At 49.2% G+C, this 70,656-nt stretch overlaps 1 protein-coding gene, 1 long non-coding RNA gene and 1 pseudogene across 2 annotated transcripts; all 3 read left to right on the top strand.

The window, feature by feature from the left end:
* The first annotated feature begins 27,527 nt into the window (after positions 1-27,527).
* LOC104306303 (potassium voltage-gated channel subfamily A member 6-like) lies at positions 27,528-29,908 on the top strand. The gene has a single exon (XM_054177928.1). The coding sequence runs from the start codon at positions 27,542-27,544 to the stop codon at positions 29,099-29,101; it is 1,560 nt and encodes a 519-aa protein (XP_054033903.1). The 5' UTR covers positions 27,528-27,541; the 3' UTR covers positions 29,102-29,908.
* Positions 29,909-34,382: 4,474 nt separating this feature from the next.
* LOC128899374 (uncharacterized) lies at positions 34,383-55,110 on the top strand. Its single transcript, XR_008463076.1, has 3 exons — positions 34,383-34,833; positions 35,129-35,217; positions 51,722-55,110. It is a non-coding gene; the product is annotated as an uncharacterized LOC128899374 (long non-coding RNA).
* An 11,887-nt stretch (positions 55,111-66,997) lies between these two features.
* Positions 66,998-67,125, top strand: LOC128899528 (U1 spliceosomal RNA; annotated as a pseudogene).
* Positions 67,126-70,656: the final 3,531 nt, after the last annotated feature.

Here is a 70,656-nt window from a genome sequence, read left to right as displayed (position 1 = left end):
GCATGGGGTTGCTGTGGCCAATGTGCAGAACCCGGCACTTGGATGTGTTAAATCTCATGCCGTTGGACTCTGCCCATCTGCCCAGCCTGTCGAGGTCCCTCTGCAGAGCCTCTCTACCCTCCAGCAGATCAACTCTTGCCCCCAGCTTGGTGTCATCAGCAAATTTACTGATGATGGACTCGATGTCCTCATCCAGATCATCAATGAAGATGTTAAAGAGCATGGGGCCCAGCATTGATCCTTGGGGCACACCACTGGTGCCTGGCTGCCAGCTGGATGTGGCACCATTCACCACCACTCTCTGGGCTCAGCCTCCAGTCAGTTCCTAACCCAGCTCAGAAAGCTGCTGTCCAAGCCATGGGCTGACAGCTTGGCCAGGAGTTTGCTGTGGGGAACGGTGTCAAAGGCCTTGCTGAAGTCCAGGTCACTCTCCAATGTCTGAGAGCAGGAAAATGATCTATGAAGAGAGTGAATGCAACACCTCTTAATGTGTGTGTATAGGTAAAGTCTGAAAAAACCTCTCCCTAGATGATTAAAGAGCATTTTCATGCATTAATCTACAAGGATATGTATTTCTACTACCAGGGAATAATTCCACAGCCCTGCAAACAAACATGTGCCTGCATGTGTAGAATCATAGAATGCTCTTAGTTGGAAGGGACATCCAAAGATCATCCAGTCCAACCCCCTCAGCAGTCAGCAGGGACATCCTCAACTAGATCAAGTTGCCCAGAGCCCTGTTGAGCCTCACCTTGAATATCTCCAGGGATGGGACCTCAACCACCTCCCTGAGCAACATGTTCCAGTGTTCCACTACCCTCATGGGGCAGAACTTGTTGCTAACGTCCAGTGTCAGGCTGGACAGATGGGCAGAGTATAAGGGCATGAGATTGAACACATCTAAGTGCCAGGTTCTACACATTGGCCACAACAACCCCATGCAGAGCTACAGGCTGGGGTCAGAGTGGCTGGAGACCAGCCAGGAAGAAAGGGACCTGGGAGTCCTGTGTCCAGTTCTGGGCTCCTCAGTTTAGGAAAGATGTTGAGTTGCTGGAAGGTGTCCAGAGAAGGGCAACAAAGCTGGGGAGGGGTTTGGAGCACAGCCCTGTGAGGAGAGGCTGAGGGAGCTGGGGTTGCTTAGCCTGGAGAAGAGGAGGCTCAGGGGAGACCTTATTGCTGTCTACAACTACCTGAAGGGAGGTTGTAGCCAGGTGGGGGTTGGTCTCTTCTCCCAGGCACCCAGCACCAGAACAAGAGGACACAGTCTCAAGCTGTGCCAGAGGAGGTTTAGTCTGGATGTTAGGAAGAAATTCTCCATAGAAAGAGAGATTGGCCATTGGAATGTGCTGCCCAGGGAGGTGGTGGAGTCACCATCCCTGGAGGTGTTTAAGAAGAGACTGGATGAGGCACTTGGTGCCATGGTTTAGTTGATGAGATGATGTTGGATAATGGGTTTGACACAATGATCTCAAAGGTCTTTTCCAACCTGATTCATTCCATTCCATTCCATTCCATCCCATCCCATCCCATCCCATCCCATTCCATTCCATTCCATTCCATTCCATTCCATTCCATCCCATCCCATTCCATCCCATCCCATTCCATTCCATTCCACCCCATCCCATCCCATCCCATCCCATCCCATCCCATTCCACCCCATCCCATCCCATCCCATCCCATCCCATCCCATCCCATCCCATTCCACCCCATCCCATCCCATTCCATTCCATTCCATTCCATTCCATTCCATTCCATTCCATTCCATTCCATCCCATCCCATTCCATTCCATTCCATTCCATTCCATTCCATTCCATTCCATTCCATTCCATTCCCCATCCAAAGGTAGGGACTTGCAGACAATACCAGCAAACTTTCAATACTGAATCTGACCTGCCTGAATATGAGAGAGAGAGAAAAGATGGTTGTGTTCTGAGAAGGAGCCTACTTACTTTGTACTCAAACTTCCTTGCAATGAAAGGGTTCTTTCATCTGAGGAACAGGGGCTCAATAGTCCTTTTGTTTTACACAAAGCCTCAGGCATTTGCCTCCTGTCACTTTACTGGCAAAGAGGTTTTTTTACCTCCTTTATAACTTGATCAGAAGATCTTCATGCTTGTCAGGAGGTTCTCTTTAATGTCAGTCAGGCTGGGATGATTTGTGCACCTTGGGTTTTTAGCACTAATGATTCAGAAGTGCATTCACTTTGATTCTCTAAGTCAGGCACCTTGAAGAGTGAGATCTTTAGCAGTGGTAAGAACCTGTTTGGAAAAGCAAACTTCCTTGGTTTGAAACATGGGCCAGGAATACACAAACACAGCAATTCCTTGTGGAAATGCACTGATGAGCTCATGCCTGAGTTCAGTCTTCTCTGGAAGAAACATTCCTGGTGTCCAGGGGAAGAATTTGAACTCGAGGCTGAATGCAGTGCCTCTGCAATAACTATAGAAGGGAAAAAATTAAGTCACTGCTTTTGATTTCCCCCTCCTCCCCCTCTGTAGACATTGGTATGCTTCCCAAGAAATCTGTGAGATGTTTTAGCCACTGTAGTGCTTGGGAGCCCTTATGAATAGTACGCCTTCGATAGTAGGCTGGACATGAGCCAGCAGTGTGCCCAGGTAGCCAAGAAGGCCAATGGCATCCTGGCCTGCATCAGGAACAGTGTGGCCAGCAGGAGCAAGGAAGTCATTCTGCCCCTGTACTCAGCACTGGTCAGGCCACACCTTGAGTCCTGTGTCCAGTTCTGGGCCCCTCAGTTTAGGAAAGATGTTGAGTTGCTGGAAGGTGTCCAGAGAAGGGCAACAAAGCTGGGGAGGGGTTTGGAGCACAGCCCTGTGAGGAGAGGCTGAGGGAGCTGGGGTTGCTTAGCCTGCAGAAGAGGAGGCTCAGGGGAGACCTTCTTGCTGTCTACATCTCCCTGAAGGGAGATTGTAGCCAGGTGGGGGTTGGTCTCTTCTCCCAGGCAACCAGTACCAGAACAAGAGGACACAGTCTCAAGCTGCACCAGTGGGGGTTTAGGCTGGATGTTAGGAAGAAGTTCTTCACAGAAAGAGAGATTAGCCATTGGAATGTGCTGCCCAGGGAGGTGGTGGAGTCACCATCACTGGAGATGTTTAGGAAGAGACTGGATGGGGTGCTTGGTGCCATGGTTTAGTTGATTAGATGGTGCTGGGTGATAGGTTGGACTTGATGATCTCGAAGGTCTTTTCCAACCTGGCTAATTCTATTCTATCCTATTCTATTCTATTCTATTCTATTCTATTCTATTCTATTCTATTCTATTCTATTCTATTCTATTCTATTCTATTCTATTCTATTCTATTCTATTCCATTCCATTCCATTCCATTCCATTCCATTCCATTCCATTCCATTCCATTCCATTCCATTCCATTCCATTCTATTCTAACAGGATTCTCTGTTGTGGTTCTGCTTTTGTAGTTAATGGTGATCACTTGGGAAGAGCAGAGAAAAAACTGCATTGCATGGTGATCCCTACTGTTTATTCCTCACCTCTGTAACTGCATTGCAAATGTTGGTCTGTACCTTGCATTTTATGTGCCTTACACCCACTGCTGTGATTTTGGAGAGTGCAAATTTGGACCCTCAGAAGTGTTCAGGCTTATCATGAATGCTACCTGCTGTAGCTGCCTTGGAAAGAACTGGTGCTGTGGTTAGGCTCTGGAAAAAGCCCTCTGGCAGGCCACTCCTGATATGGGATCAAATTCTGCATATGGTTAGTATCACAGTACATTAGAGGTTGGAAGGGACCTCCAGAGATCATCCAGTCCAATCCCCCTGCCAAAAGCAGGATCACTCAGGGTAGTCCACATAGGAATGGGTTTTGAGTATGTCCAGAGAAGGAGACTCCACAACCTCTCTGGGCAGCCTGTTCCAGGGCTCTGTCATCCTCACTGTAAAGAAGTTTCTCCTCATGGTGTAGTGAAACCTTCAATGTTCAAGCTTGAACCTGTTGCTCCTTGTCTTATTACTGTGTACCACTGAGAAGAGCTTGGCCCCCTCCACTTGATACCCACCCCTCAGCTATTGATAGACATTGATCAGATCCCTCTCAGCCTTCTCCTCTCCAGACTAAACAGCCCCAGGGCTCTCAGTCTCTCTTCACAAGGGAGATGCTCAAGTCCCCTAATCATCCTTGTGGCTCTCTGTTGGACTCTCTCCAGCAGGTCTCTGTCTCTCTTGAACTGGGGAACCTAAAACTGGACACAGGATTGCAGGTGTGGTCTCAGCAGGGCAGAGTAGAGACGGAGGAGAACCTCCCTAGCCCTGCTGGCCACACTTTTCTTGATGCACCCCAGGATCCCATTGGCTCTCTTGGCCACAAGGGCACATTGCTGTCCCATGCAGAACTTGCTGTCCATCAGCACTCCAAGGCCTTTCTCTGTGGAGCTGCTTTGCAGCAAGGCAGCTCCTAATCTGTACTGGTGCCTGTAATTACTTATTAGCTGGTGCCTGTTAGTAATTATCTGAGAACTGAGCAGACTTCCTCAGTGCTCTGTGGGTCTGTTGGAATACAGTCAGACTAAAGTTGACTTGCAGTAATCCTGATGGCTACAGTGAAATATCTGCATGTTTTGCCAGGGATAATCAATAACACTCTGGGCTCAGACACTCAGTGATTCTTTACTGGCCTCCTTCTCTTCTCTTCCTGTGAACTGAAAAAATGAGGATCTGATATCCTCTCTTTCAAACAATGAAGGTCATAGCCTGCTCCCCAGGGAGGTGGTTGAATCACCATCCCTGGAGGTGTTTAAAAGACACAGAGATGTGATGCTGAGAGACAGGGTTTAGCAGCACACTTCCTAGAGTTAGATAATGGTAGGACTCTATGATCTTGAAGGTCTTTTCCATAATAAAGAGATATTTGCCATTGGAATGTGCTGCCCAGGGAGGTGGTGGAGTCACCATCCCTGAAGGTGTTCAAAAAATGATTGGATGTGGCACTTAGAGCCATGGTTTAGTTGTCCTGAGGTGTTAGGCATTAGGTAATACGTTGGACTTGATGATCTCTGAGGTCTTTTCCAACCTGGTTGATTCTATGATTCTATGATTTGGGAGTTCAATTCTCACCAGGGCTGACTGGGAATAGAATAGAATAGAACTCCTTCCCAGAAAGAGAGACTGGCCATTGGAATGTGCTGCCCAGGGAGGTGGTGGAGTCACCATCCCTGGAGGTGTTTAGGAAGAGACTGGATGAGGCACTTGGTGCCATGGTTTAGTTGATTAGATGGTGTTGGGTGATAGGTTGGACTTGATCTCAAAGGTCTTTTCCAACCTGGTTAATCCTATCCTATCCTATCCTATCCTATCCTATCCTATCCTATCCTATCCTATCCTATCCTATCCTATCCTATCCTATCCTATTTTATATTTCTATATTACAATCATACTCTGTTGGGTGTTGACATCCTCACAGAGACTTGACCTGGTTAACTGCATATATATCTCATTAAACTCAGAAGAGCAGCTCTGAAGAAAAGGACTTGGGGGTGCTGGTGGATGAGAAGCTCAACATGAGCCAGCAGTGAGCACTTGCAGCCCAGAAAGCCAATCCCATCCTGGGTTGCATCAAGTGAAGCAGAGCCAGCAGGGCCAGGGAGGTGATTCTCTCCCTCTACTCTGCTCTGGTGAGACCCCACCTGGAGTACTGTGTCCAGTTCTGGAGCCCCTAGTACAGAAAGGATCTGGAGGTGCTGGAGCATGGCCAGAGAAGGGCCACAAGGATGAGCAGAGGGCTGAAGCACCTCTCCTATGAGGACAGACTGAGAGAGTTGGGGTTGTTCAGTCTGGAGCAAAGAAGGCTCCGAGACCTAATTGTGGCCTTCCAGTATCTGAAGGGGGCTACAAGAAAGCTGGGGAGGGACTTTTCAGGGTGTCAGGGAGTGATAGGACTGGGGGGAATGGAGCAAAACTAGAAATGGGTAGATTCAGATTGGATGTTAGGAAGAAGTTCTTCCTCATGAGGGTGGTGAGACATTGGCACAGATTGCCCAGGGAGGTGGTGGAAGCCTCATCCCTGGAGGTTTTGAAGGCCAGGCTGGATGTGGCTCTGAGCAACCTGCTGTAGTGTGAGATGTCCCTGCCCATGGCAGGGGGTTTGGAACTGGCTGATCCTTGAGGTCCCTCCCAACCCTAACATTTCTATGATTCTATCTTGCACTTGCAGAAAGAAGGAGGCCCACTGGAGTGGAAAGTGCTTGGATCCTTACAACATTCAGGTGGCATGTGGGTACTTCTGCTTGGTAGAAAGCACTGGTTGGCTGCAGAAAAACAAATCTGTGCAAGAGCCTTCCTCAGAAGGCTTGCTAAATATCTTTCTTACTTAACCTTCTGCATGTCTTGTTAGGGGAGGATAAAGCAAGCATATTTTTCTGGCCTGCAATGGTCCTGTGCACAGCCTGGGCACCAGGGGCTGCAACTGCCTCAGCCTTTGCAGAACTGCCTCAGCCTTTGCAGAACTGCCTCAGCCTTTGCAGGTTTACCTCAGCAGTCACAGCACCACCTCAGCAGTTGCAGACTTACTGGTTGCTTTGGGCTCACAAAAATAGATTGCACTCTCAAGGCTCCATTCCAATGGCTGGGGCTGATGACAGCTCAAAATGCCTTGCAAAATGAAGTACAGTTGATGCTATTTCTGTCCTGGGCTAATCTATGGTTGAGGGTTGTTTGTAGTTGTTTTTTTTTTTTTTTTAAATTTCATTATTATTATTCTTAAATATTAATAGCAACATCTCTACAAAACCCCTGAAATGCAGCTGGCAGCCAGGCACCAGTGGTGTCCCCCAGGGATCAGTGCTGGGCCCCATCCTGTTCAATAGCTTTATCGATGATCTGGATGAGGGGATCGAGTCCATCATCAGTAAGTTTGCAGGTGACACCAAGCTGGGGGCAGGAGTTGATCTGTTAGAGGGCAGGAGAGCTCTGCAGAGGGACCTTAACAGGCTGGACAGATGGGCTGAGTCCAAGAGCATGAGGTTGAACACATCCAAGTGCCAGGTGCTGCACATTGGCCACAACAACCCCATGCAGTGCTACAGGCTGGGGTCAGAGTGGCTGGAGAGCAGCCAGGTAGAGAGGGACCTGGGGGTGCTGGTTGATAGTAGGCTGAACATGAGCCTGCAGTGTGCCCAGGTGGCCAAGAAAGCCAATGGCATCCTGGCCTGGATCAGGAACAGTGTGGCCAGCAGGAGCAGGGAACTCATTCTGCCCCTGTACTCAGCACTGGTTAGGCCACACCTTGAGTCCTCTGTCCAGTTCTGGGCCTCTCAGTTTAGGAAAAATGTTGAGATGCTGGAAGGTGTCCAGAGAAGGGCAACAAAGCTGGGGAGGGGCTTGGAGCACAGCCCTGTGAGGAGAGGCTGAGGGAGCTGGGGTTGCTTAGCCTGCAGAAGAGGAGGCTCAGGGGAGACCTTCTTGCTGTCTACAGCTACCTGAAGGGAGTTTGTAGCCAGGTGGGGGTTGGTCTCTTCTCCCAGGCAACCAGCACCAGAACAAGAGGACACAGTCTCAAGCTGTGCCAGGGGAGGTTTAGGTGTTGAGTGATAGGTTGGACTTGATGATCTCAAAGGTCTTTTCCAACCTGGTTAATTCTATTCTATTCTATTCTATTCTATTCTATTCTATTCTATTCTATTCTATTCTATTCTATTCTATTCTATTCTATTCTATTCTATTCCACTCCATTCCATTCCATTCCATTCCATTCTAAAGTCCATGTTTCCACATTTCCCACTCATTTAGTCAAACCACTCCTCACATCAGGTACTTATGTATGCTCAAAAGGCCACAGGAACTCAGCTGGGTAAAAAGAAGGCAGGATTAGGGTCATTATCATAATGTGAAATGGTTCCCTTGGGAATAAACCCTGGAGAATCTGCTCCTGAGAACTTTCTGCAAATGAGGAAGGGCTCTGTTTGGTTTTGGGTTTGGGCTTTTTTTTTTAAAGCCTGAAATACTTCAGTTATTTTTAGATGTCTGGCAATTAATCTGCCTGGTTTAGGGATGCTTAAGCTCTTCACATCATCTAGTGAGGTTGCTTTAGTTTTCCCCCAATGTCAAGATGTCAACAACTGTTTTGATTGCACAGACCTGTCAGTTTGGTTATGTTTGCTTCATTGACAGGGTTAGGCTGATTGAGTTCTTGTTTGCAAATACTTAGTTCTCAGGGGCTGGCTGGCTTATTGCACAGACAGGATCACACACAGGATGTTAGGGGGTTGGAAGGGACTTCTGGAGATCTTCAAGTCCAGCCCCCCTGCCAGAGCAGGACCATTGAATCCAGCACAGGTCACACAGGAACACATCCAGATGGGGCTGCAAAGCCTCCAGAGAAGGAGGCTCCACAACCTCTCTGGGCAGCCTGTTCCAGTGCTCTGTGACCCTCACAGTGAAGAAGTTCCTTCACATGTTGAGGTGGAACCTCCTGTGCTGTAGTTTCTATCCATTACTCCTTGTCCTATCACAGGGCACAACTGAGCTGAGCTGAGCTTTCCCTTCCTTCCTAACACCCAGCCCTCAGACATTTATAGACATCTATTAGATCCCTTCTCAGTCTTCGCCTCCAGACTAAACAGCCCCAGGGCTCTCAGCCTTTCCTCATCAGGCAGTGCTCCTGTCCCTTCATCATACTCATAGCCCTCCACTGGACTCTCTTGAGTAGATTCCTGTCCCTCTTAAGAAAAAAAGGGTTAGGAGATTATGTTCTTGTGAAGAAAGTCTCCTTCCTGAAAATCTGGAGGTACTCAATGCAGTGTTCTAGAAAAGATATATGATGATGCCAGACAAGCAGAACAAGTTGCCCAGGGAGGTGGTTGAGGCCCCATCCCTGCAGATATTCAAGGTGGGGCTCAACAGGGCACTGGGCAACCTGATCTAGCTGAGGACGTCCCTGCTGACTGCAGAGGGGCTTGGACTGGATGACCTTTGGAGGTCCCTTCCAACCCAGACCATTCTATGATTCTAACTCCAAATTTCTGTATTTTTAGGGGCTGCCCAGGGAGGTAGAGTCACCATCACTGGAGGTGAAAGAGACTGAATGCAGTGCTTGGTGCCATGGTTTAGTTGATTAGATGGTGTTGGGTGATAGGTTGGACTGGATGATCTCAAAGGTCTCTTCCAACCTGGTTAATTCCAGTCTAGTCTAGTCTAGCCTAGTCTAGTCTAGTCTATTCACAGAATCACAGAATCACCAAGGTTGGAAGGGACCTCAAAGATCATCAAGTCCAACCTATCACCCAAGACCTTACGACTAAACCATGGCACCAAGTGCCACGTCCAATCCCCTCTTGAACACCTCCGGGGATGGTGACTCCACCACCTCCCTGGGCAGCACATTCCAATGGCTAACAACTTTCTCTCTGAAGAACTTTCTCCTCATCTCAATGCTAAACCTCCCCTGGTGCAGCTTGAGACTGTGTCCTCTTGTTCTGGTGCTGGTTGCCTGGGAGAAGAGACCAACCCCCTCCTGGCTTCCCTTCCCTTCCCTTCCCTTCCCTTCCCTTCCCTTCCCTTCCCTTCCCTTCCCTTCCCTTCCCTTCCCTTCCCTTCCCTTCCCTTCCCTTCCCTTCCCTTCCCTTCCCTTCCCTTCCCTTCCCTTCCCTTCCCTTCCCTTCCCTTCCCTTCCCTTCCCTTCCCTTCCCTTCCCTTCCCTTCCCTTCCCTTCCCTTCCCTTCCCTTCCCTTCCCTTCCCTTCCCTTCCCTTCCCTTCCCTTCCCTTCCCTTCCCTTCCCTTTCTCTTCCCTTCCATTTCTCTTCTCTTCCCCTTCCCTTCTCTTCCCTTCTCTTCTCTTCTCTTCTCTTCTCTTCTCTTCTCTTCTCTTCTCTTCTCTTCTCTTCTCTTCTCTTCTCTTCTCTTCTCTTCTCTTCTCTTCTCTTCTCTCTTCTCTTCTCTTCTCTTCTCTTCTCTTCTCTTCTCTTCTCTTCTCTTCTCTTCTCTTCTCTTCTCTTCTCTTCTCTTCTCTCCTATCCTATCCTATCCTATCCTATCCTATCCTATCCTATCCTATCCTATCCTATCCTATCCTATCCTATCCTATCCTATCCAGAGATGTACAACTGAAACATGACACTAAACCTGCCAGTTCAAACCCAGTTTCCATGACAAATTTAAGGCTCCTCTTAATGTTTATGTATTTTTTTAAACACATAATTTAGGAGGTTTCCCACATGGAGTCCTTGACTCCAGGGAGAGCAAAAACCAGCAAGCACTTCCCTTCTGCACCACAGGCACTGGAGTTTGAAACCTTGCTGAAAAGCTCTGGGAGAGGCATTATGCATTTTTCATAGAAAGCAATGAAATATTAATTCCTTTTAGTGCCTCAGATGAGCACCAGAGGAAAAAAATAATAATACCAGAACTGGGGCAAAAAGGATTGCATTATTTAACCACAGCCTCTTCATTAAGATGATGTTAGGTATTAAGATGATGTTAGGTATTTTGAGAGGAAAAAGACTTTTTATAGTTCTGGTATGAGGGCAGAAAAGAATGAAAATCTCTTCATCTTGGGAGAGAGAATAGAGGCTGTAAGAAAATGCTTCCCCAGTTCTTTTTATTAGTTTGGGTGGTTTTTTTCCCCCCTTGTCTTCCAAAGTAGTGAGCATCAACACTGTCACTAAGGGTAACACCAGTGTTGTTAAGGTCTGACACCTTTATGGGCACATCCCCTCCTCTGGACTGGCATTTGCACAGAATCACAGAAAACATCCAGCTGGAAGAGGCCTCCAGGATCATCCAGCCCGACCTTCAACCCAGCACTGAAGGCTCAACACTACACCATGTCCCTAAGCACCAGGTCCACACACTGCTGGAACACCTCCAGGGATGGTGACTCCACCACTGCCCTGGGCATTAGGAAGGAGGTTGACTTGCTGGAACGAGTCCAGAGAAGAGCAACAAAGTTGGTGAGGGGTTTGGAACATAAGCCGTACGAGGAGAGGCTGAGGGAGCTGGGGTTGCTTAGCCTGGAGAAGAGGAGACTCAGGGGTGACCTTATTGCTCTCTACAACTACCTGAAGGGAGGTTGTAGACAGACGGATGTTGGTCTCTTCTCCCAGGCAAGCAGTACCAGAACAAGAGGACACAGTCTCAGGCTGCGCCAGGGGAGGTTCAGGCTGGATGTTAGGACAAAGTTCTATACAGAGAGAGTGATTGTCCATTGGAATGGGCTGCCTGGGGAGGTGGTGGAGTCGCCATCACTGGAGGTTTCCAGGAGAAGACTTGATGGGGTGCTTGGTGCCGTGGGTTAGTTGTTTGGGTGGTGTTGGATTGGTTGATGGGTTGGACGCGGTGATCTTGAAGGTCTCTTCCAACCTGGTTTATTCTATGTATTCTATGTATGTATTCCAGTGTTTGAAAACCCTTTCAGTGAAGAAATATTTCCTGGCATCTAGCTTGAACCTCCCCTGACACAGCTTGGAAGCATTTCCTCTGGTCCTGTTGCTTGACACCAAGGAGAAGAGGCTGCCCCCTCCTCACTCCAACCCCACTTCAGGTAGTTGCAGAGAGCAATGAGGTCTCCCCTCAGCTGCTGCCTCTTCAGCCTTCACAACTCCAGCTCCCTCAGATGCTCCTCACAGCCCAGGTGCTCCAGGCCCTTCTCCAGCCTCATTGCCCTTCTCTGGACATGCTCCAGCACCTCAATGTTCTTCCTGTAGTGAGGGGCCCAGAACTGAACACAACACTTGAGGTCAGCACAGGGGAATGATTATCTCCCTGACCCTGATGGCCACAGTGTTTCTAATCCAAGCCAGGATGCCACTGACTTTTTTGGCCACCTGGCCACACTGCTCATTCATATTTAATCAGCTTTGAATCTGAACTCCTCAGATCCCTCTCAGAGTTGCAGCTTTCCAACCACACATTTTACAAGACTACTTATGAGAAAAACCCTCAGCACAGTTAGAACCTAGCTCCATGAACACCAACACCCTGGCTTCCCTCTGAGTGATCCCAAAGAGGTTAGAGGGATTCCACCAGCCAAGGAAAGTTGCTCCCATGCCTCTCCCTACAACATTAACCTAAGTCACTATATAAGGCTTCTCATGAGTAGCAGATTGTGTAAGCTGCACTAGGGGAGGCTTAGGCTGGATGTTAGGAAGAAGTTCTTCCCAGAAAGAGAGATTGGCCATTGGAATGTGCTGCCCAGGGAGGTGGTGGAGCCTCCATCACTGGAGGTGTTTAGGAAGAGACTGGATGAGGCAGTTGGTGCTATGGTTTAGTTGATTAGATGGCATTGGATGATAGGTTGGACTTGATGATCTCAAAGGTGTTTTCCAACCTGGTTAATTCTCTTCTCCTCTCCTCTCCTCTCCTCTCCTCTCCTCTCCTCTCCTCTCCTCTCCTCTCCTCTCCTCTCCTCTCCTCTCCTCTCCTCTCCTCTCCTCTCCTCTCCTCTCCTCTCCTCTCCTCTCCTCTCCTCTCCTCTCCTCTCCTCTCCTCTCCTCTCCTCTCCTCTCCTCTCCTCTCCTCTCCTCTCCTCTCCTCTCCTCTCCTCTCCTCTCCTCTCCTCTCCTCTCCTCTCCTCTCCTCTCCTCTCCTCTCCTCTCCTCTCCTCTCCTCTCCTCTCCTCTCCTCTCCTCTCCTCTCCTCTCCTCTCCTCTCCTCTCCTCTCCTCTCCTCTCCTCTCCTCTCCTCTCCTCTCCTCTCCTCTCCTCTCCTCTCCTCTCCTCTCCTCTCCTCTCCTCTCCTCTCCTCTCCTCTCCTCTCCTCTCCTCTCCTCTCCTCTCCTCTCCTCTCCTCTCCTCTCCTCTCCTCTCCTCTCCTCTCCTCTCCTCTCCTCTCCTCTCCTCTCCTCTCCTCTCCTCTCCTCTCCTCTCCTCTCCTCTCCTCTCCTCTCCTCTCCTCTCCTCTCCTCTCCTCTCCTCTCCTCTCCTCTCCTCTCCTCTCCTCTCCTCTCCTCTCCTCTCCTCTCCTCTCCTCTCCTCTCCTCTCCTCTCCTCTCCTCTCCTCTCCTCTCCTCTCCTCTCCTCTCCTCTCCTCTCCTCTCCTCTCCTCTCCTCTCCTCTCCTCTCCTCTCCTCTCCTCTCCTCTCCTCTCCTCTCCTCTCCTCTCCTCTCCCTACATTACATTGGGTGTTGACATCTTCACATCCAGTCTTGACCTGGTTAACTGTATGTATATCTCATTAAACTCAGAATAGCAGCTCTGAAGAAAAGGCCTTGGGGGTGCTGGTGGATGAGAAGCTCAACATGAGCCAGCAGTGTGCACTTGCAGCCCAGAAAGCCAATCCAATTCTGGGCTGCATCAAGAGAAGCAGAGCCAGCAGGGCCAGGGAGGTGATTCTCCCCCTCTACTCCGCTCTGGTGAGACCCCACCTGGAGTGCTGTGTCCAGTTCTGGAGCCTCTATTACAGGAAGGATCTGGAGGTGCTGGAACGTGTCCAGAGAAGGGCAACAAGGATGATCAGAGGGCTGGAGCACCTCTCCTATGAGGACAGACTGAGGGAAGTTGGGGTTGTTCAGTCTGGAGAAGAGAAGGCTCTGAGGAAACCTAATTGTGGCCTTCCAGTATCTGAAGGGGGCTCCAAGAAAGCTGGGGAGGGACTTTTTAGGGTGTCAGGGAGTGACAGGACCAGGGGGAATGGAAAAAAAAATAGAAGTGTGTAGATTCAGGCTGGATGTTAGGAAGAAGTTCTTCCCCATGAGGGTGGTGAGACACTGGCACAACTTGCCCAGGGAGATGGTGGAAGCCTCATCCCTGGAGGTTTTTAAGGCCGGGCTGGATGTGGCTGTGAGCAACCTGCTGTAGTGTGAGGTGTCCCTGCCCATGGCAGGGGGGGTGGAACTGGATAATCCCTGAGGTCCATTCCAACCCTGACAATTCTATGATCCTATGCTTCCATGATCAAGGCAGGTCCCCACTTTATTTTGCAGAGAGTGATGCTGTTGCCATTTGCTCCTCACAGGAACTGAGGCTTGGTTTGGCAGCCACTAGGAAACTGCTGGATGTAAGTGGCTAAGACAGCTCTAATAGCAGAGATGTCATGGAAAGTGTGTGATTCATTGCTTTGAGATGTGCACAGAGCTCAAAGGCTTGGTTTAATTTGGTGTTAGGTGCCAAGCTACACATCTGTAGTTTGACACCAGGACTAGAGGAGATCTCTTTTTTATCCTTTGCTCTTGCTGATCCTTATCCTCCTCCCGTTTTGCAGAGCCTTTGCTAAATGTCTGAGGTGGATCACAGCCCAGTTAGATACTTAGATATCAGAGCTATAGACATGCTCTGCAAGAAGTAGCTGGAGCTTGGGAGAATATACCCATTCCTTGGAACCCCTTACTCTCTAGGAAGCTTTAGAACAAAGCTACCCTAGAGCTGCTTCCCAGATTAACACCAAGGCTCTGAACTGCATCTAACAGTAAACCAAAAGCTGATTCTGCCAAGCTCCAGATCTTGAAAATCCCTAAAATTGGAGGACTTGTGTCAGACATCTGCAGCATAGCTTTCTATTTCCATTGCTGTTTAACACATTCTTCAGGATCCACTAAGTTGTAGCAGAGTGGTGCCACATCTAGTGAGGAAAGGGTAGTGACTGTTGTTTCCTATAGACAAACTCTCCTCCTCCAGAGAAGCAGATTTTTCACCATAGAATCATAGAATGATCTGGGTTGGAAGGGACCTCTGAAGGTCATCTAGTCCAACCCCCTCTGCATAAGCAGTCATAGAATGGTCTGGGTAGAAAGGGAGCTCTGAAGGTCACCTAGTCCAACCCCCTCTGCATAAGCAGTCATAGAATGGTCTGGGTAGAAAGGGAGCTCTGAAGGTCACCTAGTCCAACCCCCTCTCCATAAGCAGTCATAGAATGGTCTGGGTAGAAAGGGAGCTCTGAAGGTCATCTAGTCCAACCCCCTCTGCATAAGCAGTCATAGAATGGTCTGGGTTGGAAGTGAGCTCTGAAGGTCATCTAGTCCAACCCCCTCTGCATAAGCAGTCATAGAATGGTCTGGGTTGGAAGTGAGCTCTGAAGGTCATCTAGTCCAACCCCCTCTGCATAAGCAGTCATAGAATGGTCTGGGTAGAAAGGGAGCTCTGAAGGTCACCTAGTCCAACCCCCTCTCCATAAGCAGTCATAGAATGGTCTGGGTAGAAAGGGAGCTCTGAAGGTCATCTAGTCCAACCCCCTCTGCATAAGCAGTCATAGAATGGTCTGGGTAGAAAGGGAGCTCTGAAGGTCATCTAGTCCAACCCCCTCTGCATAAGCAGTCATAGAATGGTCTGGGTTGGAAGTGAGCTCTGAAGGTCATCTAGTCCAACCCCCTCTGCATAAGCAGTCATAGAATGGTCTGGGTAGAAAGGGAGCTCTGAAGGTCACCTAGTCCAACCCCCTCTCCATAAGCAGTCATAGAATGGTCTGGGTAGAAAGGGAGCTCTGAAGGTCATCTAGTCCAACCCCCTCTGCATAAGCAGTCATAGAATGGTCTGGGTTGGAAGTGAGCTCTGAAGGTCATCTAGTCCAACCCCCTCTGCATAAGCAAAGGCATCCTCAACTAGGTCATAAAAGTGTTGGCCCAAGTTGGTCAGATATGATTTGCCTTTGATAAAATCCTGCTAGGTTCTCTTCAGGATGAGAATGGTGAGACTCTGGATGATCCCTCCTCGCTGGTGGTGTTCAAGCCCAGGTTGGATGAGGCCTTGAGCCAGCAGAGTCTAATTGAGAGGTGTCCCTGTCCATGGTGGGGAGGTTGGAATAGGTGATCTCTAAGGTCCCTTCCAACCTAAGCCATTCTGTGATTCTCTGATTCTCACCCTTCATGAGGCTTCAAGCTCTGTAATCTTCAGAGGAGTGGCAGTAAGGCTGACTGGCCTGCAGCTGCCTGAGTCCTCCTTCTTGAAAATGAGGCTTTGTATTTGCCTTTCAGAAACAGGAACCTCAGCAGAACTTTTAAGGATGATAAAAACTGGCCTCTGAATGGCACTGGCTCCATCAGCGCCACAAAAAGCTTCCTGACTGACCCCCACAGACCTGCATATGCCCAGCTGGCTTAAGTGCTCTCTAATTCCTTCTTCCTCTCTTGTGGATGATGTTTCACTCCAACACACTGCTCTGCAGAGGCTTCATGTCCAACTTTGCTGGAAACAACTAATGTAAAAAAAAAACACACAAAAACAAACAAATCAGCAATGAGGTCACAATAGGTCCATGGTCCAAGGTCTCTGAGAAGACCTTATTGTGGCCTTCAAGCTTTTGAAGGGGGCTTCTGAAGGGGGCTACAAGAAAGCTGGGGAGGGACTTTTTAGAGTGTCAGGGAGTGATAGGACTGAGGGGGATGGAGCAAAACTACAAATGGGTAGATTCAGATTGGATGTTAGGAAGAAGTTCTTTCCCTTGAGGGTGGTGAGACACTGGCACAGGTTGCCCAGGGAGGTGGTGGAAGCCTCATCCCTGGAGGTTTTGAAGGCCAGGCTGGATGTGGCTGTGAGCAACCTGATTACAGTATCACAGTATCACAGTATAACCAAGGTTGGAAGAGACCCCAAGGATCATCAAGTCCAACCTGTCCCAACAGACCCCACAACTAGACCATGGCACCAAGTGCCACGTCCAATCTCCCCTTGAACACCTCCAGGGACGGCGACTCCACCACCTCCCTGGGCAGCACATTCCAATGACGAATGACTCGCTCAGTGAAGAACTTTTTCCTCACCTCGAGTCTAAACCTCCCCTGGCACAGCTTGAGACTGTGTCCCCTTGTTCTGGTGCTGGTTGCCTGGGAGAAGAGACCAACCCCTTCCTGTCTACAACCACCTTTCACGTAGTTGTAGAGGGCAATGAGGTCACCTCTGAGCCTCCTCTTCTCCAGGCTAAACAACCCCAGCTCCCTCAGCCTCTCCTCACAGGGCTGTGCTCAAGGCCTCTCCCCAGCCTTGTTGCCCTTCTCTGGACACGTTCAAGTGTCTCAATGTCCTTCTTAAACTGAGGGGCCCAGAACTGGACACAGGACTCAAAGTGTGGCCTAACCAATGCAGAGTACAGAGGCACAATGACCTCCCTGCTCCTGCTGGCCACACTGTATTAGTGTGGCCAGCAGGAGCAGGGAGGTCATTGTGCCTCTGTACTCTGCATTGGTTAGGCCACACCCTGATGTAGTGTGAGGTGTCCCTGCCCATGGCAGGGGGGTTGGAACTGGCTGATCCTTGAGGTCCCTTCCAACCCTAACAATTCTATGATTGTCTGTTTCTATTCTTTATAGAAAATAAGATGGGAACACTGTGTGAGCAGCATTAGCCTGTGTTTTAGTACATCAAATCCCTCTGCTGGCTTTTGATAGCAGGGAAGTCATTCTGCCCCTGGACTCAGCATTGGTTAGGCCACACCTTGAGTCCTGTGTCCAGTTCTGGGCCTCTCAGTTTAGGAAAGATGTTGAGTTGCAGGAAGGTGTCCAGAGAAGGGCAACAAAGCTGGGGAGGGGCTTGGAGCACAGCCCTGTGAGGAGAGGCTGAGGGAGCTGGGGTTGCTTAGCCTGGAGAAGAGGAGGCTCAGGGGAGACCTTCTTGCTGTCTACAACTACCTGAAGGGAGGTTTTAGCCATGTGGGGGTTGGTCTCTTCTCTCAGGCAAGCAGCACCAGAACAAGAGGACACAGTCTCAAGCCGCACTAGGGGAGGTTTAGGCTGGATGTTAGGAAGAAGTTCTTCCCAGAAAGAGAGACTGGCCATTGGAATGTGCTGCCCAGGGAGGTGGTGGAGTCACCATCACTGGAGGTGTTTAGGAAGAGACTGGATGAGGCACTTGGTGCCATGGTTTAGTTGATTAGATGCTGTTGGGTGATTAGATGGTGTTGGCTGATTGGACTTGATCTCGAAGGTCTCTTCCAACCTGGTCTATTCTATTCTATGCTATGCTATGCTATACTATGCTATGCTATGCTATGCTATGCTATGCTATTCTATTCTATTCTATCCCATCCCATCCTATCCCATCCTATCCTATCCTATCCCATCCCATCCCATCCCATCCCATCCCATCCTATCCCATCCTATCCCATCCCATCCCATCCCATCCTATCCTATCCTATCCTGTCCTATCTTATCCTAATAGAGTTCAGAGACTATTTGGTCCATACTCAGTAAAAAGAGTCCCAAAGTACTGTCACTAAGCACAGTGACCATACTGCTGTTGTCTTAAAGAGCTTGGTAGAGCCCCCTCTGCTCCAGCTGGAGGATTTCTTGTTGATCTTGAGCCTGTTCCAATCACGTTGGTTGCCTACCTCGAGGCTAACTTGCTTGGCTGTTTGTGGGTGGCTTTTATTTGGAAAGCTTCTGCTAAAGCAAACAAAAGGGGGGAGGAAAAAGGGGGGAAAAAAAAAGATTATTTGGCTGCCTCTGAAACAGAGCCTGGTGGAAAATGTTTTTGCTTTGCCTGTCAAAAATTATTGCACTCCCTGTGCTGCAAAGCTTCCCTGCTTTTTCTTTTGGAGCAGAGCTGGAACATTTGGCAGGGAGGCTGTCCCGATGTCACGGGGAGCTGACTGCTGTCCTTGAAGGCATTTTCACTCAGTCCATTCCTTCACCATCTATTTCCTCAGAGACCCCTCAGAGGTTTGCCACCAAAAGCTCTGGGGATTTATTTGCACTGAGCTGAGCAGGTTGTCTCCCTGACAAGTGGGAGGGGCTGGACTGCCTAACCAAGAGCTGGGCCTTGCTTCTTCGGGCTGTGCAGGAGGGATGTTAGATAGGCTGGACAGTCAGTCACTAGTGGTGTCCCCCAGGGATCAGTGCTGGGCCCCATCCTGTTCAATAGCTTTATCGATGATCTGGATGAGGGGATCGAGTCCATCATCAGTAAGTTTGCAGGTGACACCAAGCTGGGGGCAGGAGTTGATCTGTTAGAGGGTGGGAGAGCTCGGCAGAGGGACCCTGACAGGCTGGACAGATGGGCAGAGTCCAAGGGCAGGAGATTGAACACATCCAAGTGCCAGGTTCTGCACATTGGCCACAGCAACCCCATGCAGTGCTACAGGCTGGGGTCAGAGTGGCAGGAGAGCGGCCAGGCAGAGAGGGACCTAGGGGTGCTGGTTGATGGTAGGCTGAACATGAGCCTGCAGTGTGCCCAGGTGGCCAAGAAGGCCAATGGCATCCTGGCCTGCATCAGGAACAGCGTGGCCAGCAGGAGCAGGGAGGTCATTCTGCCCCTGTACTCAGCACTGGTTAGGCCACACCTTGAGTCCTGTGTCCAGTTCTGGGCCCCTCAGTTCAAGAAAGATGTTGAGCTGCTGGAAGGTGTCCAGAGAAGGGCAACAAAGCTGGGGAGGGGTTTGGAGCACAGCCCTGGGAGGAGAGGCTGAGGGAGCTGGGGTTGCTTAGCCTGCAGAAGAGGAGGCTCAGGGGAGACCTTGCTGTCTACGAGTACCTGAAGGGAGGTAGTTGGTCTCTTCTCCCAGGCACCCAGCACCAGAACAAGAGGACACAGTCTCAAGCTGTGCCAGGGGAGGTTTAGGCTGGATGTGAGGAAGAAATTCTTCCCAGAAAGAGAGATTGGCCATTGGAATGTGCTGCCCAGGGAGGTGATGGAGTCACCATCCCTGGAGGTGTTTAAGAAGAGCCTGGATGAGGCACTTGGTGCCATGGTTTAGTTGATTAGATGGTGTTGGGTGATAAGTTGGACTTGATGATCTCAAAGGTCTTTTCCAACCTGGTCAATTCTATTCTATTCTCAGTGACTACTAGCAAGCAGCCACACTCACACACTCATCTTATAGGTATCCCACACATACAGGATCCCTACAAATACAAACATAGACCTCCCCCATCCACCTGATACCAGATCCAGGACCTCCTACTTACTGGCTTGGTGCATCTTGGAGCTTACTAGGAAGTTGCACATGCACAGCCCACACACTTCAGGCTGGGGGAGACACAAGCACTCTCCCTCCAACACTCAGCACATGAGCTGTGACACACAGTCCTGCTCCAGCTGCTTGCTCTGAGCCCCCCACTCACTTTGTTCCCCCATCATCTGTACCCAGGACACACAGAAACTGATCCAAATCCAGGGAATGGGCTGAGACTCTAACCCACCTGAGGTTGAGGCATGAACACCCAGGGTCCTGGTACTCCCCTTCTGACCCTAGAGCCAGCACCACATACAATAAGAAGGTGCTCATGGTTGCTGGAACCCTGTTCCTACAACACTGAGTTGCTTGAACATATCCAGAGAAGGGCAACAAAGCTGGGGAGGGGTCTGGAGCACAGCCCTGTGAGGAGAGGCTGAGGGAGCTGGGGTTGCTTAGCCTGGAGAAGAGGAGGCTCAGGGGAGACCTTTTTGCTCTCTACAACTACCTGAAGGGAGGTTGTAGCCAGGTGGGGGTTGGTCTCTTCTCCCAGGCAACCAGCACCAGAACAAGAGGACACAGTCTCAAGCTGCACCAGGGGAGGTTTAGGCTGGAGGTTAGGAAGAAGTTCACAGAAAGAGAGATTGCCCATTGGAATATGCTGCCCAGGGATGTGGTGGAGTCATCATCACTGGAGGTGTTTAGGAAGAGACTGGATGAGGCACTCAGTGCCATGGTCTGTTTGATTAGATGGGCTTGGGTGATCAGTTGGTCTTGATGATCTCGGAGGTCTCTTCCAACCTGGCTGATTCTGTGATTCTGTGTGATTAGACAAGGGGCAGGAATGACAGTGAAGGAAGGATTTAGTGATAAACCACAACAGGCTGCAGTGATCAAGGGCAGGGCTGGGGCAGACAAGTCCTTCCACGACATCAGCAACTGCTGGCACAGGACCCACACCTTCTCATACCCTCTCCTCTCTGCCTCTTTCTATTTCTCCAGATTTTCCTAGACAAGTTTTGCACAGTCCCACAGGTCCCCCTCAAATATCCCAGCCCCTTCTGTTCCTAGGATCCTTGAATGGCTCAGGTTGGAAGAGACCTCAGAGATCATCTACTACAACCTCCCCAACATGGACAGGGACATCCCCAAACTGCACTCAGCTGATCAAGGCTTCATCCAACCTGGCCTTCAACACCCCCAGGGAGAAGGTAGCCACAGCCTCCCTGGGCAGCCTGTTCCAGAGCCTCACCACCCTCGTATTGAAGAACTTCTTCCTAAGATCCAGTCTGACCCTGCTCTCCCTCAGCTTCAAACCATTCCCCCTTGTCCTGTCTCTACACACCCTGATGAAAAGTCTCTCTGCAGCCTTCCTGTAGGATCCCTTCAGCTATTGGAAAGCAGCTCTAAGGTCTTTCTGGAGTCTTCTCTTCTCCAGGCTAAGCAAAACAACTCCAAGCCTTTCTTATCCATCATTACAAGCCCCAGGCTGGCCCTCTCCAATACTCTGCCTGGAGTTTCCTAATGGCCTGGAGTTTCTTAATAGCAGAGGAAGGCTTTTGCTGTTTGTCCTTGCATCCACTACCTCTCAGCTATCAGATTTGTTCCTCTGTGTGTTTCTTTCTCTCTCCCCTGTTATTATCACCTTTGCAGTGAAAGGTCCTTGATTGGATTACCTTAATGTAACAGATTCTTTCTCCTTCCATGTGCCCTTATATTGAGTACAAGGCATTGAGCTGGATTGTTATCTGGTCCACTTAGGAGGAAGCTACATGATCTCTTAAAAGGTAATGTCACTTATTTCTCTTTTCTCCAACATATACAACTACCTGTTCTCACTCTGTTAAAATTAGCTTCACAATGAGCAAGTGAGAGTGTTGTTGTTTTGTATGACACAGCTCTCTCAAACCTCCAGTCACAGAACCAGAGAAATGGTAGGGTTGGAAGGGACCTCAAGGATCATCCAGTTCCAACCCCCTCTGCCATGGGCAGGGACACCTCACACTACAGCAGGTTGCTCACAGCCACATCCAGCCTGGCCTTAAAAACCTCCAGGGTTGAGGCTTCCACCACCTCCCTGGGCAACCTGTGCCAGTGTCTCACCACGCTCATGGTCAAGAACTTCTTCCTAACATCCAATCTGAATCTACCCATTTCTAGTTTTGTTCCATTCCCCCTAGTCCTATCACTGCCTGACATCCTAAAAGGTTCCTCCCCAGCTTTCTTGTAGCCCCCTTCAGATACTGGAAGGCCACAATTAGGTCTCCTCAGAGCCTTCTCTTCTCCAGAGTGAACAGCCCCAGCTCCCTCAGTCTGTCCTCACAGGAGAGGAGCTCCAGCCCTCTGATCATCCTTCTGGCCCTTCTCTGGACACATTCAGCACCTCCAGATCCTTCCTGTAACAGAGACTCCAGAACTGGACACAGTACTCCAGGTGGGGTCTCACCAGAGCAGAGCAGAGAGGGAGAATCACCTCCCTGGCCCTGCTGGCTCTGCTTCTCTTGATGCAGGCCAGGATGGGATTGGCTTTCTGGGCACTCATGCAAACACAAGTCTACTTTAACTTTCTAAATCTGTCTTTTCTGCTGCAAACACCACCAGCTAAAAAGTGTGAGAGGTGCCACTGGCAGCATGTGCAATCTGATCTTAGCCAGGACTCCTAGCAAGGGCTTTGCGTACCTGGGCTAAAATAATTGTCCTCACTATGCCTTTGGAAGAACAAAGAGGGCTGCATATATCCCTTGCACACAAAGGGAGAGGTCCCAAATGCCACAAGAGAATTTTAAAGACTTCCTTGCTGTCCTGGCAGTAATACCAGGTTCTGCATCTGGGTCAGGGCAATCCCAAGCACTGATACAGGCTGGGCAGGGGATGGCTTGAGAGCAGCCCTGAAGAAAAGGACTTAGGGGTGCTGGTGGATGAGAAGCTCAACATGAGCCAGCAGTGAGCACTTGCAGCCCAGAAAGCAAATCCCATCCTGGGCTGCATCAAGAGAAGCAGAGCCAGCAGGTCAAGGGAGGTGATTCTCCCCCTCTACTCTGCTCTGGTGAGACCTCACCTGGAGTACTGTGTCCAGTTCTGGAGCCCCTATTGCAGGAAGGATCTGGAGGTGCTGGAGCATGTCCAGAGAAGGGTAACAAGGATGATCAGAGGGTTGGAGCTCCTCTCCTATGAGGACAGACTGAGGGGAGTTGGGGTTGTTCAGTCTGGAGAAGAGAAGGCTCTGAGGAGACCTAATTGTGGCCTTCCAGTATCTTAAGGGGGTGACAAGAAATCTGGGGAAGGACTTTTTAGGGTGTCAGGGAGTGATAGGGATAGGGGGAATGGAACAAATATAGGAATAGGAAGATGCAGATTGGATGTTAGGAAGAAGTTCTTCCTCATGAGGGTGGTGAGAGACTGGCACAGGTTGCCCAGGGAGGTGGTGGAAGCCTCATCCCTGGAGGTTTTTAAGGCCAGGCTGGATGTGGCTCTGAGCAGCCTGCTGTAGTGTGAGGTGTCCCTGTCCATGGCAGGGGGGATGGAACTAGATGATCTTTGTGGTCCCTCCCAACCCTGACTAGTGCATGACTCTTGCATGGAAGGGTGGCCCTTGAACTATTTGGGATTTGGGGGACTGAGCCAAACTTAAGAGAGAAAGATTAGGAGCAGAAGGGACTGGGATATGAGGAAGGATAAAACAGGGAACTTGAAAGGGTTGGGAAAGGATAGAAGCTGAGAACAAGGAGGATGTAACATAGGCAGGAGCCAAGGCACAGGATGACAGAATAAACATTTGGACCAGCTCAGGGACTGTAGGATAGAAATCAATTAAGGGATGAAAACTGAATGGAAATTGAATGATGGAGCAAAAAGTGTTGAATAGAACCCAAAGATGACAAAATCCAGATGAAAGGTGGACAGACATCTAAAAGCAGTTGTGTCTGATACTGCAGAACCTGAAGTTAGATGCAGTGTTTCTATGCTTCAGTAATTCTAAGCTGCCTAGCAAATAAACTGCAATATCCTTCTTCCATTTTCTGGTGAGGGGTCTGCATAATGCTGTTATCTTCTGACCTACTCATTCATGGGCATACACAGCACAGGGCTGTGTTGTGAGCCTAAAATTGTGACCATCTGGCAGGCCAGGATGATTTTAATCCCATGATGAAAAGGGAGGTCATTCTGCCCCTGGACTCAGCACTGGTTAGGCCACACCTTGAGTCCTGTGTCCAGTTCTGGGCCCCTCAGTTTAGGAAAGATGTTGAGTTGCTGGAAGGTGTCCAGAGAAGGGCAACAAAGCTGGGGAGGGGTTTGGAGCACAGCCCTGTGAGGAGAGGCTGAGGGAGCTGGGGTTGCTTAGCCTGGAGAAGAGGAGGCTCAGGGCAGACCTTCTTGTTCTCTACATCTATCTGAAGGGAGGTTTTAGCCAGGTGGGGGTTGGTCTCTTCTCCCAGGCAAGCAGCACCAGAACAAGAGGACACAGTCTCAAGCTGCACCAGGGGAGGTTTAGGCTGGATGTTAGGGAGAAAGTCTTCCCAGAAAGAGAGATTGGCCATTGGAATGTGCTGCCCAGGGAGGTGGTGGAGTCCCCATCACTGCAGGTGTTTAGGAAGAGACTGGATGGGGTGCTTGGTGCCATGGTTTAGTTGATTAGATGGTGTTGGTTGACAGGTTGGCTTGATGATTACAAAGGTCTCTTCCAACCTGGTTTGTTCCATTCTATTCTATTCTATTCTATTCCATTCCATTCCATTCCATTCCATTCCATTCCATTCCATTCCATTCCATTCCATTCCATTCCATTCCATTCCATTCCATTCCCTGAGCTTGGAGGATATGAACATACAGAATCATCGAATGGTCCAGGCTAGAAGGGACCTCCAAAGGTCATCCAGTGTGACTTCCCTGCAGTCAGTAGGGACATCCCCAACCAGATCAGGCTGCCCAGGGCCTTGTAGAGCCTCACCTTAAATATCTCCAGGGAAAGGGCCTCCATCACTCTCTCAAAGAGAAACTTATTGGCACCTTTAGGTAGCATTAACCTTGTGGAGCTGGTTTCAGACCTGGAAGCCAAATCCCTCAGAGTGTTATGGTAGTGCTGCGTGGCTTTCTGGAGGGCTGCTTTGGGATTCACCTCTCGTCTCTCTCTCTCTCTGACATGCCTGGATCATCCTTGCTGTTGCTCTCCAGCTTTGAAAACCGTGTGCTGCTGCAAGATGCTGGCCAAGCAAGATCCACACGGAGGCTGAATGGTGGCAGCTGGCATCGCCTCTTAATATAGAAGTGAGGGGCGCGGCTCCACAGGCAGCGTGGCGTGGATCAGGTTGGGAACAGGCTGTGTGCTAAAAAGAGTTTAGCTGCAGGTTGCAAAGGCTCATGGGTTTAGTGCTGAGCCTGAGGTGCAGCACAGAAGGAAATGCAGCGACTTCTGAAGGGCTTTCAGCAGCAAGCACAGGTGGTGCCCACTCAGAGATGGACTGTGTGTGGTAGGAGGTAAGCAGAGAGCATCGACATGGTGGGGTGGGACTGCAGCCTGCGTGGAGGCACCTCAGTCATAGCTCAGGTGACGTGAAGAGCAGAGCTGTGGCAGCACAAAATGTTTGTGTGGGCTGGGAAAATCGTCCTGCAAACCACTGTGGAGCTCCACACTGTCTCTACTAACGCTGCTCGAGGCTTCCTCCTTTAAATCCAGCACAAGATGAGCTCTTATCACAGCCGTGATTGCAGTGCAGGCATGCCCTGGATCCTCTTACAAACCTCAGGAGCTTTTCCATCCCTCCCCAAAGGTGGTTTGTTGTGTTTTCTTTTTTCCTCAACAGCTAACCATGTGAATGAATAAATCATCATTACGTTTCAAATAGTCCCCTCAATGAATAATTCATCATAATAATTGGGGGGGGGGGGGGGGGGAAGGAAGAATAATGGAATCTCAGCAAGAAGCATTTGACTATAGCAAAGCTAAACACTGATTCCATTAGTTATTTATTTCTTCTTAAAAGAAAAGGTGTATTCCCCCCCCCCAAGTATTTTTCATCTGGTTGCCATGCCCTAATGATGTATAAGATGAAGGAAAATGTGCCTCCCTGCGTGACAGCCATCTCCACGTAAATGAGAAAACAACCAAACCAAAAGGGCTTCGTGTTGCACCAGCCATCTTCAGTGCTAATGAGTGAGAAAGGAAAGAAAGCATTAAGGGACATTTAAATCACATTCACCTCCTTCCTGAGGACACAGCCTAACGAGGCAGCCACAGGCAGCCGGTCAAAATGTCCGGAGCCTGAAGTACCTGAATATTTCCAGCTAGTTAGAGAGGAATCAGGAGGAGGGGTGAAGAGGGGAATGTTTTCTTCTAGGTCTGTGCTGCTCAGAGAGAGTGTAGGCTAAGCATATGGCTCCCAGCCAGCAAGAGGCATTGAATGCTATGATGATAAAAGCCTGGTTAATAATATTTAGTGCTGACAAAAGGCTTTCAAGGCAATGAAAGACTTTTGTCCTGGAAAGGGTGGAAGCAGCTTCACCTGTTAGCCCCATTTCCAGAGGCAGGAAGTACACTGTCGTGGGTTTCTCTGTGCTTTCAGATGCCAAGAATGACACAGCTGTAGCAAGCCACAGGTTTCTAAAGCCAAAAGAACTGGTAGCCTGCCCGTGAAACACAGCTTTGGCTCTCAGGGAGCCTAAGTGCTGACACAAAAATGAGCAAGCTCACCGGGTTAGTACCTGGAAGAAGGGGCAAGCTCTATCCACCGCAAATGAGAGGAGAGAAACTGCATTTACCTGCACCCATCCCCAGCTGCACTGTTCACCGTGTGACAGGTTGTCTCCATGTGTGGATGGTCCGATGCCACTGCCGTGCTTGCATCCATGGCAATGACATTTATAAATGGAGGTCCGCGAGCCACAGGCATGGAGCGACTCGCTCAAGGTCAACTACAAGCCTGCGGCAGGGACAGGAACAACACCGAGGTCTCCCGGGTCCCACTGCTGAGCTCCGAGCACTGACCGGAGCCGGCGGCGTGTGACAGTCCCCGTCAGGGTTTTGACTGAAGAAGGGGCAGGGGCAAGTTCTCATCCTGGAAGGGTGGCAGAAAAGAAGGGCTGGGGCGGTGCCACCCCTTGGGCAAGCTGTCGCGAAGCTGCTGGCCGGAGAGCTGCAGCTCGCAGCGGGATCTTCTCGGGGGGTACCTCTCCCAAAAGCCCGACGACCCTGAGCTGGGGCTGCTGCGGGCGGGGGGCGAGCTCTAGCCCCCGCGCACGTCCGCGGGTGCGTGCATGTGTCTCGCTGTGTGGGAGCGGGCAGCTGCCTGCATCTGAGCGCGTCCGTGGGGGCGCTGCCTCTATCTGCCTATGTCTCTCTGTCTGTCCGTGTCCGTGTGCGCCTCTGCTCAGGGGCGCGTGTGTCTGCGTCCCCCTCCCCACCCCCCCCGTCTCCCTCCCTCCGTGGAACCGTGTGTGTGTGCGTGTGCTCGTCCCCCTCCCTCTCCTCCCCGTTCCCCCCCCCTCCCGTGTGTGTGTGTACGCGGCGGGGAGGGCAGAGCCGGGCGCGCCGTGCAGCGGCGCGGTGCCCCGGCGCCGGGCAGAGCACGGAGGAGTCGGAGCCAGGAGTCCCGCGGAGCCGCCGCTGGGCGAGCGCGGCCGCACCGGGGCGCAACAGGCGGGGCGCGGGGCGGACGGCGGTGGCAGCAGGGCTGCGGGCGGATGGCGGCGGGTGGCGGCGGCGGTGTGCTCTGAAGGCGAGGGGACCGAAGGCTACGGCGGCGGCGGCAGGGCAGAGCCGGCAGGATGCGGGCGGAGGAGCCGCTGGCGCTGGCGGCCCCGCGGGCGGGCGGCGGCGAGACGGAGGCGGAGGCGGCGGGTGAGGAGCGGAGCGGCGGCAGCTGCTGCAGCAGTGAGCGGCTGGTGATCAACATCTCCGGGCTGCGGTTCGAGACGCAGCTGCGAACCCTCTCCATTTTCCCCGACACGCTGCTGGGCGACCCTAGTCGCCGGGTCCGCTACTTCGACCCGCTCCGCAACGAGTACTTCTTCGACCGCAACCGGCCCAGCTTCGACGCCATCCTCTACTACTACCAGTCCGGGGGGCGGCTCCGCCGGCCGGTCCATGTGCCCCTCGACATCTTCCTGGAGGAGATTCGCTTCTACCAACTGGGCCAGGAGGCCATCGAGACCTTCCGGGAGGACGAGGGCTTCATTCCAGAAGAAGAGAAGCCCCTGCCCCAGCACCACTTCCAGCGCCAGGTCTGGCTGCTCTTTGAGTACCCTGAGAGCTCCGGGCCAGCCCGGGCCATCGCCATTGTCTCCGTGCTGGTCATCCTCATCTCCATCGTCATCTTCTGCCTGGAGACCCTGCCCGAGTTTCGACAGGAGCCCAAGGGCACCCAGCCCGACTTCGGGGAGGCGGCGCCGTTGGGCGACGAGGCGCTGCTGCTGCCACCGCCACCGCCGCCGAGTGGGACTCCGCCGCCCCTGCACACCGCCGCCGGCGCCGGCCCCTTCTTCACCGACCCTTTCTTCCTCATAGAGACCCTGTGCATCATTTGGTTCTCCTTTGAGCTCCTCGTCCGCTTCTTCGCCTGCCCCAGCAAGCCCGAGTTCTCGCGCAACATCATGAACATCATTGACATTGTGGCCATCATCCCCTACTTCATCACCCTGGGCACCGAGCTGGCCCAGCAGCAGCAGCAGAAGCAGCAGCCTGGCAGCAGCAGCAACAATGGGGGCCAGCAGCAAGCCATGTCCCTGGCCATCCTCAGAGTCATCCGCTTGGTCAGAGTCTTCAGGATCTTCAAGCTCTCCAGGCACTCCAAGGGGCTGCAGATATTGGGGAAGACTCTCCAGGCCAGCATGAGGGAGCTGGGCCTTCTCATCTTCTTCCTCTTCATTGGGGTGATCCTCTTCTCCAGTGCTGTCTACTTTGCAGAGACTGATGACCCCGACTCCCTGTTCACTAGCATCCCTGATGCCTTTTGGTGGGCAGTGGTGTCCATGACCACCGTGGGCTATGGGGACATGTATCCCATGACAATTGGTGGCAAGATTGTGGGTTCCCTGTGTGCCATCGCAGGTGTGCTTACCATCGCCCTGCCTGTCCCTGTCATCGTGTCCAACTTCAACTACTTCTACCACCGAGAGACTGATCACGAAGAGCAGTGCCAGTACACCCACGTCACCTGTGGCCAGCAGCAGTCACCCTTCTCTGAGCCCAAGAAGGGGGACAGCAACCAATCCCTCAGCAAATCTGAATTCCTGGAAGCAGAAGACCTGGAGTCCATGAAATACTCCAATTTCATTCCTCCCAACAACCAAGGCTATAAAGAGAAGAAAATGCTGACGGAGGTGTGATCGGTTTTGTTACCCTGGGTCCGGGCACAGAGCTGCCAGCTGCTGCGCAGCCGTCTTCCCTTCTAGCAGCTGGATCTATTCAGCATTTAGATGCCAGACTGTGAATTGTGACACCGTAAACAGGATGATTGTGATAATGGGCTCTTCTGGCTCGATTTGCTGTTCCTCATTGCCGTGTGCAGCCGGAAATGTTCTTGCTTTGTTCCGTGGAGTGCTAGCTGTCATCCCCGTGAATTTCTTTGTCCGTTTTTGAAGACTGCTTCAAGCCGATGTTTGCTCTCAAACCTAGCCTTGCTACTCCGCCGGCAGAGAAGCCCTCGCCGCTACTTCAGCTGAAGGATTCAGCAGGGGGTAAACAGTTAAAGGGGCTACAAACATCTGGCTCAAGCTGTGCCCTCAGTTCCCGTGCCAGCGCAGTGCCCTTGGCTCTGTGATCAGTCGCGCCTGCCATGCCATTGCCTTTGAATAATGGAAACGCTGGAGCCAGCATCTCAGTCAGTTCTGCAGCTGTAGGGGAAAGTCGGCAAGCAGATGCCTGCCTTCTTTGCAGCCTTTGGCATGCTAAAGAGCCTCTTGGTTTGTCTTTCAGAGGAGGTGCATAGTTCTGAAAGCTCTCTGCTGCTTGTAAACTACATACCATTTACCAACCCCAGGCTTGTAGAAAGCAACAGGCTTGATGGAGATTCTCTGTGCTTTGAGCTTATTTCAGCCTTATTTGTGCCAGTGCCCTGATGTTAACTGGCTGTCATAGTACCAGCTTACTCTTCAGAGTGGTAAGTGCCTTCTGATGCAAGGCACGTTGGAGTAAACTCTGTTTTCTCTTCAGCTTGTGTCCACACAGTAGCATTTCAAGAGATGTTCTTTATGCTTCAGATACCCAGTTCTGTATTCAGGCACGTGAGGGCCACTGTGTTTGTACTGAAGCATTTCTGATAGCTGAGGGAAGTTTTGTTGTTGGTATTTTGTTGGCGTTGCTGAAAAGCCCTGACCACAGACAGCCGCACTTGGTGCTGTCTGCGAGACTGCACTGATTTAGCAGGTCACAGGCATAAATTGCCCCAGGGTAAGCATGTCAGCGTTGGAAGTTCAGACTGGAACAGGTACCAGCTTCCCTAAGCCATCTGCACAAATCCAACGGCATGCCCCAGGTTAAGCGTGTCAGCATTTGAAGCTCAGACTGGAACAGGTACAAGCTCCCCTCAGCCATCTGCACAAATCCAGCAGCCTGCCCCAGGCCTTCCAAATGCGAGGAGAAACAGCTAGCCTTGAAGAGATGCTTTTGCTGTATCACTGGTCTAGCCAGTTCTTGGTGTTTCGTGGGCAGAAGAGACAGCAGTGTGGTTTTGCATGAGACAGGCAACACAGCAATGTCTTATATGTGCTCTAGGCTTTCTGAGAGCAGTTTATGCTAGCAAGGCAAAATGCATAGTTTGGCCTGCAGTGCTGGGTTTTCCCAGGGACCAGAAGTATTTGCATCTTGAGATGCACATTTTGCTTCCCAGATAATTTATTATTATTGCTATTATTTTTAAATCAGCTCTGCCTTACATCTGACTTTAAACATGTCTCAAATGCTGCCAGTCTGTGACGAGGAGGAAATGGATGCTTTCAGATTCTGTTGGCAAGGAAAAGGCCTTTCCTGTTTCAAATCCAAGCGTGGTTTCTGCCTTCACCTGTGTGTATGAAAGCAGCCATTAATGCCTTGCACCATGCTGTATGATATGCATATTGGAAGGCACTACATATTGCATGTAACACATAAACCAGGCAGAATATCAAGATGCAAAGGTAGATTGAATATATTTTACCTGTGTGTATAGATTATGCCTTCTTTCATTGCTTTGAACCATAAAGCTAAGAATGCTAAAGGCATTGACCTTACTATAGTCAGAACTGACTACAGGACTGGTGGTGAGGCAGGATCTGTTTGCATCTTTGTTGCTCTATTTGGTGTTTTTTTCAGTTGTCTTGAGATCTGGCTCCGTGCCTACAGTGCTTTTATTGTGGCCTCTCCCCATCTGGGCCCTTGTCGTACAGGAGAAGGAGAAGTTGTTTGTGTAAATCCGAGCTGCTGCAGCTCTCCAGAGTCCTGTTGTCTTCTCAAAGGTTTTTAATGTGCAGGGATCTCCCTTGGGTTCAGTGCACAGCCATTAGACTAAAAATCTCTGCTTTCCCTTTTGCTGAAAACAGGAGCAAAATGCCACTTGTCTCAGTTAACTGCAGGTCAGTCTGGGAGATGCAAGTCTGATGGGGTGAGGGCTCTGTTAGCTGAGAGGAGTTTCCCTGAGTGCATAGGTGCTGAACACATCTTTGCTTCATTGGGACTGTGGCAAATGCCTGTGATTGTCTGAGCCTTGGGAGCCACATTGCATCCCTTGAAGCATGGAACCAGTCAGTGAGTAAGAAACCCTGGTGAGTAAGAGGGGCCGAGGAAGGACCAGCATGTGGCATCTCTGTCAATTGTGTGCATAAAGTTGTCTTGGCTGTTGAGTTACTTCAGTAAAAAGCTGCTGCTGTTCTCAGTTGTGTTCCAGGGTCGCTAGCATGAAATCTTTTCTGACTCTTTCAAATGCTGTGTTGCTCTAGCAGATGCACTGGAAACTAGCAAGAGAACCTGCTGTGTGAGAGGGGTGTTGGAAGGCTGCTGCTGTCTCCTAGCAGAATGCCCATGTTTGGGGTTATTTTGTGCCTGACTGTATCAGCTGATCAAAGTTCCCCCAAAGCAAGATATAAAAAACCTCAGGTTAAGCACAAGTTCAGGAGGCAGCATGAGGCACACTGAGCCTACGTCAGAAAATTCCTCTGCTGGTTTCATCCCTTGGGCCTGACCCCATTGCCCCTTCCAGGCAGGAGCCCTCCCTGCTCAGAACAGGTTGTTCTCCCAACCAGCGCTGGCAGACCAGCTGGGCATGGAGTCTCTGGCACATATGTGAGACAAAATATTGGTGGCCCAGCTTGTCTTGTAAAGGGATGTTCTTTTAAAAGAGATGTCCTGCTCTCAGGTGAAACTCAGCTGTGAGCTTCTCGCTGGGGCGTTGCTGGCGCCCGGACACGTGGACACCACGTGCACGTGCGTACACAAAGCGCTGGTGTGAAGGAACCTTGCTGCAAACAGCTTTGTGCCCTTTTTGCCAGCCACCTTTTTCAGCTGTGACAAGAAAGTGCAAAGGAAAATGTGGAAAACAGGAATAGAATAGAATAGAATAGAATTAACCAGGTTGGAAAAGACCTTTGACATCATCAAGTCCAACCTATCACCCAACACCATCTAATCAACTAAGTGCTGTTTGCTCCTGTGTTTCTGATTTGGTTTGGGTTGGGTTTTTTTGTGTTACAGCTAAAAGAAGCATTATAATAGAATAGGATAGAATTAGAATAGAATAGAATAGAATAGAATAGAATAGAATAGAATAGAATAGAATAGAATAGAATAGAATAGAATAGAATAGAATAGAATAGAATAGAATAGAATTAACCAGGTTAGAAGAGACCTTTGAGATCCACCAGAAGCTTGGAAGTTGTAACCTAGGGAATTTGTGTTTAAGCCTGTCAGTTCTTAAAGCTGGGGAGGGACTTTTTAGGGTGTCAGGATAGGACTGGGAGGAATGGAAAAAAAGCTAGAAATGGGGAGATTGAGATTGGATGTTAGGAAGAAGTTCTTCCCCATGAGGGTGGTGAGAGACTGGCACAGGTTGTCCAGGGAGGTGTTGGAAGCTTCATCCCTGGAGGTTTTGAAGGCCAGGCTGGATGTGGCTCTGGGCAACCTGCTGTAGTGTGAGGTGTCCCTGCCTATGGCAGGGGGGTTGGAACTGGCTGATCCTTGATGTCTCTTCCAACCCTAACAATTCTATGATTCCATGGTTCTCTGAGCATCTCCTTAAAAAGCAAGGCAGTGAAGTCCCACTACATATTATAGAACTTCTGAAATTTGACTTTTTTTTTTAAGGAGCCTTCAGTTTTTAGGGTTTTGTTTTCCCAAGTGTCTGAAGTGACATAGTGGCACCCGTGCTGTTGACCTTGGCAAAGGCCTGGTGTCACCAAATCCCTGAGATGCTTGCTGAAGTCTTACCTCAAATTCTCAGCATTTAGCACTCGCTCCTGGATGGTCAAAAATACAAATCTCTCTGGCTGTTTCCTTTTGAAGGCAGAGCACATCCTTGTGAAGCAAAGTAGGTGCCTCCAGGGACTTGTTTCCATAACAACCTCCCAGACTGTTCCTCTCTAGCCGGTGACTTTGGCTACAAGCAAAAGCACTCGTTGAATATTTTCACTTCCCAGCTATTAGTACCTTACCTTTACAGCTTCCTGAAGATAATTCCATCACCTTATGTCACGTGCAACTGTCCTGCCCAGCTCCAGGCAAACAGTTAACCATCATTTGAAAGCAAGAGAGTGCAAACCAGGAGACAGGAACATGTTTTATCCTTGCACACAGAGAAATGGGGAGTGTGTGAAGGACAATCTTTGCAGCCACAGTCAAGCAGCTGAGAGGCAACATTTGCCATGATTTGAAAGCAAGAGAGTGCAAACCAGGAGACAGGAACATGTTTTATCCCTGCACACAGAGAGATAGGGAGTGTGTGAAGGACAATCTGAGCAGCCACAGTCAAGCAGTTGAGGGGCAACAGTTACCATCATTTGAAAGCAAGAGAGTGCAAACCAGGAGACAGGAACATGTTTTATCCTTGCACACAGAGTGATATGGAGTGTGTGAAGGACAATCTTTGCAGCCACAGTCAAGCAGTTGAGAGGCAACGTTTGCCACCATTTGAAAGCAAGAGAGTGCAAACCAGGAGACAGGAACATGTTTTATCCTTGCACACAGAGAGATAGGGAGTGTGTGAAGGACAATCTTTGCAGCCACAGTCAAGCAGCTGAAAGGCAACATTTGCTATCATTTGAAAGCAAGAGAGTGCAAACCAGGAGACAGGAACATGCTTTGTCTGTGTATCCTTGCACACAGAGAGATGGGGAGTGTGTGAAGGACAATCTTTGCAGCCACAGTCAAGCAGCTGAAGGGCAACTGGTCTGTGAATGTAAGTGTCATTTGGGTGCCTGGGGACAAGGACTACAACCCAAAGCTTCACATTAAAACCAAAACACCCCCAGTTTTGCTGCAGAAGAGACTGTTGCTCTTTCCTGAGCCCTTGGGTTTTCTGTGACAACCAGTTCCCCGGCAAATGGTCCCGCAGGATGTTTTGCAGCAGAGCAGGACAGGGCAGAAGTCCTCTTGATGGATGTAGGGGAGGAAAGAAAGGAAGAATTCTGCTGAGGACACACTATTTTTTTTTTTTTTAAATCAGCAATTCATCAATCACCTAAGAGACTGTAAGCATGAAAGGCTTGAAGAGCTGTTCTGCAGTATTTCAGAGGCTACGTTACCGGTGGAGTCCTGCATTTACCTCCAAGATGAAATTCCTCTTCTGCTCTTGTAGCAATTTGGGATTTCTGAGCAATTTTCTGGTTGGGCCCTGTTGCTTTTGAGCCAGCTCTCATGGATAAAAATTCACTGCTACAGCAGCTGAGGAGGTGAAGAGGACCAGGCTTGGTATTCTCTCTCAGGCCTCCTCGTTCAAGTGTGCAGAGGTCCATATGGAGACAAAGAAGATGAGGAAAAGGGAAATTCAGGGCAGCAAGAGACAGGGTAAGGACTGGAGCGATGGAAAGATCAGCATCAACTCTAAGAGCAAAGAAACAAACAGCTCCTGCGCCTGCTGCCATAGCAGAAGTAGGTAAGGCTTCTTTTTCTTCTGTGAATTGTATGAGCAACTGAAAGAGTTTCTTGCAATTAATGAGGAAGAATTTCCTAATTAAGATTTGCAGCCTAAAGGGAGAATCTGATTCGAGGTGAAGAAAGAAAGATAATTATCAGCTACAAAAAGGTAGAGTGAGCCAGAGCCTCACCATCTGCTGATTCAAGCTGGCAAAACCCCATTTAATGCAACTACCTTGGTTGATACTGGGCTTCAGCTTCAATCTTCTGTGCTATTTGTTGAAATGCTTATTTTTGTTTCCTCTTTTCTTGAGGTCCTGTTTCCTCATCAGGGAAAGACCTGCAGGTTACAACAGGAGTTAACCACAGCTTTCCCAAAAACTCTCCTCTGAACTGATTCCAAGTAAGTCAACCCAACTCAGCAAAGTTAAGCTTCTCTTTATATTAACAAAAATAAGAGCAGCATATTTTTACTTTTACTTTTATTTCCTCTTCCCTTCCCTTCTCCCTTCCCTTCCCTTCTCCCTTCCCTTCCCTTCTCCCTTCCCTTCCCTTCTCCCTTCCCTTCCCTTCTCCCTTCCCTTCCCTTCTCCCTTCCCTTCCCTTCTCCCTTCCCTTCCCTTCTCCCTTCCCTTCCCTTCTCCCTTCCCTTCCCTTCTCCCTTCCCTTCCCTTCTCCCTTCCCTTCCCTTCTCCCTTCCCTTCCCTTCTCCCTTCCCTTCCCTTCCCTTCTCCCTTCCTTTCCCTTCCCTTCTTCTATGACATGGGGGAAGCTTCTCACAGAAATCACCCCTGTAGCCTTGCAATGCATACCCTGTATGCTGCAAGAGAAAACCCAGGCCCAAAGAGGAGGGTTGTAAGTGCAGCTGTCTAGAACAGATCTCTTTAGGCATTGTAGATCCACACTGGGTCCGTGCACCTAAAAGGCTTTATAGAATTTTACACCATCAGAAGCACAAATTGGTTCATGCTCCTCCATTCTCTGGAGAGAAATGAAAGGGTATTTTACAAAGAAAGTGGAGCATTACTGTCTCCTCTTGCTGCTCCTTGGTGCATCTGTTGTTTTTGATTAGCTTGATGGCATCCACTTTCAGGAAGCAGATGCTGCCCTCTTTTGCACTGGTGCCATTCTGGAATAACTCCACTGACGTCAGTGAAGTGACTCCAAATTTATCCCCAGTGAAAGCAGAACTGGACCACAGGCTTGCTTAGCTTAGCTGCTACAGAGCTCTCAGGAAGGTGCACCATTACCATAGCATAAGGGGAGGGTAAGCATCTGTCTGCTGTGCCATGCTCAGCTCTTTTGTGTCCTTGACATCACACTCACGTGCCTGGCTGGAACAGAAGTCAGGCTGGTGTGAGGTGTGTGCTGTCACCAGGATCTCTGTGTTGCGTGGAGCAGTTGCTGGTCCTAGATTCAAAGAATGGAATGGAATGGAATGGAATGGAATGGAATGGAATGGAATGGAATAGAATAGAATAGAATGGACCAGGTTGGAAAAGACCTTTGAGATCATCGAGTCCAACCTATCACCCAACACCATCTAATCAACTAAACCATGGCACCAAGCACCCCATCCAGGCTCTTCCTAAACACCTCCAGTGATGGTGACTCCACCACCTCCCTGGGCAGCACATTCCAATGGCTAATCTCTCTTTCTGTGAAGAACTTCTTCTTAACATCCAGCCTAAACCTGCCCTCATGACCACTATCCCATTCTAATTTCCATCAACTTCCTCTTGCTTGGATAGGTTTTCCAAGGAGATAGAGTAGCTTTCAAGCTAGCAAAATGGAATTGCAAGTCCTTGGGAGTGTAATAACAAGGAGGTTGTAGCCAGGTGGGGGTTGGTCTCTTCTCCCAGGCAACCAGCACCAGAACAAGAGGACACAGTCTCAAGCTGTGCCAGGGGAGGTTGAGGTTGGATGTTAGGAAGAAGTTCTTCCCAGAAAGAGAGATTGGCCATTGGAATGTGCTGCCCAGGGAGGTGGTGGAGTCACCATCCCTGGAGGTGTTTAGAAAGAGACTGGATGGGGTGCTTGGTGCCATGGTATAGTTGATCAGATGGTGTTGGGTGATAGGTTGGACTTGATGATCTCAAAGCTCTTGTCCAACCTGGTTAATTCTGCATTCTGCCAATCACCAATTATTCCAATAATTGGTGTTTCATAGCAAAATCTATTTAAAAATAAATTCAGCCTTTATAAGACCTTGGGTAGCAGAGGTAGACATGGAGACAAACTCTACTCCTCCTACAGTCTTTTTTGCTCTTATGGCTGTGTGAAAAGTGTTGCAGCCCTAGCAGGTTGGCTATACATCTGCTGGTTTCAGAATCTCCATTTTCAGGGCATCCTAAGTTTAAACAGATTGGGCTACTTCTTCTTTCAAGCTCTAACACTGCTGATCTCAGTCATGCCTTCTCTGAAACCGGACTGAAAGCTTCATTTAAAAGCCTTTAGCATGCTGCATGGAAAAATACCACTTAAGGTGAGGAAGGTGAAGGTGAAGAGAAGAAACAGAGTCAGTCAAGAACAGAATGGGTATGCACTGTGAGACAGGAGAGAGGTTCTTAAAGGAGTCCTTGAGCACTGGGGGCTGGAATTTTGGAGGTCCCTTCTAACCCAAACTCTTCTGTGTGATGCTGTGATTAGGGCCTTGTATTGTTTGAAACGTCAGCAGCAAAGTTGAGAGTATGGAAGGCAGCAATGAAGCAACCTAAGCAGCAGCATCAAAACTGTAGCTTTAGAATGGAATAGAATAGAATGGAATGAAATGGAATAGACTAGACTAGACTAGACTAGACTAGACTAGACTAGAATAGAATAGAATAGAATTAACCAGGTTGGAAGAGACCTTCGAGATCATCGAGTCCAACCTATCATCCAACACCATCTCATCAACTAAACCATGGCACCAAGCACCCCATCAAGTCTCCTCCTAAACACCTCCAGGGATGGTGACTCCACCACCTCCATGGGCAGCACATTCCAATGGCCAATCACTCTCTCTATGAAGAATTTCTTCCTAACCTCCAGCCTAAACCTCCCCTGGCACAGCTTGAGACTCTGTCCTCTTGTTCTGGTGCTGGTTGCCTGGGAGAAGAGACCAACCCCCACCTGGCTACAACCTCCCTTCAGGTAGTTGTAGACAGTAATAAAGTCTCCTCTGAGCCTCCTCTTCTCCAGGCTAAGCAACCCCAGCTCCTTCAGCATCTCCTCCCAGGGTTGTGCTCCAAACTCCTCCCCAGCTTTGTTGCCCTTCTCTGGACACCTTCCAGCAATTCAACATCTTTCCCAAACTGAGGACCCCAGAACTGGACACAGGACTCAAGGTGTGGCCTAACCACTGCAGTGTACAGGGGCAGGACACAGAACTGGATTACCTGAATAATTGTCTTAAATGCTAAGATACTAAACACCACCAAAATTAAAGATGCAGTAGGGATTGTGGTGACAAGCTTGTCAGCTGGGGAAGGCAGAAAAACCAAAGGAGAGATTGGGGCTGCCAAGATCTGGATGTGAGGAGGAAGTTCTTCACCATGAGAGTGGTGAAGCCCTGGAATGGGTTGTCCAGGGAGGTGGTTGGGGCACTGTCCCTGGAGGTGTTTAAGCCCAGGCTGGATGAGGCTCTGGCCAGCCTGATGTAGTGTGGGGTGTCCCTGCCCATGGCAGGGGGGTTGGAACTAGCTGATCCTTGTGGTCCCTTCCAACCCTGACTGATACTACGATGCTATGATACTCTGATCAGCCAGCGTGCCGGTGTCGCTTAGTGAGCCACCAGAGCAATGCAGCCATGGGGAAAAAATGCAGGTGCAAGTCATTGAAAGTCTCAGAAGAGGCATGTTCAGTACCACCTGGGAAATGTTAATTCTGGAAAGCCTCATCTGGAATGCTGTTTGCATTTTTGGCAACCTCAGTTTGGTTCAGGAAGGAGGCATGAGAGCACAGCGAGAAGGAGCAGGTGAAGGGAAGCTGCTTTGCGTGAGGAAGCTGGAGGAGCCTGATTTCTTTTTCCTTCTAGGCCAGCAAAAGAGTGACAGGACCTGGAGTTAAAAAGTACAGAGAGGGCAGAGTAGACCAAAAAAAAGAGCTGTTGAAACTAAAAGGCAGTGTTGGTGTTTGAACAATAAATTTGCTATAGGGAAATATACCCTGGGGAAAAAAAAAATGAAGGTGACTTTTAATATAACAGCTAAAGAAGGAGGAATGAAAGCTCATTCCAGATTCAGTAAGAGAAATTAAGGATATAAAAACCAAACCCAACACCCAGTGATTCTTATTTTCTTTTTAAATGGGCTTTGGTACATTTATGAAGGGGATAATATGGAAGTTCACAGGCTCACAGGATGTTAGGGGTTGGAAGGGACCTCTGGAGAGCATCAAGTCCAACCCCCCTCCCAGAGCAGGACCATAGAATCCAGCACAGGTCACACAGGAACACATCCAGATGGGGCTGGAAAGTCTCCAGAGAAGGAGACTCCACAACTTCTCTGGGGAATCTGTTCCAGTGCTCTGTATAGAATAGAATAGAATGGAATGGAATGGAATGGAATGGAATGGAATGGAATGGAATGGAATGGAATGGAATGGAATGGAATGGAATAGACCAGGTTGGAAGAGACCTTTGAGATCATCAAGCCCAACCTATCCCCCAACACCATCTAATCAACTAAACCATGGCACCAAGTGCCCCGTCCAGACTCTTTTTAAACACCTCCAGGGATGGTGACTCCACTACCTCCCTGGGCAGCACATTCCAATGGCCAATCTCTCTTTCTGTGAATAACTTCTTCCTAACATCCAGCCTAAACCTCTTCTGGTGCAGCTTGAGACTGTGTTCTGGTGCTGATTGCCTGGGAGAGGATTCAAATCCCCACATGGCTACAATCTCCCTTCAGGTAGTTGTAGACAGCAATAAGGTCTCCCCTGAGCCTCCTCTTCTCCAGATCCTCACAGTGAAGAATTTCCTCCTGAACCTCTTCTGGCACAGCTCCAAACCATTTCTTCTGGTTCTGTCACTTGCCACCAAGGAGAAGAGGCTGCCCCTTCTTCCCTTCAGCCTCCCTTGAGATAGTTGCAGAGAGTGATGGAACCTCTCTGCAACTCAAAGGTGATCCTGCTCTTGCAGTGGGGCTGGACTGGATGATCTCTCGAAGTCCCTTCCAGCCCCTCAAATTCTGTGATTCTAGTACTAACCCTCCTGCCATGGGCAGGGACATTTCCCACTAGATCAGGTTGCTCAGAGTGACATCCAGCCTGGCCTTGAAAACACCCAGGGATGAGGCTTCCACCACCTCCCTGGGCAATCTGTTCCAGTGTCTCAACACCCTCATGGGGAAGAACTTCTTCCTAACATCCAATCTGAATCTTCCCTCCTCTAGCTTGGATCCATTCCCCCTAGTCCTATCACTCCCTGACACCCTAGAAAGTCCCTCCCCAGCTTTCTTGTTGCCCCCTTCAGATACTGGAAGGCCACAAGAAGGTCTCCTCAGAGCCTTCTCTTCCCCAAACTGAACAGCCCCAACTCTCTCAGCCTGTCCTCATAGCAGGACCTCTTGAGGTCCTGACTGATCCTTGAGGTCCTTTCCAACCCTGACAATTGTGTGATTCTGTGTGAGTGTTTTCCCAAGCCTGACTTGCTAGAACCTGTTGTAATGAATTCTGAGCTGTTTTCAATCAGCAGCTAACCTCTTAGGTTCCTTTTACTCATAGATTATGTAATAGGAGAAGGAAAGAAGGGGGAAAACCCCGACACCAAACCATCCCACATGATCAGTGGTGATTTTTCTGGGTGCATTGGGAAGATTGGAAGTAGAAGGTGCTATGTGCAGCTTGCTGTAGCTCACTCTTTGCTGGCTCTTGAGAGGAGGAACTGCCCAGGTTTGTGAACTGCCATCAGCACTTAGCTAAGTGGATTGCAGAGATGATGAGTAGTGAGCTCTTCTTTTGCACAGTAACCATTAATCAACATTTCCATAGAACATGTCTGAATACCTACTGATCGAGCCAGCTGCAGCTGTGCTATAGCTGTGATGGGTTTTGGAGGCTGATGCAGCTTTTCTCTCCATCCTCCACCCCCCAGTCATGTAACCTATGCAGCAGGGGGAATTAAAAACCCACCCACTGGTACTTCTGGCCCTGGCATTTCTGCTTCTATGAGTGAGTTGCATCAAAAGGTGGTGGGAGGTGGTGGAGTCACCATCCCCGGAGGTGTTCAAGAGGGGATTGGATGTGGCTCTTGGTGCCATGGTTTAGTCAGAAGGTCTGGTGGTGGGTTGGACTTGATGATCTTTGAGGTCTCTTCCAACCTTGGTGATTCTGTGATTCTGTGAGGGGTTTTCTTATGAGTTAGGTTCATGAAGAGGAAGTGTAAGGTCCTGCACCTAAGTTGGGGCAACCCTTGATACCCATACCGGCTGGGGGATGATGAAGTTGACAGCAGCCCTGCAGAAAAAGGCTTGGGGATGCTGGGAATGAGAAGCTGGACAAGAGCCAGCAGTGTGCACTTGCAACCCAGAAGGCCAATGGCAGCCTGGGCTGCATCAAAAGAAGTGTGGGCAGAGATGGAGAGGTGATTCTGCCACTTTCCTCTGGTGAAACCTCACCTGGAGTATCGCATCCAGCTCTGGAGCCACCAGCACAAGAGAGGCATGGACCTCCTGAAGCAGCTCCAGAGGAGGGCCATGAAGATCATCAGAGGGCTGGAGCACCTCTCCTGTGAAGACAGGCTGAAAGAATTGGGGCTGCTTATCCTAGGGAAGTGAAGGCTCTGGGAAGACCTTAGAACTACATTTCAGTATCTGAAGGGGACCTACAGGAAGGCTGAGGAGAGACTGTTTAGAAGGGCTTGAAGGGAAGGGAATGGAATGGAATGGAATGGAATAGAATAGAATAGAATAGAATAGACCAGGTTGGAAGAGACCTTTGAGATCATCAAGTCCAACCTGTCACCCAACACCGTCTAATCAATTGAACCATGGCACCAAGTGCCCCATCCAGTCTCTTCTAAAAAACCTCCAGGGATGGTGACTCCACCACCTCCCTGGGCAGCACATTCCAATGGCCAATCTCTCTTTCTATGAACAACTTCTTCCTAACATCCAGCCTAAACCTCCCCTGGTGCAGCTTGAGACTGTGTCCTCTTGTTCTGGTGCTGGTTGCCTGGGAGAAGAGACCAACCCCCACCTGCCTACAGCCTCCCTTCAGGTAGTTGTAGACAGCAAGAAGGTCTCCCCTGAGCCTCCTTTTCTCCAGGCTAAGCAATCCCAGCTCCCTCAGCCTCTCCTTATAGGGCTGTGCTCCAGACCCCTCCCCAGCATTCTTGCCCTTACCTAATACAGTCTCAGTCTGTGCCAGGAGAGGTTTAGGCTTGATCTTAGAAAGAAGTTTTTCCCAGAAGGAGAGATTGGCCATTGGAATGTGCTGCCCAGGGAGGTGTTCAAAAAGTGGTGGGAAAAAAAGGTGGAAGTGTTTAGGAAGAGACTGGATGAGGCACTTGGTGCCATGGTTTAGCTGATGAGATGGTGTTGGGTGATAGGTTGGACTCAATGATCTCAAAGCTCTTCTCCAACCTGGTTAAGTCTGTGTTCTGTAATACCAAAGAATGGCAGGCATGGTTGGACACCTCTGTTCCCTGAGGACACTGTGTTTTATTGCTCTCATCACAGTTGCACCTGACATATGGACAGTGGGGATCAAACACAGCAAAAACATTTGGCCCTGTGCATGCGGCTTGTGAAGTACCCAAACGTTAACGAGTCCTGCTGCTGCCTGGCTCCCTGTTGGCTTTGGTCCAGTGCTTTGGCCATGCTGCTCTGGTTTCTGCCTTTCAGGCTCAAACACAAACTATTCAGTGCAAGCCCCTTCCTCGTCACTCTGCTGCCTTGCAGGCTGCCTCTTAATTAAAGGCCTACAAAATATTTCTATCTGACAAAGCCCAGAGCTGGCTTCCTTCAAGGTAAATTGAAAGCCCATTGAATGTGCTATGGAGATAAGAGGCTGACATCAATTTTTCACAGCAAGCCCAAAAGGAGTACATTTATGCAAGTTGTTGCCTTTTTTTTTGTTTTTTCTTTGCTTTTTCCACCCCTTGGATTGCTCTCAGGAGCCAAAGTATTAAAGCAGCAGGAGAAAATAGGTTGGAGATGAGAGGGCTTCACCATCTCTCTCATAGATTTGTATTAGCTTTCCTCCAAGCATGGCTCTGATTTGGAGGCTGGCAGCTCACTGGAGCTGAGCAGTCAGAGCATAGAATCATAGAATTGTCAGGGTTGGAAGGGACCTCAAGGATCAGCCAGTTCCAACCCCCCTGCCTGGGGCAGGAACACCTCACACTACAGCAGGTTGCTCACAGCCACATCCAACCTGGACTTAAAAACCTTCCACCACCTCCCTGGGCAACCTGTGCCAGTGTCTCACCAGCCTCATGGGGAAGAACTTCTTCCTAACATCCAATCTCAATGTACCTATTTCTAGTGTTGTTCCATTCCCCCTAGTCCTATCACTCCCTGACACCCTAAAAAGTCCCTCCCCAGCTTTCTTGTAGCCCCCTTCAGATACTGGAAGGCCACAATGAGGTCTCCTCAGAGCCTTCTCTTCTCCAGACTGAACAGCCCCAACTCTCTCAGCCTGTCCTCATAGCAGAGGAGCTCCAGCCCTCTGATCATCCTTGTGGCCCTTCTCTGGACACACTCCAGCCCCTCCAGATCATTCCTGTACTAGGGGCTCCAGAACTGGAAGCAGTGCTCCAGGTGGGGTCTCACCAGAGTGGAATAGAGGGGAAGAATCACCTCCCTTGACCTGCTGGCCACACTTCTCTTGATACTTCCAAGGTTACAATTGGCTTTCTGGGCTGCAAGTGCTCACTGCTGGCTCATGTTGAGCTTCTCATCCACCAGCACCCCCAAGTCCTTTTCTTCTGGGCTGCTCTCAAGCCAGCCCCTGCCCAGCCTGTATCAGTGCTTGGGATTGCCCTGACCCAGATGCAGGACCTTGCCCTTGGTCTTGTTGAATCTCAAGAATCATAGAATCACAGAATGGTCCAGGCTGGAAGGAACCTCTAAAGGTCTTCCAGTCAGACCTCCCCACAGTCAGCAAGGACATCCTCAAATAGATCAGGCTGCCCAGGGCCTCCTGGAGCCTCACCTTGAATGTCTGCACTTTGAATCTGGCAAGATACTCTTTTGTAACAGATCTTCACTGACATTGTTAAGAACTAATCCTCCTAATTGCTTTGCTAGTTTTTGTTCCTTTATGGTCTTTCAGGGGAATCTGAGGATACATAGAACAGCTCCTGGGGTTTTATGTATAGTGATGTATCAGTGATTCAGAAGCAAGCATATGCAGAAAGGCCCAGATGAATCCTCCTGCAAATTCCTTCCTGTCTGGTAGAGTATTTAGGGGCCTGAGTCACGCTTCTGGAGAGGGCCCATTGTCATGTCTTTGTGCCCAAAGCAATGCATTAAGAGCTTTCTTGCTGGACAAAACATTTTAACACCCTCAATGGATTCAGAGAGTTGGTTTCAGGCAAGTAGAGCCAAATTATCCTCTGGGATTCATCCATCAGCACATTGTTCTTCAGAATGGAATGGGATGGGATGGAATGGAATGGAATGGAATGGAATGGAATGGAATGGAATGGAATGGAATGGTGTAGACTAGACTACACTAGAATAGAATGGAATGGAATGGGATAGAATAGAATAGAATAGAATAGAATAGAATAGAATAGAATAGAATAGAATAGAATAGAATTAACCAAGTTGGAAAAGACCTTTGAGATCATCAAGTCCAACCTATTAACCAACACTATCTAATCAACTAAACCATGGCACCAAACACCCCATCCAGTCTCCTCCTAAACACCTGCAGTGATGGTGACTCCACCACCTCCCTGGGCAGCACATTCCAATGGCCAATCTTTCTGGGAAGAACTTCTTCCTAACCTCTGGCATAAACCTCCCCTGGTGCAGCTTGAGACTGTGTCCTCTTGTTCTGGTGCTGGTTGCCTAGGAGAAGAGACCAACCCCCTCCTGGCTACAACCTCCCTTCAGGTAGTTCTAGACAGCAAGAAGGTCTCCCTCTGAGGTAGTACAGGGTGCTTCAGGAGGCTTTTGGTTTTTCAGCTGGCCAGTTTTCCATGTGGTTAGGAAATGAGAGCTGGGATCTTGAATATTCAGTGTCTTGAGGCACAGCTAAAGTTCTCCTTTGAATGGTTTGGAATTGTGCCTGTCAGATTTTCCACAGAGCCATAGCAGTCTGTGGACAGACTGATCACAGGATGTTAGGGGTTGGAAGGGACCTCAAGTCCCTGCCAGAGCAGGACCATAGAATCCAGCACAGGTCACACAGGAGCACATCCAGATGGGTCTTGAAAGTCTCCAGAGAAAGAGACTCCACAACCTCTCTGGGCAGCCTGTTCCAGGGCTCTGTGACCCTCACAGTGAAGAAGTTCCTCCTCATGTTGAGGTGGAACCTCCTGTGCTGTAGTTTATATCCTTTGCCCCCTGTCCTATCACAGGGCAGAAGTGAGCAGAGCCTGTCCCTTCCTTCCTGACCCCTAGCCCTCAGATACTGATAGACATTGATTAGATCCCCTCTGAGTCTTTTCCTCTCCACACTAAACAGCCCTAGGTCTCTCAGCCTCTCCTCATCAGGCAGTGCTCCAGTCCCTTCATCACCCTTGTAGCCCTCTGTTAGACTCTCTCAAGTAGATCCCTGTCCCTCTAGACCTGGGGAGCCTGGAACTGGCTGCAGTAGGGCAGAGTAGAGGGCAGCACACTCTTCTCAATGCACCCCAGGATCCCATTGGCCTTCTTATCCACCTGGGCACATTGCTGTCCCACGGTGAACTTGTTATCCACCAGGACTCCCAGCTCCTTCTCCAGGGGGCTGCTCTCTAGCAGATGCTCACAGGCACATTCTGGGTCTGGATCTGGGCATTTCATGTTTCTCTCTGTGTAGAGGGGAAATAAAATCTCTCCTCAGTGTGCAGTTTGGTGTTTCTCAGTAATAAGAAACTATAGGAACAACAAATGGCCTGATTGGCAAACTCATTTTTCTGCAGCTGAGGCAAATGACACTTCTTTCCTACAGAGAACTGCAAGCAGATGGTGTGAGTCAAGGCTGGGAAGTTGGGCTTATTGCAGCTGGGGCAGCTGGTTGCTCTCTCTAAGCCTGTTTCTGATTTCACGTGGTTCCAACCTCCACAAAGAGCATCATTGCTTTCTCAGCTGAGAACAGGGTGAATGGAGTGCTGACCCTCTTCACTTGCTTCAGGGGCATTGTTAGCATTCCTTGGCATCTGAGGATCATTTTGGTTGGAAAAGACTTGAAGATCATCAGCACAAGAAGGACATGGGTCTGGTGGAGCGGGGCCAGAGGAGGGCCACAAAGATGATCAGAGAGCACCTCTCCTATGAAAGACAGGCTGAAAGAATTGGGTCTGGTCTAGAGACTAGAAAAGGCTCTGGGGAGACCTTATAGGGACCTGGGGGTACTGGTCGATAGCAAGCTGAATATGAGCCAGCAGTGTGCCCAGGTGGCCAAGAAGGCCAATGGCATCCTGGCCTGGATCAGGAACAGTGTGGCCAGCAGGAGCAGGGAGGTCATTCTGCCCTGTACTCAGCACTGGTTAGGCCACACCTTGAGTCCTGTGTCCAGTTCTGGGCTCCTCAGTTTAGGAAAGATGTTGAGTTGCTGGAAGGTGTCCAGAGAAGGGCAACAAAGCTGGGGAGGGGTTTGGAGCACAGCCCTGTGAGGAGAGGCTGAGGGAGCTGGGGTTGCTTAGCCTGGAGAAGAGGAGGCTCAGGGGAGACCTTCTTGCTGTCTACAACTACCTGAAGGGAGGTTGGAGCAAGGAGTGGGCAGCATCTTCTCCTTGGTGTCAAGCAAGAGGACCAGAGGAAATGGTTCCAAGCTGCACCAGGGGAGGTTCAGGCTGGATGTTAGGAAATATTTCTTCACGGAGAGGGTTCTGAAACACTGGAATGGTCAGCCCAGGGCAGTGGTGCAGTCACCATCCTTGGGGGATTTTAAGCAGTGTGTGGACCCCGTGCTTAGGGCCATGGTTTAGTGCTGACCCTTCAGCGCTGGGTGGAGGGTTGGACTGGATGATCCTGGAAGTCTCTTCCAGCCTGATGTTCTCTGTGATTCTGTGTCAGCTTGCTGTTGTTTATCGAAGCAGAATGCCCGCAGAAAGCAGGTATAAAACTCTCTGAGCAAAGCCACAGAGGATCTGCTGGGATGCTGCCATGGGAGGATCTGTAGAAGCATGCTGAGTTCCAGTTCGGCTGAGCATTGAAAGGGAGAAGCTGTGATGTGGGAAAGCCTGCCTTCTAGTGACCGCTGCTGCCGGGAAACGCCAGCAAAAGCCGCCGATGAGTTTGTGGGGTGGGACAGTGCCATCCTGTGGGCCACGGAGGCATTGGCAAAGGCAACGCTCCCGAGTGTGTCCTGCCCTGCAGAAGGCTGTTGGCAGCTTCTGGCAGAGGTGAGCTTGGCCACGGGAGGCTCTGTTGGCACGGGAAGAGTCCTCTGCTTCGGCATTTGAAGTATCACAGAGTGAACCAGGTTGGAAAAGACCTCTTGAGTGAGGTCATTGAGTCCAATCTATTACCAAGCAGCTAAACCACAGCCCCAAGTGCCTCATCCAGTCTTGTTTAAAACACTTCCAGGGACAGTGACTCCATCACCTCCAGGGGCAGCCCAGCCCAATGGCCAAGTCAAACAATTCCCTTTGCTACCAGAGAATAGAATAGAATAGAATAGAATAGAATAGAATAGAATAGAATAGAATAGAATAGAATAGAATAGAATAGAATAGAATAAACCAGGTTGGAAGAGACCTTCGAGATCATCATGTCCAACCTATCATCCAACACTACCTAATCAACTAACCCATGGCACCAAGCATCCTGTCAAGCCTCGCCCTGAACACCCCCAGCGACGGTGACCCCACCACCTCCTCAGGCAGCCCATTCCAGTGGGCAATCACTCTCTCTGTGTAAAACTTCCTCCTAACCTCCAGCCTAAACCTCCCCTGATGCAGCCTGAGACTGTGTCCTCTTGTTCTGGTACTGGTTGCCTGGGACACAGTCTCAACCTGTGGCAGGGGAGGTGTAGGCTGGAGGTGAGGAAAAAGTTCTTCACAGAGAGAGTTGTTAGCCATTGGAATAGAAAACAGAACAGAACAGAACAGAGCAGAGCAGAATAGAATAGAATAGAATAGAATAGAATAGAATAGAATAGACCAGGTTGGAAGAGACCCTCAAGATCATTGCCTCCAACCCATCAACCAATCCAACCCACCTAAACAACTAACCCATGGCACCAAGCACCCCATCCAGTCTCCTCCTGAACACCTCCAATGATGGTGACTCCACCACCTCCCCTGGCAGCCCATTCCAATGGGCAATCACTCTCTCTGTGTAGAACTAATTCCTAACATCCAATCTAAACCTCCCCTGGCACAGCCTGAGACTGTGTCCTCTTGTTCTGGTGCTGGCTGCCTGGGAGAAGAGACCAACCTCAGCCTATCTACAACCTCCCTTCAGGTAGTTGTAGAGAGCAAGAAGGTCTCCCCTGAGTCTCCTCCTCTCCAGGCTAAGCAACCCCAGCTCCCTCAGCCTCTCCTCATAGGGCTTGAATGTGCTGCCCAGGGAGGTGGTGGAGTCACCATCACTGGAGGTGTTTGGGAGGAGACTGGATGGGGTGCTTGGTGCCATGGTTTAGTTGATTAGATGGTGTTGGATGATAGGTTGGACTTGATGATCTCGAAGGTCTTTTCCAACCTGGTTAATTCTATTCCATTCCATTCCATTCCATTCCATTCCATTCCATTCCATTCCATTCCATTCCATTCTATTCTATTCCATTCTATTCTATTCTATTCTATTCTATTCTATTCTATTCTATTCTATTCTATTCTATTCTATTCCCATTCCTATTCTATTGTATTCTATTCCATTCCATTCCATTCCATTCCATTCCATTCCATTCCATTCCATTCCATTCCATTCCATTCCATTCCATTCCTATTCTATTCTATTCTATTCTATTCTATTCTATTCTATTCTATTCTATTCTATTCTATTCTATTCTATTCTATTCTATTCTATTCTACTGGAAATTCTAGATACAGTTTTGTACTTAATAGTGCAATAGTGTTTAAAAGCAAGAAAGCAATATCTGAGCAAGGCATAGCCTGACAAGGAGCCCTGTAGTGTTTCATTTCTCATGCTTCAGCAGTTGCCTCACCTCATGTGTGTTTCTTTTAGGCACTTTATTGCTTTTGCATTTATAGAATTATAGGCATAGAAAAATCCTCTTCAGCCCCTCTGTGTTCTGCTGGCCCAGTGGAAGCCTCTGCCTATTGCTTTCTCTGTGTGAGTCATAGTAATCATTATTTAAATGGTGCTTTCAAACACCATTATAGATTTGGATCTGGCCTCTGGTTTCATACCAGCCCTTCCCTGCTGCATTATAGTAGCTAATCCCTTGCTAATTTGAACGATTCCAAATGACAGCTTTGCTGTCCTGTGGCCATATTCTTTAGGTTTGGTTTGTTTGTTTGTTTGTTTGTTTGTTTGTTTGTTTGTTTGTTTTCCCCCCCCACAATATTTTCAGTGTTGAACAATTATGTTGTGTCTCCTTTTAGTCACTTGCTATTCAGTGGATGCTTTGCATGATCCTCACTTGGACAGGCAGATGGCATGACATGCCTTACTCATGCAGTAATGGCAGGGAAAGAGGAATATTGTTGGCTGCTAAGAAGCAGTAGTAAATAAGTCCACAAATGATAAGAAGCAGGAATTTTCTCCTTGTAGATCAGGGAAGCAACCTGTAAGGAAGCATCCTGGCCTGTATTAGGAATAGTGTGGCCAGCAGGAGCAGGGAGGTCATTGTGCCCCTGGACTCTGCATTGGTTAGGCCACACCTTGAGTCCTGTGTCCAGTTCTGGGCCCCTCAGTTTAAGAAGGACATTGAGACACTTGAACGTGTCCAGAGAAGGGCAACAAGGCTGGGGAGAGGCCTTGAGCACAGCCCTGTGAGGAGAGGCTGAGGGAGCTGGGGTTGCTTAGCCTGGAGAAGAGGAGGCTCAGGGGTGACCTCATTGCCCTCTACAACTACCTGAAAAGGTGGTTGTAGACAGGTGGGGGTTGGTCTCTTCTCCCAGGCAACCAGCACCAGAACAAGGGGACACAGTCTCAAGCTGTGCCAGGGGAGGTTTAGACTCGAGGTGAGGAAAAAGTTCTTCACTGAGCGAGTCATTCGTCATTGGAATGGGCTGCCCAGGGAGGTGGTGGAGTCGCCGTCCCTGGAGGTGTTCAAGGGGAGATTGGACGTGGCACTTGGTGCCATGGTCTAGTCGTGAGGTCTGTTGGGACAGGTTGGGACTGATGATCCTTGGGGTCTCTTCCAACCTTAGTTATACTGTGATACTGTGATACTATTTCTAAGCATTTCTTGGACTATTAATCAGAGAATCACAGAAACATTCAGGTTGGAAAAGACCCTCAGGATCACCAAGTCCAACCCAGAACCCTACTCTACAATGTTCGCCCCTAAACCATAGCCCCAAGCATCACATCCAAACCACCTTGAAACACAGCCAGGCTTGGGGACTCCACCACCTCCCTGGGCAGCACATTCCAATGCCTGACCACTCTTGCCCTGAAAAAATGTTTCCTAATGCCCAGTCTAAACCTCCTCAGTTGTAGCTTGAGGCCATTCCCTCTTGCTCTATCATTAATTACCAGTGAGAAGAGACCAGCACTATCCTTAATGCACATTAGGGATAAAAGAAGTTCCTAGATATCAAATGTTGAGTGTGTGGACTTTCATCCTCTACTCTTTTTACAGTGAAAGATCTCTACTGGCTTTGAGGATTATCCACATTAGCATGAAAACTAAGAGCAGAATCAGGCCAACAGCCCCCCACACTGTGATTCTTCCTTGGGTAGGAAAACACAGTGAAATAGAATAGGTTTGGCTCTAGCCAGCCTGATCTAGTGTGGGGTGTCCCTGCCCATGGCAGGGGGGTTGGAACTAGATGATCCTTGTGGTCCCTTCCAACCCTGACTGATACTATGGTACTAAGAAGGATTTTATTGCTGTCTACAACTACCTGAAGGGAGGTTGTAGCCAGGAGGGGGTTGGTCTCTTCTCCCAGACAACCAGCAATGGAACAAGAGGACACAGTCTCATGTAGCATAGTAGGCTCATGTTCAGCCTACTACCAACCAGCACCCACAGGTCCCTCTCTGCCTGACTGCTCTCCAGCCACTCTGACCCCAGCCTGTAGCACTGCATGGGGTTGTTGTGGCCAATGTGTAGAACCCGGCACTTAGATGTGTTAAATCTCATGCCCTTGGACTCTGCCCATCTTCTACCAGGTGACCAGCACCAGAACAAGAGGACACAGTCTCAAGCTGCACCAGGGGAAGTTTAGGCTGGAGGTGAGGAGAAAGTTCTTCACAGAGAGAGTTGCTAGCCATTGGAATGTGCTGCCCAGGGAGGTGGTGGAGTCACTGTCCCTGGAGGTGTTCAAGAGGGCACTTGGTGCCATGCTATAGTAGTCATGAGGTGGTGGGTGACAAGTTGGACTTGATGATCTTTGAGGTCTTTCCCAACCTTATTGATTCTATGGTTCTATGATTTTATGCTGCCTCCAGTGATGATGAATCCCACCTGGCATCAGGGTGAGCAAAGAAGTGCAGCACTTAACGTAGTGGACAGCTGCAGTTATCCTGAACAGATCTCTCCAGTTCTGTCCCTTCAAACATGCTCATTCAGAAATGAAGCCTTCTGCTGCTGTGGTCTTACCTGTGCCCCATGCAAAACAGCACATTTGTCTTGGGCTTGTTAATTTATTTAGCATCTAACACTCTGTTTGTTTTTCTCCTTGCTAGGCTGGATCCTGGATGCTGCAAGGCTGTCGTGTCAGGATGCTGCCAGAGGGATTGTTAACATCTTCTGACTGTAGAGCTGGTGAAGTTTTGCCCTGTGTGCAGGGAATGCCACATTCATGGACAGGGAACTGTTTTCCTTTGCAGTGTTCTCGCAGCTGCTGTTTTGAAAGGAGCTAACACTCTTAGTTCCTGGAAATCGAAGCTAAATGTGAGCAGGGCTTGGAGGCAGGAGGCAAGAAGAATCCCCTAGAAGATTGAAGTGTTTCTCGTTTCTGGGAAAGCTAAATAAAGCAGGATTCCATTCCCAGTGGCTGAAGAGCAGCAATTTATGAGCTGTTCACTGAAAGCCACAGACAAGCACCGAGTCCTGTGGGAAGCTGAGAGCGGGCACAGGGCATCTCCAGAAGACTCTGTTGTTGCAGTAGCTTTAATTTTAAACCTGTTTGTTTGTTTGTTGCAAGTGGGGAAGCCAGTCCAGGCAAACACATAAGGCCAACCCTTAGAAGAGCAAACAGCTTTCTCCAGAGAAGTGAGCCAGTGGCCAAAGTCTTTTCCATTTCTCTGCCTGGCTTGTGGCCTCGGACTACTGTGCTGTTTAAAACGTGTGTTTTGAGAAGTCAGATCAATAGCAGATGTTTCACAGCTCTGCAAGCAGTCATTGTGCATAATAATCTGGTTAACTAAGAAATGGGCCCAGACCAGAGGTGTTTCTCATTTACCTATGAAGTGTCTTGCTTTAAAAGTGTGTGTAGTCAGTTCTTGTTGTGAACACGTTGAGTCCATTGCCTGCTCTAAAGAAGGTAGTGACTTAGTCTCAGTGGCTGTAGAGAGTTTCACTGTGTAGTAGCAGCCCTGTTTGTAGTCTTTTCATGTGATTTAGAAGGCACAGTAGCTAGACAGCTCTGAAAAGTGTAATATAATTGTATGTAGCATTCCCAGAAGATGCTCTGAAGCCTTCTCCCATTGTGATCCAAAAGAAAACCTCGGCTGTTTTCCAAGCTCCACCAGCCCATGTGGTGTTGTGCTGGGCTGAATCTGATTGGCACTGAAAAGTGAAGGGCAGAGGGGGGGGCTTTGGCCTGGAATGCCATCCCTTTGGCAGCAGCAAAGGTCATTCCTGCAGTCAAATGTCCCTAACCAAAGGTGGATCCACGCTCAATGTGTTGCCAGCTCTTTGCATAGGAGGGGGGGGTAAACCCAAAAATTATTCTGGGAGGGGGAGATACTGAGAGGAAGAGTGGAGTAAAGGATGAAGCACTTGGTGCCATGGTTTAGTTGATGAGATGGTGTTGGGTGCTAGGTTGCACTTGATGATCTCGAAGGTCTTTTCCAACCTGGTTAATTCTGTGTATTCTGGATGTGGGTAGTGAGTCTAGGTAGATAATGCTCTCACACCTCCCTTTTTAGCAGGGTTTTCCTCCTGGAGCCAAGAGCTCTCTTTCCCCAGAGATTTAATGGAGTGAAAGGTTTCTTTCTGTCACAGTCTCATTTTCTAAGGGCAAGCCTTTTGCTGAAAACTTGGTTGGACTTGATGATCTCAAAGGTCTTTTCCAACCTGGTTAATTCTGTGTTCATACCCTGAGCATGACAGCTGGGATTTTCAGAAGGTGCTCTTATGGATGCTGGGCATTCAAGTTACCTAGGACCCTTTATCAATAACCCCCTCTGCATGTTCAGCAGCTGCCTTTAGCCTGCCTGCAGTGCCCACGGTCAGCACGTGAGGGAAAGGAGGCAGAAGGCAGCTCCCCCTGATTTGGCAGCCCTCAGCAGCTGTAACAGGCTGGGACTGCTGGCTGGTGAGCTGTGACTCAAACTGGCTTATAGGACTGGGCTTAAAGAAACCCTGGGGTGCCAGCTCCAAAGATGGTTTTGGCCCAGGTCTGCTAAGTAGTCCTGAGTGTGGCTGTGAGCCTGCAGCTCCCAGGAGGCAACATGCACTTCATGTTCATTGTTTGGGTGCTGTCCTGGATCCACTAGGACAGAATCCCAGGCCAACCATGGGCTGCAGGCCATTAGCAGTTCTGAGTCAGCCAGCTTGGCTACAGATGTGTCCCAGACCATGACCACCACACGCAGTATAAAGGAGAAAGTCTGCTGGGAAGAAGGGAGGCTTCTGTTTGGGCTTCTCTTCATCCTGCTCCTTCCTCTGCCTTTCTGGGTGTTGTGACTGCTGCAGTGCTGCTGAGCTCAGTGTTACGTTTCTGAACTTGGTATTGACATTGGTATGAATTTGGCTATATCACACAAACAATCAACCAGGTTGGAAAAGACCTCAGAGATCATCAAGTCCAACCTGTTACCTGACACCCAACACCTCAGGACAACTAAACCATGGCTCCAAGTGCCACGTCTAATCCTTTTTTGGAGGACCTCTAGGGAAGGTGACTCCACCACCTTGTTTCCCTAGATCTGTTTTCATTTCAGGCTGTGGGTTTTCTCTCCTTTGCCTGATTCCCCCTTCTCTGCTGCAGAGGGGTCCCTGGGTGATAGAGTAAGTGCTAGGGTTTAACCCCAGGTAGGGCCTAAGCACAGAGAGGTGCAAGCAACATAAAGACCTACTCTGTGTCTCAGAGCAGGGCATCTTGAGGTGTGGGACTTCTCTGAGTCACTTTGTGTTGTGATTTGTGTGGCAAGGCCAGGTGGTTTGTCATTAGTAACCAGAGCTGCCATGCACCTTTCTTTCAAGAGGCCTTCAGACTCAGCCTAAGTGCAGGCTGGCTTTAGGAAGGTACAAATAGGCTGCAGATGTCTGTGGGTACCCCAGAGACATGGAGCATGCAGATTAAAGACTTCAGACCATGCTGTGTGTCAATACAAACAGCAGGGATGGTAGCACCAGGACCACTTTGCTTTTTGCTGTGAAACCTTGCTCCCATGCCTTGTTTTAAGGAGGGCAACTGGGATTTGCAGGCCAGATCATGTAGTGAGAGAAGTAATTCTAGATGCCTTACCAGAGTGAGGCTGATTTGTACAGGTCTGGTGAAACATCTCTGAGAAATTGTGGCTGGGAGAGGTTTCTCTTCTGTTTGTTGCACTGAAAACCTGAAGCCTTTCAAATGAAGTGTGTGGTGAACAGAATTTTTTGGCTGGATCACTTGCTTCAGGCCTGTTGGGTGGCTTCAGACTCTGAATGCAAGTATTTTCAGTGGGAGAAAAGAGGGTATTTGGCCTGAAAGTTGACCAAGGAGATTGGACCCAGCTGAGGTTTTGAACAGCCAATCATTGTCTGTATTGGTGATGCCACAATAATGATAATCTATTTGGGCTCAAACCAAGTGTTGCCCAGGCCAGAACCTGATTAACCCATGTAACTAGATATTTGTGATTGTTCCTACCAGTGTGATCCACTGTTCAATAGGCTAGACATGAATAAAGTCAATATTTTTTAAAGTGTGATGTGTTTGGGGTTTGTTGCTCTTTTTTACTACATCTGAGACTGGTTGCACTTTGGGGCTCTACCTTCATATGAAATATTGGATGGGGGCCTACTAGAGCTGTGCAGCTTCCTTAGGGTGGTTCAGAGCCACCTGCAGAATCATAGCATCAATAAGGTTGGAAAAGACCTCAGAGGTCATCAAGTCCAACCTATCACCCAACACCTCATGACTAACTAAAGCTTGGTTTCAAGTGCCACAACCAATCCCTTTTTGAACACCTCCAGGGATGGTGACTCCACCACCTCCCTGGGGAGCATAGATACAGTGGTGGTTGGTGTGATGAATAGTGAGCATTGATTTACACACAGCATTTGTTTTCTTCCAGCTGAAGACTGAGTATTTGGAATGGAATGGAATGGAATGGAATGGAATGGAATGGAATGGAATGGAATGGAATGGAATGGAATGGAATAGAATAGAATAGAATAGAATAGAATAGAATAGAATAGAATAGAATAGAATAGAATAGAATAGAATAGAATAGAATAGAATAGAATAGAATTAACCAGGTTGGAAAAGACCTTTGAGATCATCAACTCCAACCTATCACCCAACACCATCTAATCAACTAAACCATGGCACCATTTGGGCTTTTCTGCTCCCTCTCAGTTATGCAAAGAACTTCTGGGGAGGGACTTTTTAGGGTGTTTGAAAGTGATAGCACTAGGGGGAATGGATCCAAGCTAGAGGAGGGGAGATTTAGGTTAGATGTTAGGAAGAAATTCTTCCCCATGAGGGTGGTGAGACACTGGAACAGGTTGTCCAGGGAGGTGGTGGAAGCCTCATCCCTGAAAGTATGAAGGGCAGGCTGGATGTGGCTCTGAGCATCCTGATTGAATGTGAGATGTCCCTGCCTGTCTCGGTCCGGAGAGGGAAGGAGACTAGTTCTTTTGAATATTCCCGTGCTGTGAAATTAATCGGCACAAACGAGGCCAAAATATCAACAGCTAGACTATTTATTACATAGAGAAAATGGAAATAAGAAGGGGAGAGCGAGAAGATAGAGAGGGAAAGAGAGAAGAGAGAGAGAGAAGAGGAAAGGAGTTATAGAGAAAATGGAAATAAGAAGGGGAGAGCGAGAAGATAGAGAGGGAAAGAGAGAAGAGAGAGAGAGAAGAGGAAAGGAGTTATATTACCACACCCCTCACCCACCCCAAGACAGTTTGAGTCTGTGGAGGAGAGGTGCTGCATGAGGTGCTGGGTTTGTGCTGAGGCTTTGGCTGGAGATGTGATGTGATCCCTCTGGGCAGCCTGGGTCTGTAGAGAAAGGGTGCTGAGGCTTTGGCTGGAGAACAGATGAGGTCCCTCTGGGCAGCATGGGTCAGCTCCATGAGTAGAGGACATGGAGAGAGGGTTCAATCTGCTTCCTTCCTTCTCAGCGGCATGGTCCTCCTTCAGCGTTTTTCTCTCTGCGTTTTTCTTCCCTCCATTGCGGTTTTCTTCCTCTGCGGTTTTCTTTCCCTTCTGAGCCAGTAGTGGTCAAGTCTTTTATACAGTTTTTAGTCCTTAGGTATGTGTCCAAGCATTGTCCCTCAGGAATTCATGAGCCAGGAAATCATAAGTATCCAGATATCGTTCCCCAGGAAGTCTTTCTGTGTATTCATGTGAGTTTGGACGGTGGTCTGGATGGAGTGGAGGGGGGGCCTCCGCCTCCTTCCTCTCCATCTCCCTGCCTACCCACTTATCACACATCAGGAGACAGGTGGAGAGTCCATTGACTCATCACCCTCCCTTCCTGGGGGTATCTGATAGCTGTCTTGAAGGCGTGATGGCTGGGTCCTTGGGTCATTGTTATAGGCCAGCTGCAGTCCAGTGTTATCAGGAAGCAATCGCAAGGTGATTTGCATCCAGGATTGGTACTGTCTGGGCAAGCAGCAAGTGATTTTATTTTTGTTGAGTCACACCAGGAGTTTAGACTCTTACACCACCCCGTCAATCAAAGATAAAAGCAAGAAAGAGAGAAAAGAAAGGAAAGGAAAGAAGTTTTAAACAATTTTTCAATCGACATAAGTTTTGGTTGGCTAATGGCACAAATCTGTTGTACACCATCATTAGACACAAATTGCATATTGGACACTACACAAGGTGAAAGATTAACAATACTAGCAAAATAGAACAAAACAGGTAATTACACAAGGTGAAAGCATCCTTCTTCCTCCTGGAAGCCAGGAGAACAAACCCATACCCCCTCCCACCCCGTCAGTCCTTCAGTTTGGAATTGAAGTGAGCTTCCATCCAGATCTGAATGTCTGCGGGGCTATGGAAAGTACAGTCCTTGAAGAGATGTCTTCTGCGATGCAAAACTTGAGAGGTCTTCTATATTGTAACAAGACAAGTCCTTCTGACAATACATCAGGTAGTCTTCAGCATTATAATTTAAATAACAGGTAATATTTAGCATTAGATCTTAAATAAGAAACACAACCTTAAAACATACAAAACTGGTATTTCCAGGTTCCCTTACAGAGGTTCCCATACAGTCACTCTCTCAGGTGATGTCCCTGAAAGAGCTCGCGTAATTACTTTGAATGGGCCTATAAGTATCGTTGATTGTTTCAGGTTCCCTCAAAGCCAAGTTAAACAGGAACAAAAACACAAACAAAAGCTTTGTCCCGAGCCACGTACAATTTTCATTTGGTGATCTTCGGACTCATGCTTCACCCCCCACTCACCACTGAGAAGTGAAGCCCTTAGTTGCCCTGGGGGGCATACCCCTCCCCTCACCAAATGGTTTCACAAAGAGAGGAGCAGTGGCCTCAGCCCTCTTTTTAGGCTCAGGCCAGCATTTCACAATGATTTCTAATTGCCTCGTGGGTACCCCATCAACCACTTCTTTTGGGATACCTTTCTCCTGACCCACCCCCCACCAATATTGCCGGGTATTCAAGTGTTCCCTGCCCCTAGCCAGGTGCCTACTAGGAATACGGCGCGACTGGCCCTGGGGGCTTGGTGGGTGAATCATTTTCACATGTCTCAAGCCTCTAGTTTGAGGTTTTTTACTTTCCTCAGGAATATTATACTGCCTGGCATAATCTAATAACTCCCTTCCCAAATCTTCCCATGTCCTGGAAGAAAGTGGGGTATTAGCTATTTCCTTTTGGAGCTGGATACCTCTTATTTTAAGCGAGTCAGGGAGACCCCTGATCAAAGGAGTCATTCTGTTTGCATCCACCAGAAGAGAAAGGGGGGATTCAAAATGATGTTTTAGTTCTCTTTCATAGATCATTTGCAGGCATGCAGCCTTTTGCACATTCTCCATTATCTGATTCATCCCTCCCCGCAGAACTACAGGTTCTCCTCTCTCCTTTGGATCAAACCCCCCTGCCCAATAGGCAGCTCGCTGGGTAAGGCTCCAGGGTCCACTCCTGTTTTTCGTGGTTAGAAAAACATTATCACCCCAATAGCCCATGGCTTCAGCTTCTGTTAACATAATCTGATCACCTCCAGTTTGTGAAACTCGCCACACATATTCCACCTCAGATTCCACAGCACAGCGTGCAAATTCTTTACGAATTTTGGCCAGCACAGTGTAGGAGAAAGGTGCATCTTTAGTTGTGACAGTGGGGGTAGTTTCCCCATCCTCATATAAAACTTCAGTTTTAATGAGAGGTCTCACATGCACAGCAGCTTCCTTAGCTGTTGCCAATTCTGCCCGAGGGTACACAGGGGCAGACTCCAGGTAATTCACACCCTGTTTTGAGTCCAAATACGAATTTTGCCTCCTCTCCTTTTCCAATCGAATTTTAAGGTCTGCCACTACGTCTTTCAAAGTGGCAACATGGCTTTGTAGTGACGAAACTAAGTCCTGCAAAGAGGAAATAGTTGTATTGTCCCGCTCATGCCATTCCTCTTTCTCCTTCACTGAAGCAGCTAAACAAGCGCCTAAAACCGCACAAATAAAACCTTTGCCTTTTCCGGCTTTTGCTCTTGCATCTTTCTGCAGGGCCACAATTCTATCAGCCACACTCTGGAAATTATGCCAATTTTCACGGGCCCAGTCAAGTACCTGTACAGATGGGCGGGCACCGTGAGCTTCTAAAAGGTTAAAAAGCCTCTCACTCCGGGCCATCTCTTTTGTTTCACAAGGCATTTCTTAATAGGGCACTAAGTTTCACAGGGAGTCAGATCAAAAACACTGTTTGTACCAACAAAATCTTCCCTGGAAAACGTACACTTTTAAAAAGCTTACTCCAAACTAATCTTCTCCAGGAAAAATGCACAATAGATTTTTCAGGAGAGGTCACACACAAGAAAAAACAACCAATCTGGGCTTCTCAAGGAGGTAACACGATTTCCCTGAGAGAACCCACACTTGCAAAAGCTTCTCGGCTTTTGTACCTCAAATTTTCTGTTACACCGGGACAAGAAACCCTATGTTTCTCAGGGAAGAGTCACTCTGTTTCCCTGAGAGAACACACACTTCACAAATATCACCAAAACTGGGTTTACCAAAACAGGGTACTGAGAATCCTCGGGGAGGCCACACTATAAAATCAACGTTTGTACCCCAGTTAATCTTCCCCGGGAAAGCACACACATTTAAAGCAGGGTACAGAGGATTCTCAAGGAGGTCACACTATAAATTCAACATTTGTACCCCAGATAACCTTCCTCGAGAAAGCACACACATAGAAAGCTTTTGAGAACTCCCACACAGTCTCTCTGAAAATTTCGCTTCGTCCTTCTCCGGCCACTTCCCTCGCGGGAGAGTGAAAACGCGAATCTGGACTCCGCACTCACTTCGTACTCAGAGTACGTCTCAGACACACACACACATCTCGGGGTTCTCAGAAATACAGGAGTTTTGCTGTGATACTTTCACTGCACGGGAATCCTGCCGACTACGCCAATTAAATGTCTCGGTCCGGAGAGGGAAGGAGACTAGTTCTTTTGAATATTCCCGTGCTGTGAAATTAATCGGCACAAACGAGGCCAAAATATCAACAGCTAGACTATTTATTACATAGAGAAAATGGAAATAAGAAGGGGAGAGCGAGAAGATAGAGAGGGAAAGAGAGAAGAGAGAGAGAGAAGAGGAAAGGAGTTATAGAGAAAATGGAAATAAGAAGGGGAGAGCGAGAAGATAGAGAGGGAAAGAGAGAAGAGAGAGAGAGAAGAGGAAAGGAGTTATATTACCACACCCCTCACCCACCCCAAGACAGTTTGAGTCTGTGGAGGAGAGGTGCTGCATGAGGTGCTGGGTTTGTGCTGAGGCTTTGGCTGGAGATGTGATGTGATCCCTCTGGGCAGCCTGGGTCTGTAGAGAAAGGGTGCTGAGGCTTTGGCTGGAGAACAGATGAGGTCCCTCTGGGCAGCATGGGTCAGCTCCATGAGTAGAGGACATGGAGAGAGGGTTCAATCTGCTTCCTTCCTTCTCAGCGGCATGGTCCTCCTTCAGCGTTTTTCTCTCTGCGTTTTTCTTCCCTCCATTGCGGTTTTCTTCCTCTGCGGTTTTCTTTCCCTTCTGAGCCAGTAGTGGTCAAGTCTTTTATACAGTTTTTAGTCCTTAGGTATGTGTCCAAGCATTGTCCCTCAGGAATTCATGAGCCAGGAAATCATAAGTATCCAGATATCGTTCCCCAGGAAGTCTTTCTGTGTATTCATGTGAGTTTGGACAGTGGTCTGGATGGAGTGGAGGGGGGGCCTCCGCCTCCTTCCTCTCCATCTCCCTGCCTACCCACTTATCACACATCAGGAGACAGGTGGAGAGTCCATTGACTCATCACCCTCCCTTCCTGGGGGTATCTGATAGCTGTCTTGAAGGCGTGATGGCTGGGTCCTTGGGTCATTGTTATAGGCCAGCTGCAGTCCAGTGTTATCAGGAAGCAATCGCAAGGTGATTTGCATCCAGGATTGGTACTGTCTGGGCAAGCAGCAAGTGATTTTATTTTTGTTGAGTCACACCAGGAGTTTAGACTCTTACACTGCCCATGGCAGGGGGTCTGGAACTGGATCATCCTTGAGGTCCATTCCAACCCTGACAGTTCAATGATTCTATGATCTGCCATAAAGACCTTATCGAATATGAGATCGTAACTTCATTGATGGATACCACAGGTATCAAAGACACAGCAGGAGAAAATGAAAGGCAGCAGTGAGGAGTATAAATTCATTAATTTCTGAGTACAGCACTTCTATTTGCTATGGTAATTGGCCCATTATAATGATTTTCCTCGATGTGAATTAGGAGTCCCAGGGGAGAATACAATGTGGAGAAATGAAATCAGAGGCAGAGTAGCATCTCTCCTATTGATTAACTGTGCCAGAAACTGTGGTGCAGATGCACAGAATGAATGTTGATGATAAAGGGACTGGAGCACTGCCTTATGGAAAGACCCTGAGGGCCCTGGGGCTGTTTAGTCTGGAGAGAAGACTGAGAGGGGTTCTGATCAATGTCTATCAATATCTGAGGGCTGGGGGTCAGGAAGGAAGGGACAGCCTCTGCTCACTTGTTCCCTGGGACAGAACAAGGAGCAATGGATGTAAACTACAGCACAGGAGGTTCCACCTCAACATGAGGAGAAACTTCTTTCCTGTAATGGTCCCAGAGCACTGGAGCAGGCTGCCCAGAGAGGTTGTGGAGTCTCCTTCTCTGGAGACTTTCCAGACCCATCTGGATGCATTCCTGTGTGATCTGTGGCAGATTCTATGCTCTGGCAGGGGAGTTGGACTCAATGATCTCCAGAGGTCCCTTCCAACCCATAACATCCTCTGATTCTATGACAAATCACTGGATCCAAGTGATCCATTCTAATTAATGCCAGAGACTCCTGCTCAAGTTTGTAGTGAAGCTGCAATTCTGAACCTCCCCTCCAGCTCACCTGCTTCACTGTGGCATCCAGATTTTGGAGCCCACTTGGAGCCCACTTAGAATCTTAACTCTACTGTGGAATGAACTAAGTTAGCCCAGATGCCTTTGTCCATTCCTTCTCCTCTAGAGACCTAACCCACATAGAATCAACCAGGTTGGAAAATACCTCAGAGATCATCAAGTCCAACCTATCACCTAATACCTCCTGACAACTAAGCCATGGCTCCAAGTGCCACATCCAATCCTTCTTTGAACACCTCCAGGGATGGTGACTCCACCACCTCCCTGGGCAGCACATTCCAATGGCCAGTCTCTCTTTCTGGCAAGAACTTTCTCCTCACCTCCACCCTAAACCTCCCCTGGCACAGTTTGAGACTGTGTCCTCTTGTTCTGGTGCTGGTTGCTTGGGAGAAGAGACCAACCCCCACCTGCCTACAACCTCCCTTCAGGTAGTTGTAGACAGCAAGAAGGTCTCCCCTGAGCCTCCTCTTCTCCAGGCTAAGCAACCCCAGCTCCCTCAGCCTCTCCTCACAGGGCTGTGCTCCAAACCCCTTCCCTGCCTCGTTGCCCTTCTCTGGACATGTTCAAGTGTCTCAATGTCCTTCTTAAACTGAGAAGCCCAGAACTGGAAACGGTGCTCAAGGTGTGGCCTAACATCAGCTGCTGCTTATTGCTTCCTGTGTAATCCTTTTATCACATTCTAGCTCTTGAACTTCCTCACTTATTTCCCAGATCTGATCCTTTTCCATCCCCTTTCGCTCCACCTGGAACTAGCAGAGCACTCCAGGAGGGGGCGCAGCATGCTTCGGAGATGAGCTGGAGAACGCTAGAATCCCTGAATAGCTCCTTTAATTCGGGGTTTTCTTAAACCCCTTTTCTTCTGCAACGTTATTTCAGACTTGTAAATACTTACCCCTCCAGAGTCTGCCTCTAGGACACTCTCTAGGGGTTTTTTTTTCCCCCTCTCACCCTTTTTTTTGTCATTGCTTTTTAATTTGCTGCTTTTCATGCATTAGGCAGTGTGTACAGAGCCTGCCTTTAAGGGGCACAGCTGTTTAAAAACTGCCCAGACAGAACGTTTGCACCAGGAGACTAGACTAGACTAGACTAGACTAGAATTAACCAGGTTGGAAGAGGCTTCAGAGATCATCAAGTCCAACCTGTCACCCAACACCATCTAATCAAGTAAACCACGGCACCAAGTGCCCCATCAAGTCTCTTCCTAAACACCTCCAGTGATGGTGACTCCACCACCTGAGCTCTGAGGTCTTTTCCAACCTGGTTGATTCTCTTCTCTTCTCTTCTCTTCTCTTCTCTTCTCTTCTCTTCTCTTCTCTTCTCTTCTCTTCTCTTCTCTTCTCTTCTCTTCTCTTCTCTTCTCTTCTCTTCTCTTCTCTTCTCTTCTCTTCTCTTCTCTTCTCTTCTCTTCTCTTCTCTTCTCTTCTCTTCTCTTCTCTTCTCTTCTCTTCTCTTCTCTTCTCTTCTCTTCTCTTCTCTTCTCTTCGAACCTCTCCTCTCCGAACCTCTCCTCTTCTTGTCTAGTCTAGTCTAGTCTAGTCTAGTCTGGTCTAGTCTACTGGTGCAAATGTTCTGTCTGGGCAGTTTTTAAACTACCTGAAGGGAGGTTGCAGCCAGTTGGGGATTGGTCTCTTCTCCCAGGCAACCAGCACCAGAACAAGAGGACACAGTCTCAAGCTGTGCAGGGGGAAGTTTAGGCTTGATCTTGGAAAGAAATGCTTCACAGAAGGAGAGATTGGCCATTGGAATGTGCTGCCCAGGGAGGTGGTGGAGTCACTGTCCCTGCAGGTGTTCAAAAAGGGATTGGATGTGGCACTTGGTGCCATGGTTTAGTAGTTATGAGGTGTTGGGTGGCAGGTTGGACTTGATGATCTTTGAGGTCTTTCCCAACCTTATTGATTCTATGATTCTACTAGAGAGTCAGGTTTTAGTGACTGAATTTCTCTTTGGTGCCACTAGAGGATACCCAAACTGTTGCCAGCTTGTAAGAAGCAATTCCTGAATATCACCTTCCTTGGAAATCAGTTGCTAGGAAGAGGGAATGGATTTGGAGGAAAGAGACATTTAGGCACATCTAAAAAATCTTTCCTTCAGGTTACAGTAGGAGTTCAGTGACTAGAAGGATGCAAATTGAAGCAGTGAATGACAGCAAACTGAGCTGATGAGTTCCCTGTATCTAAATGCTGAAGCTTTCTCAGTGTCAGAAAGTGGCTGGTTGCTGTGAGACAGCAATTGAGATCTTGGTGATCCTATTGTGATGTTGGGCTGCAGCCAGAGGAGTGTGGCCAGCAGGGCAAGAGAAGGGATTCTTCCCCTTTACACTCTATTCTATTCTATTCTATTCTATTCTATTCTATTCTATTCTATTCTATTCTACCATATTTACATTTATGTACAATTTATAAACAGCACAAGAACCTCCCTGAACAAAACTAGGAAGCTACCAACAGCCTCCCCCTCCCTGCTCCCTTCCCCCTGTACATGGTAAGAGAGAGAGAGAAGAGCAAAGAGTAGCTTGTTAGTACTTAACCACAGCAAAATAACCCAGCCAAGGTCAGTAAGCCAGCAGCAGCAGCAGCTACAACTAACCTTATGTTAGCAATCAGACCACTGGGACTATTTAGACCTTATCATTATTTTCCTACCACTTTTCTACTCAATGGGTGGGAAATTTGCCTAGGCACAGCCTAAAACTGCCTCAAATGGGATGGATAATAAGAGCCACGAGGATGAGCAGAGGGCTGGAGCTGCTCTGCTATGAGGACAGACTGAGGGAGTTGGGACTCTTCAGTGTGGAGTAGAGAAGGCGCTGAGGAGACCTAATTGTGGCCTTCCAGTATCTTAATTAGGCTTACAAGAAAGCTGGGGAGAGACTTTTCAGGGTGTCAGGGAGTGATAGGACCAGGGGGGATGGAACAAAACTAGAAATGGGTAGATTCAGATTGGATGTTAGGAAGAAGTTGTTCCCCATGAAGGTGGTGAGACACTGGCACAGGTTGCCCAGGGAGGTGCTGGAAGCCTCATCCAGGCTGGATGTGGCTGTGAGCAACCTGCTGTAGTGTGAGGTGTCCCTGTCCATGGCAGGGGGGCTGGAACTGGCTGATCCTTGAGATCCCTTCCAACCCTGACAATCCTATGATGATTCTATGATGCATGTGACCTTCCTTCCCAGCCAAGGTCAGGCAGATGCTGCTTTTCCCTTGGTCCTGCAGACCTGGATTTCCTGCCTGCTCTGCCTGCTTCTCCCTCTCATCATCCCTCCTTACCTGACTGTTATTTGCATGCTGCTGACACGAGGACTTGCTTCTGCTCATCCAAGGGCTGGAGATCAACACAGCCAGAAGTCTCTGGAGCTGGTGCAGTACAGTCATTAAAGTGGATGACTTTGGCTCCCTGCATGGTGAACAAGCTGTTCCTTCTGAAACACTGATTTATTGTCTCAGGTTGTAGTAGCTGTTGCCCTGTAGAACAGGAGTAACTCCACTTTGCAGTGAGCCAGTTTATTTTAAGGTATTCAAAGACACTTTAATTGCTCTCTTGGTTAAATGATGTTCCTTTCTCCTTACTGCCTTCTTGCTCTCAAAGCAGGATATAGCACATCTGAAGCAGCACCAATTATGCTGCTTTTTCACCCACAGGAAACTTTTCCAGCAGTGCCACTCTGTCACCTTCAAAATGTCTTCCATAGTTTTATTTTCTTCCTCACCTGTTGGAACTTCTCCTTGTGCCTGAAGCTGGGCCAAATGCTTCCTTGAGTTCTTCCAAATGCAGGCTCCCCTTTCATTCTGCTGAGTGTGGCAGACTGAAAGATCTTTTATATCACCTTTTTTCCCCCCCCACCTTGTCTAAGGGTTATTGGTAAGATAGCCCTTCCAGGTTGGAAGGGTTAGCTGTCACAGGATCACAGGATGTTAGGGGTTGCAAAGGGACCTCTGGAGATCTTTGAGTCCAACCCTCCCAGCCAGAGCAGGACCATAGAATCTAGCAGAGCTCAAACAGGAATGCAGCCAGATGGGTCTGGAAAGTCTTCAGAGAAGCAGACTCCACAACCTCTCTGGGCAGCCTGTTCCAGTGCACTGGGACCCTCACAGTGAAGAAGTTCCTCCTCATGTTGAGGTGGAACCTCCTGTGCTGTAGTTTATATCCTTTGCCCCCTGTCCTATCACAGGGCAGAAGTGAGCAGAGCCTGTCCCTTCCTTCCTGACCCTCAGCCCTCAGATATTGATAGACATTGATTTGATCCCCTCTGAGTCTTCTCCTCTCCAGTCTAAACAGCCCCAGGTCTCTCAGCCTCTCCTCATCAGGCAGTGCTCCAGTCCCTTCATCACCCTTGTAGCCCTCTGTTAGACTCTCTCAAGTAGATCCCTGTCTCTCTTGACCTGGGGACCCTGGAACTGGCTGCAGTATTGCAGGTGGGACCTCACTAGGGCAGAGTATAGGGGGAGGAGAACCTCCCTTGACCTGCTGGACACATAATGCCATTTGTGGCTATGGACCTGGAGGAGGAAAACCCTCTCTCTTTTCCTCACTGCTTCTAGAGTCCTTAGCACTGTGGACTTTTGGAAAGTACCTACCATTAACACTTGGTTGTTGATACATCAGGAAAATAACTGAGGACTGAGATATCTGGTGGGAGAGAAATAATGGACAGCCTTACTCTTTATAGTTTGGCATTTTATGGAATCACAGAATGTTAGGGGCTGGAAGGGACCTCAAAAAGATCATTTAAGTCCAACCCCTCTGCCAGACCAGGATCACCTGGAGCAGGTGGCTCTGTGCTGGAGTCTTTCAAGCAGTTCCCCAAGGTCCTTCTTGAACTGAGTGGCACAGAACTGGACATAACCTTCCAGGTATGGCCTCACCAGGACAGAGTAGAGGGGTAGAAGCCATGCCAGGCTTCTTAACTCAGTAACCCTCATTTCACTAGGGTTTTCTGATGTTTTGCCCTTGGTTAAATAACATTTTTTCTTTTAAAGTCTAGTGAGGTTTCTGGGCAATAGGTCAGCTCATATACTTACCTGGCAGGGGAGACACCATGATCAGGCAGGTGATTTTCCCAGGGCAAGGCTAATCCTTTGCACTCTGGGTGTGCAGGTCCCTGCCATCTCCCCAGATCTGTGGTAGTGGGGACTGCAAGCACGCTCTCCCCTTGAATTTTTTCCCCACCTCTACTCAGCTCTGGTGAGACCCCACCTGCAGTACTGCCTCCAGTTCTGGAGCCCCTAGTACAAGAGGGATCTGGAGGTGCTGGAAGGTGTCCAGAGAAGGGCCATGAGGATGATCAGAGGGCTGGAGCTCCTCTCCTGTGAGGACAGACTGAAAGAGTTGGGGCTGTTCAGTCTGGAGAAGAGAAGGCTCCGAGGAGACCTAATTGTGGCCTTCCAGTATCTGAAGGGGGCTACAAGAAGGCTGGGGAGGGACTTCTCAGGATCTCAGGGAGTGATAGGACTAGGGGGAATGGAATGAAGCTGAAGGTGGGGAGATTCAGGCTGGAGGTGAGGAGGAAGTTCTTCCCCATGAGAGTGGTGAAGCCCTGGAATGGGTTGTCCAGGGAGGTGGTTGAGGCCCCATCCCTGGAGGTGTTTAAGCCCAGGCTGGATGAGGCTCTGGCCAGGCTGATCTAGTGTGGGGTGTCCCTGCCCATGGCAGGGGGGTTGGAACTAGATGATCCTTTTGGTCCCTTCCAACCCTGACTGATCCTATGATTCTATAAATGTTATGTTTGTTTTTTGTGTCTCTGCCTTCAGCTTGTCTTTCAAGGCTCATGAGAGAAGGCCCAGCATGATCTGGAAGGTCTGGTGTCCAAGTGTGCCAGTCCACTGTCCTTGCTGGGTATATCATTCTTGTGGCTGGAAGCTCTGAGGGATGGTCTTGATCTGTTAGATGGTAGAGGGACCTTGCCAGGCTGGACAGATGGGCAGAGTCCAAGGGCAGGAGATTGAACACATCTAAGTGCTGGGTTCTACACATTGGCCACAGCAACCCCATAAATTCTTAGCAAGAGATGGATCAGGGTTATTTCTAACAAGTGCCCATGGCTGTTTAAAACCACTTCCTCTCTCCATTCATGTCTTATCAGCTAGTGATGAGGATAAAATGTGGCCAGGGGTAATCTGTGGGCAAATCACAGATTTGACAGATGTGCCAGGGTTTTAATCTGTGGGAGCACACAAGTCTGCACATCTGTCTGCTCTGACTGCTTCCTGCCCTGCTATATCTCACTGGCTTCAGCTGTCCAGCCCTTTCCATATACCATTTCTTGGCCCATGCCAAGGTAAATTAGGTCAGCTAACTTGGAAGACTCCCTCTGGTTAGCCTCCAGCAAGGTTTGCAGCGTGGCTTTGGCCACTGGAGGGCTCCAGGTTTATTTCCTGAGCATGACAGAATGCTGCTCAAAATCACCAACGTAGCAGGCCAGGAGGGAGGGCTAAAAACTCCTGCAGAAATCTCGTGCCTTACCCCTGATGCTTGGCCCTGCAGCCTGCAAATGGGGTGCCCAGCTTCCTGCAGCACAGGCAACCGAGAATCTGGGACGCTTGCTTAGAACTATTTGGGTTATTCCAGCGATGTTCTCAGCCTCCTGAGGTCTCTCTCTCTGTGCCAGTGCAGCAAGGACATGCTCATGCAATCCCTTTTTGGTGTGAGGGAGCGTTGGCGCTGGAGAACTGAGGCAGGGCTCTCTCTGTCTGTGTGCGTGTGGAGGGAGAGAACTGCGGGAGAAGCCAAGCCACAGCCTTGCCACCTCTGTGAGATGCTTTTATCCAAGGGCAGGGAGAGGAAGGGAGGGAATCCCCAACAGTTCTGTTAAAATTCTGCCTTTTCTCTCTTTTCTCCCTTCATTGAGGGACCAGTGAGGCACAAGAGGGAATCAGAGGGGGACACTTCTTTCAATCACTGCAGAGCCCTGCAGTGAATTCACTGTGTGTCCTTGAAGGAACTCCACGTTTTGCAGCTGACCCTGAGCTTTAGCAGCAGGAAAGCAATTCCCCTCCCCCCTCCCCCTCCCCCCCACCTTTTTTCCTTCCTTTCTTTCTTTTCTTTTTTCTTTTTTTTTTTGGGTTTATTTCTCCCCCTCCCTCAGCTCTGGTCCTATTTTTAGAGCTTGCCATGTTTCTCTGGGGGCTTCACAAGCTATTTTTAAAACCCTTCCCAGGCTTGCCAAACCATTGTCACTCTTCTCCGGGGTGGGGGCAATGCGGTGCCTGTAGTAAACACGGCCAGCGCTTGCGGGGGGACGTGGGGTGGGAGCAGCAAACAGATCACTGCTGCTGGTGGCAAACACCTCTGCAGAGGCAGCCCCACTGTGCAGGGCTTCAGCTCCACGGGGCAGCCTTTTGCTTGCCTCAGGACTTTCCCCTTTTTCTGGAACACCGTGGGTCTGACCGCCAAATTGCTCACTGCTGCATGAAGCTGATCTGTACGTTATTAGATCAGCTGGAGTGACTAAATCAGGTCTGGCCCAAGTCTTGCAGCATGGTGCATGGTTTTGTAAAGCTCCTTTTCCCCCCCCCCTTCCCTTTGGTTTTTTCCTTTTATTTTGGTTTTTTTTTTTCCTTATTATATATGGGATGAGTTACAGAGAAGGGCAACAAAGCTGGGGAGCTGTCTGGAGCACAGCCCTGTGAGGAGAGGCTGAGGGAGCTGGGGTTGCTTAGCCTGGAGAAGAGGAGGCTGAGGGGAGACCTTATTGCTCTCTACAACTCCCTGAAGGGAGGCTGTAGGCAGGTGGGGGTTGGTCTCTTCTCCCAGGCAACCAGCACCAGAACAAGAGGGCACAGTCTCAAGCTGTGCCAGGGGAGGTTTGGACTGGATGTTAGGAAGAAATTCTTCATAGAAAGAGAGATTGGCCATTGGAAAGTGCTGCCCAGGGAGGTGGTGGAGTCACCATCACTGGAGGTGTTTAAGAAGAGACTGAATGGGGTGCTTGGTGCCAGGGTTTAGTTGATTAAATGGTGTTGGGTGATAGGTTTGACACGGTGATCTCGAACGTCTCTTCCAGCCTGGTCTGTTCTATTCTATTCTATTCTATTCTATTCTATTCTATTCTATCCTATCCTATCCTATTCCATTCCATTCCACTCCATTCCATTCCAATCCATTCCATTCCATTCCATTCCATTCCATTACATCCCATTCCAAGAGCCCAGCTCTGAAAACAAAACAAGGAAGACTGGACAAGGGGATTGAGTCCCCATTAGTAAATTTGCAGGTAACACCAAGCTGGGAGCGGGTGTGGATCTGTTAGAGGGTAGAAGGGCTTTGCAGAGGGACCTTGACAGGCTGGACAGATGGGCAGAGTCCCCCATGATGACATTCAACAAGTCCAAGTGCCAGGTGCTGCACATTGGCCACAACAACCCCATGCAGAGCTACAGGCTGGGGTCAGAGTGGCTGGAGAGCAGCCAGGCAGAAAGGGCCCTAGGGGTACTGGTTGATAGTAGGCTGAACATGAGCCAGAAGTGTGCCCAGGTGGCCAAGAAGGCCAATGGCATCCTGGCCTGCATCAGGAACAGTGTGGCAAACAGGAGCAGGGAAGTCATTGTGCCCTGTGCTCAGCACTGGTTAGGCCACACCTTGAGTCCTGTGTCCAGTTCTGGGCTCCTCAGTTTAGGAAAGATGTTGAGATGCTGGAATGTGTCCAGAGAAGGGCAACAAAGCTGAGGAGGGGT

Source organism: Dryobates pubescens, chromosome Z (genome assembly GCF_014839835.1).
Source record: "Dryobates pubescens isolate bDryPub1 chromosome Z, bDryPub1.pri, whole genome shotgun sequence".
Classification (NCBI taxonomy): domain Eukaryota; kingdom Metazoa; phylum Chordata; class Aves; order Piciformes; family Picidae; genus Dryobates; species Dryobates pubescens.
The sequence above is the reverse complement of the archived record's forward strand: the minus strand, read 5'-3'. Positions and strand labels throughout refer to the sequence as shown.

Coding starts and splice junctions, on each gene's coding strand:
- LOC104306303 (XM_054177928.1), top strand. CDS start 27,542: ATGCGGGCGGAGGAGCCGCTGGCGCTGGCGGCCCCGCGGGCGGGCGGC.